Source organism: Carassius auratus, chromosome 39 (assembly GCF_003368295.1).
Source record: "Carassius auratus strain Wakin chromosome 39, ASM336829v1, whole genome shotgun sequence".
NCBI lineage: Eukaryota > Metazoa > Chordata > Actinopteri > Cypriniformes > Cyprinidae > Carassius > Carassius auratus.
The window spans coordinates 6,707,134-6,779,222 of record NC_039281.1 but is presented as its reverse complement, the minus strand read 5'-3'; the positions used below and the strand labels follow the sequence as shown (position 1 = coordinate 6,779,222).

Sequence of the window (72,089 nt, the reverse complement as noted above, 5' to 3'; positions counted from 1 at the left end):
AAATGGCACTCTTCAGTGAAAGAACGCACTTAAAATGCACACGTGCCACGCTCACTATGACTTCATCATGTAACTTTAGCCTATGAGTGCACTTTTTAGGCACGATTTTTGTAGTTTTAAAATATACTTGATATGTTAAAAGGCACATCATTAAAACAAAAAAATACGAGTTCACATATCACACCTAAACATGCGTGGAAAACGTAATTAGAACTACTAAATTATTTAAAAATGCCTATACATATACAGCTATGATTCGCGAACTCCCGAAATGACTCAAATGATTCGCGATCCCGCTCCGAACTCCCGAAATGACTCAAATGATTCGCGATCTCGCTACTGCCGAACTGACTGAAATGATTCGCGATCCCGCTCCGAACTCCCGAAATGACTCAAATGATTCGCGATCCCGCTACTGCCGAACTGACTGAAATGATTCGCGATCCCGCTCCGCTCCGAACTCCCGAAATGACTCAAATGATTCGCGTTCCCCAAACTGACTGAAATGATTCGTGAACTCGCTCCGAACTCCCGAAATGACTCAAATGATTCGCGATCCCGCTCCTGCCGAACTGACTCAAATGATTCGATCCCGCTCCGAACTCCCGAAATGACTGAAATGATTCGCGTTCCCCAAACTGACTGAAATGATTCGCGAACCCGCTCCGAACTCCCGAAATGACTCAAATGATTTGCCATCCCGCTCCGATCTCCAGAAATGACTCAAATGATTCGCGATCCCCAAATTGACTCAAATGATTCGCGAACCCGCTCCGAACTCCCGAAATGACTCAAATGATTCGCTCCGAGATAGCAAGCCGACGTTGATTCAACGTCGATTTTTGGTTGTTAAGGTCAGTATCAGTTTCCTTTTCTTTTATGAAGGAAACAAGCGGTGAGAAAACAAATAGAGAGTGCAAGTGTTAGAGGGTCAAGTAAACTATTAGATAGGCGTCATAGTATACACACACAAGCAGATTTTGTAATGGACTAATGGGGGGTAAGGGTTTCTGTAAATTCTGCGTGTTTTAATGTGCGCGTGCAGAACACTGGAGTAACGTTCATTCAGATTCAAACACTGGAGCGGAGGGAGTTGCCATGGAAACGGGGCGATAGACAACACTAGCCAGCTGCACGCTCCGTGTTTCACTGCTGTTTTCACTGATTTCGGTAAGTTTAGTAAATTAAAATTGCACAAATATCATATGCCACTGTTCATGACATCTCTCTTGCTTGTATTTGACCCGCATCTGTTGAATTTACTTCATAGAAATGGTTTAGGGTTTTCGAACAAGTCCGTTAGCATCTTGACCGTTATCAGAGGAGGTAACGTATGCTAACTCCATAGACTGAGCTTTTCATGAAGAGTTTGGGATTTTAATAACACATTTATGTGTAGCTGAGAGGCATTGACAGTGAAAGCTTTGCTGGTCTTTTTCAATGGATGATTGAAAATAGGCTTTTTTATTTAACCTAAATATAAACTAACGTTACCGTTAATCAGTGACGTCATTACATCAGCGTCACAATTCAAACACATTTTGATCTCGTCTAATGATAAACAAATGTGGATATAAACTGTTCAGGATATCCATTAAATACATATTCTTTCTCTTTTCTACATTTCTAGTAGCTTGGTTCCTTGTGATAACACATTGTATTCTGAATATTGTTGGCTCTGACAGATTGCTTGTTATATTTCTATATTCTTCTAGTGCTTGATGGCCTTCTGCATCCCAGAGTCTGTGCAAGCCTTCTTTCTAACAACATCTCCAGGCACACTGAACCATATGACTAGCAGGTTAACCCCAAACATACATTAATTCTATCCATACCAAATTCTGAAATAATATTACAATTTAAAATAGTAGTTTTCTGTGAAATGTAATTTATTTCTGTGATGTGCATCTGTATTTTCAGCATCATCAGTCTTCAGTGTCACATGATCTTCACAAATCATTCTAATATGATGATTTACTGCTCAGAAACATTTCTGATTATCATCAATGTTGAAAACAGTTGTGCTGCTCAATATATGAATGTGTTAGAATACTTTGATAAATAGAAATTTCTTCTTGACATTCACTTTTTATAAATTTAATGCATCCTTGCTGAATAAAAAGATGAATTTCTTTTTAAAAATGTAGTGTACATTACCATTTAGTGGTTTGGGGTCTAAATAACAATGAAGCTTTAAAATAAATAAATAAACTCTATGCTGTTATAAACGGTTTACACAAAAATATAAAACAGAGCTGTTTTTTTAACATTCATATTTATCAGAAGTGTTTCTTTGGCAAAAAGTAGCATATTATAATGATTTCTGGAGGATCATATGACACTAAAGACTGAAGTAATGATGCCGAAAAATCAGCTTTGATCATAGCAATCAACTGACCCTTCCCAAAACAACCCGCCCTCCTTAAATTCAGTTGCTATGTCTGACAAGCCATGCTGCTCTCACAGTACACACCTTGTCCCTCACACAGCGAACAATACATCGTGGACCAAAGAGGAAACTGACAACACAGAGACCGAAGAAGACAGAGAAGGTCACTTCTGGTATGAAAGAAGTTTTCAGGTTTCAAATTTGAACCCTTTTTTTTTATTATATTTTTTTTAGAAATTTAAATAATAAGTACTGTTTTATGCTGTTTTAATGTGTTACAGATCGCTGTAGTGCCTCAGTCCAGTGGAGTGATTGGGAGTCCCACAGAGGAGATCGGAACGATATAAAAGAGGAGTGATGACAGTGAAGGACGAGAGAGGACCAGGCCTGGGCTTTATTTTGTGTTTAAGTTTTGTTTGTGCGCGAGGGGCTGGCGCGATGCTTTGTCTTTATTTTATTATTATAGCTTTGTTTGTCCGCCGGTTCCTGCCGCCTCTTTCCCGAGATTGTGAAATTTGTCTGCTGTTACAGTAATATTGTGACTTTATTAAACGATCCTCTACGAAAATACAGTTTCACTGTGTTATCGATGTACTTTCAGGGAGGAACTTGTCAGCAAATCTACTTCACAACACATGTGAAAGCAGTTGACAGTTACAGACGTGTGTGTTGGATCAGGGTCAGATCTGAATTCTGATGGTAGGTAGATCTCCAAGAACAGGATTGTACAGCCCTGTTATATTGGTAATGTATGATGGATTTTGTTTTTATTGAAGGTTTTCTGGGATGACCATTGAAGAGATCAGCACATCAGATGTTGGCCTGGACAGCTGTACCTACAGTACACCACGCTGACTTCTTTGCATGGATAGCTGACTATAATATTTTTGGACTATAAGTAGCACCTGAGTATAAGTCGCATCAGTCCAAAAATACGTCATGACGAGGAAAAAACATATATAAGTCGCACCGGACTATAAGTCGTATTTATTTAGACCTAAGAACCAAGAGAAAACATTACCGTCTAAAGCTGTGAGATGGCTCTCTATGCTGCTCAGTGTTTGAGACTACAGGAGCACTGAGCAGCATATAGCGCCCTCTCACGGCTGGAGACGGTGATGTTTTCTGTTAGTTAATTTCTCTTGGTTCATGTCAAATTAATTTTGATAAATAAGTCGCACCTGACTATAAGCCGCAGGAACAGCCAAACTACGAAAAAAGTGCGACTTATAGTCCGTAAAATACGGTACTACTATTATGTTCTGTGAAGGTATTATCATAGCAAACCTGAGCACCTGTGACTGTGCAAATGTTGTAATGAATAGTCACACATGCATATTTGTTAATTTAAAGTCACAGATAAGTTTTTTTAGTCCTAACAATATGTTTTTTTTTTTTAGTAATTCTCTCCAGCAAACACAACACAACAGTTACACCATATCATATTCTGAGGTGCACAAATCCTATTCTACAAATAAGAGAACAACAGTGTACCAGTGCTCAGTTTAGCCCCTTTCACACTGAGATTCTAGATAATACACAGGTAATGTGTCCTGGCAATTGTTCCCGGATCGTTAGATTTTGGTTCATTTTACGTTCACACGCAACCCATAAAGATCCCGTAAAGACACATGACATTACCATGTGATGTGTTTTGTTTCACTTAAGCCGGTGAACGATGTCAGCTTCAGAACGGATATTGAGGAACTAACTGATCTCTGCTTCATTACAGTTTGCACATATTTTTTCGTCACCAACATTGATCTGCCTTTATAACACCCAGCAATTTTTTGGGACCACCGTGCATTGTGAAAGGGGCTTTAGTCTAGCACAATACACATAAGTTATTTATTTACTATTATTATTATTTATTTATTTTTACAAATTAGAGCAAATTGAATAGAAATGAACTGAATAGAAAAGGTAATTGCTTTTTGCAAATGGCTGAAGACTCAGCTGCTCAAATTAATAAAGGCAGGTCATTCTACCATGATCTTGTAATACTACTATTCTCATAAAGTCTTTAAATATGTCCAGTTCTAATAAACACATTTCAGGAAAAAATATTCAATAATATGAGCAAAATGAAAGGCAGCCCTGCATAAATCTGGTATAACTGAGGCTGTGAATTTGTTAATTTGTAGAATAGGATTCATGCACCTGTAGTGAAGATTCTGAGAAGGTTTTTTTGTGTTTGTGAGAGAGAAAGAAACTAAAATACAAGCTTGCAACTCCAAAAACATTTTCTTGATGATTTATTGAAATATTCTCTACAAATACAAATTCCAATGTCACAAGTGCTCAATTTTGTTATAATAATGCACAAAGTGTCTCGAATGTACAGTAAATATACTGTTTGCAAATATAACAAAGGGACATTAACAACTGAATATTCAGGGCATGCAAACGTTTCACCTTGAGGTAAAAATTGACATTTTAAATCCAAAAAAACATTTGCATGTTTTGTGTTGATCCAAAGAGTTTTTAAAAGTGAATTAGTTAAATAGCAAATGCTAAATAAATAACACAAGGCATTTTTGTTTACATTTTACATACGCAATATAAAGAAAAGAAATACATGTTTTACATCAAATGTTGCCATTTTATAAGAAAATATACAAAAGATAATATTTTTAAGGCACATGATTAAAGAAATTACCCCCAAACTTTAGATAAATGTAATCATGGAGTCATAGGACATGGAGTCATAGGACATATATATATTCAGTTTTTTAAGGTAATTTGTGTTTAAAAGAATTTTTTTTGCTAGACTTAGAAGGTTTGTGCTCTACACATGTATTTGTAACTGTGTATAAACTGTATTGTAAAAATAATAAAGAAATTATGACTGAATGTGATGTGTTTAATAAAGTTTTACTTATACAGGCTAATTTATTTAGTAGTATGTAAGATTTTTAAAACGAGCAGAAAATGTTAATAATAAAGTAGTTTTACCCAAATTAAATCAACGTCATTTCAACACTAGGTAAACAAACCAATTAGATCACTTTTATGTTGAAAAGGTATTGATTCTCTGATGTCGTTTCAACTATATGAAAATCAAAGTCGACTCAAGGTTAGGTAATGCAACCAATTGCATCGATTTTCCGACTCCCGAACTGACTCAAATGATTTGCGATCCCGCTCTGAACTGCCGAAATGACTCAAATGATTCGCGATCTCCAAACTGAAATGATTCGCGAACCCGCTTCGAACTCCCGAAATGACTCAAATGATTCGCGATCCCCAAACGGACTAAAATGATTCGCGATGCCCAAAATGAAATGATTCGCGAACCCCCTTCGACTTCCCGAAATGACTCAAATGATTTGCGATCCCCAAACTGACTCAAGTGATTTGCTAAACCGCTCCGAACTCCCGAAATGAGTCAAATGATTCCCGATCCCGCTCCTGCCAAACTGACTCAAATGATTCGCGATCCCGCTACGAACTTCCGAACTGACTCGATTCGCGATCCCGCTCCGAGCTCCCGCACAAACTCAAATGATTCGCGATCCCCAAACTGACTCAAATGATTCGCGAACCCAATCCGAACTCCCGAAATGACTCAAATGATTCGCGATCCCGCTCCTAACTCCCAAACTGCTCCGAGATCCCGAAATGACTCAAGTGATTCGCGGTCCCGCTCCTTACCCCGAAATGACTCAAATGATTCGCGAACTCGCTCCGAACTCCCGAAATTACTCAAATGATTCGCGATCCCGCTCCAAGCTCCCGAACAAACTCAAATGATTCGCGATCCCCAAACTGACTCAAATGATTCACGAACCCGCTCCGAACTCCCGAAATGACTCAAATAATTCGCGATCCTGCTCCGAACTCCCAAACTAACTCAATTGATTTGCATTTCGTGAATGCATCATATATCCTCTCCTGCGTTCTCATGGAGTAGTAAAGTGTCCATTATAAGCATACTTCAGAATTCAGAATCTCAGCAGAAGGAGCCTAGTTTTTGGATGCTGTTCTGTTCACATACTAATTAATGATTAATGTTTGAAAGTGAAGTGTAAAATTAATTATATAAATATTTTATTTGACTAAGTAATTACAGTTGTATTTCAGTCTTCATATATTAATAATTGAATTTAAAAATAAGCAAAATAATAATGTTATTATTTTAGATGTTGTTATTTGTTCAAATTTACAGGGTTTCCAAAAAAACTGTGAATGTAAACCGAGACAACCATCACAGCTAAAATATAATGTGTACCAATAACCTGTTTATAAACAGATATTGCAGATCTGGTGAAAAATGCAGCACTGCTAATCTTACAATCTTTATTCAGAGAAAACATCAAGTTTCTCTTCTGTCTGGACAATGTAAGTTTTGATATGTCATGTTTTGTCTTGGTGGGGGTGGGGCGTGATGGGGTTATTTTAAATAATTGACAGCCACGATCACTTAATTAGCTCTGTGAATGTGATAACAAAATTAAATAAAAATGTCTTGCTCTTGTAGAATAATGTTCTAATGAAGAATGTTTTACTCTTATTGACAGTTGTTTTGTAATATCAGGAGAAATACAAAGATGTTAAAATTGAGATAGGGCTGCTCAGTGTCTCACAAAAACATTTACACAATTTAAATGAAAGATGTGGAGGCAAAAAAAAACAGCCTATAGATCTAGCACTCTGCATGCTTTAAATCAGATAAGAAATGATGTAGCTTGAACGAATAGCATTTTTATTTAAATTAACAACAGAGAGAAAGTGAGAAACTGCATGTGTGAATAATGTTTGTGTAGTGTCTCTTCAATAATCAAGCTGCAAGTTTAGTTAAATCAAAAACAGATACATTGTTGCTTTTTAGTTTTTCTGTATGCTATCCAAGCTATTTTATTAATGAATATCGCATTGATCATGAAGTTTCTGTGGTCATGATTGTTTGTGAGTTGTGTGTGCAACCTAGCCAGTGAATTGGCCCTTTCCACTTTGGTAAAAAATGATCAGTCACATACCTAATTTTTTTGCAAAAAATGAAAATTCATCGGAACAAATTTGGAGACATTTTGTATTACAGCGCCTGCTCATAGTTGGCTAATTTGCAGTGAATGGGTGCCATCAGAATGAGATTCCAAACTGCTGATAAAAACATCACAATAATCCACAAGTAATCCACATCAATCTATCAATTAATGTCTTGAAAAGCAAAAAGCTGTTCGTAGCAAACAAATCCATTATTAGGGTGTTTTAAATTTAAACTATTGCTTCTGGCCTGAACATATGAGTCCATAATCCATAATTGTCCTTTCAGTGAAAAAGTCCATCCTCTGTTGTCCTCTCACATCATGTATACACTGACATATTTGTTAAGAACTTTTTTGGACTGATTTTACTTGTAAACATCAGATTCAGACAAGATGACTTTTTTTTCCCCTTTTTTTTTACTGGAAAAAGAAATATTATGGATAGAAGAACCAACAGTTAGGAGTGAACAACGTCTTGATGAATTTGTTTCTTGCAAACATGCAGCTTTTCACTTCACAAGACATTAACTGATGGACTGGAGTGGTGTAGTTACTTGTGGATTATTGTAATGTTTTCATCAGCTGTTTGGACTCTCATTCTGACGGCACCCATTCACTGCAGAGGATCTATTGGTGAGCAAGTGATGTAATGTTTCATTTCTCAAAATCTGTTCAGATGAAGAAAAATCTACATCATGAGGATCAGCAAATTTGAGTTTTGGGGTGTACTATTCCTTTAAAAATGGTGTAACCTAATAAAGTCAGGTTCAGTCAGACAAAGAAAATATTTTGACTCTAATAGAAACAGCAAATGTAGATGTGTACAGAGAGTGAAAAAACATTATATTGAGCCATTATTGGAGACACATGTTTCCTATTAGAAAGGTCCTTCCCAGACAAAGATATCCTGCAATAACCATGTGTAGGTGTACTGGAGACAGTTCGTTTTCAATAAAATGTACAAGATTTATGCATATCAGATAAGAACATCACTGATATTGCCAAATATAACAACAATAATCGAATCTGATAATCTGTTAAATTTAGTAGGTCAAAATAGTGGACAATAAATAAAGTCTGACAACTCTTAATTGATACTAAACAGAAACAGACATCAAGTTTTTTTTTTTAAAGGTCTCAGGCATCCTACAGTGTAACCCTGAATTTAATACAGATGTAGACTTATTAGACTTGACATTTGTTTCCGTGCAGTGGTGTAATTAGAGGAGATGAGAGTATCTTCAATATTTTAGAACTTTGGATGCTATATGCATACTGCAATAATAACTTAACAAGCAGGTTCCAGTAGCACTTAACTCCACTGCCCTATCCGACACAAAACAGGCTGCCAGTGTCTCTCTCTGGGAGCAAAATGCAGTTGGAATGCTTCGTTCAGGCTGCCAGCTGAGAACGACTGTGCACATATGTTATTGGGCAGCTTTGAGACAACCCATCCTAGGACTGCTGCTGGGTACAGAAGCTTTTTACCATCCTCAAATGTTTCCAGAGTGTCTGCGGTGATATAACAAGCATAGTAAAGCAAAATGGCATTTTTAAACAACAGGCATCTTTCCATGTAAAGTTATTACAGAAGCTCCAGCTGTCTCATGTTGATTCCATGGTTGGTTGGGATCCAAAAAATGGCAGGTCTGTTCTTATAGGCTCATGTAGGGGGGGAAAACAATGCCTAATGTAAATGATAAAATGCAATGAACCATATAATTTTAAAGAGTTTAGGATAGCAAATTAATTAGGTTTTATAACTTTTAAAGACCCCATGAAATAATAAAAAAAGTTTTATTGCTTTTAGTACATGTGTGTTAGCTTTAAGGTAATTTAAACAACAACTTCTGACTAAATTCACCTTAAGCAGATATATGCAATCAGAAAACAATAAAACACTGACTCATACTGCACTACACAGATTTCTGTCCAATCAGATGCTCTCTAACAATGAAGTTGCCCCTCCCACTAAAAACCACCTATGGCAACAATTATGAACGTTTCAAGTAATATTACCATAAATAAAATGTTTTGTTATTTTCGAAAAACAATTTTGGTACTGTGTTGGATCTTTCTTTGATGTCAGACTCATGAATTAAAACAAACTGCCCTATTTAGTACATGTCTGTGCTTTTACACTCATATTTGTTTTTTAAAGACTTCCTGTGGTGAAAATAGGGTTTTTTTTAAAAATTGTTGTTTAAATGTTTATCTGGTGTTTTTTAAATACATTAGACAACCCATTCAACACAAAACAATATTACTGAGAATGTAACCAATCCAGTATATAATATTAAGAGAATATAGCCTTTTTTTTTTGTCTAGTGCATCACTGCAACAACACACAGCGGTGTTCCCTTATTGAAAGAATTGGCATTTTGAACAAATCAGGTGAGTTAATGATTTACTGATCCGTTCTAAAAACAGTTTCTAACTTCTATCCTGAACGAATCAGTCATTTGAAAAGAACTGATTCAATAAATGACTCAGCAACTCACTTATAAAGACAGTGTTTCATATTTAAAAGTGTCATTCTATTTTTTCTCTAATTTCATATTTCTATATTCCATTTTTTATATGTAAAACAATAATCTCCTAACATCGTCTGTCAAATTTTTAAGTTTAGTGTAAATACATAAAGGTGCTATAAAATAAAATAAAGAAAGAAAAAAACAGTATGGAACCCTGCATGTTTTTTGCTCTTTTTAAATGCAATTCTAACGCATGAATAAATTATTTTCAAGGGGAATCAAAGATAAAATTAGTGAGTGCAGGGAGACTTCAAGCAAGCAACAGGGAAAATGTGGAGAAATTATTTAGTCACAAATAATGAGAACAAGCAGACTTTTACATTATCATCTGAGTGAGACGTTTAATTGCCACACATTAATCACCACATTATGACAATCCACCACACTGTGAATTCAGCTCAGTGAACTGACAAACTGGCTTGTAACAGACAGAGCAAACTACATTCAAGGGCACTGGCTAGTTTTATGTAAACTGTAACTCTTTGGCTACAAAATGGTCATTTTATTTTAAAATATGCAGACAGTGATCTTTGGTTCATCACAAAACATCTTTGGTGTAATTTTATGTGCCCAAATAGCATTTGTTCCAGCGTAAACCATGCAAATATGCTACAGTAATATAAAAAACCCAACCAAATCATTATAAAAACAATAAAAAGAAATACAAAAATGTGTTGAACCAACATTTGATTCAAATAATTCAGGCTGAAATTCCACAACAGAAGTCGAATGAATATCCAAAACATATGAAGTGCCGTAACTTTGCGGTCATCAATTTGTGATATTTAGAAATCACCACGGGCCTTTGGCACATGAAAAAAAGTCACAATCTTGCAATGCTGAACTGTTTCCCATTTTCAGCTTTGTGTATTTTGTTGCCTGGATTTTCTTAGCCTTTAATTATCTCTCCACTGCGCAATACAAGATATTGAACTGTGTGTTTCCATCCTTTTGAAGTGGTGGAGGATAAAATGAACTACACTTTTACTTTCTAGAGCAATGTTTACTGGACACGAGACATTGTTCTGCTGCTCTGGCTTCTCAGGACCTTCTGGAAGAGATCTTCTGTAATGTAGCAAGAAATATATTAAGATTTTTGGTTTCCATTATTTCAGTACAACCACATGCAAATTATGAAATGCATCTGAGACTCCTTTTGCAATTGCAGTAATGCATACGTACCATTTTTTATTACCTGAGACCCAGCCTGAGATAAAAAATAATAATTCAGAAGATATATTTAATTTATTTTTGGCATTTTGAGCACAAAACAAAATATGTATACCAATTAAGCAAGCAATTAAATATAAGCACTGACCTTCTGTTAAATAATAATTTATGATGCACTAACCCACACAGCAGAGGTGCGTCTGATTGTTGAGCCTTCAGCCTGATCACTCAGAATTTTAGGAGCTAAAACAAAGAGGCACATCGCACTGTAATGAAGCTCTGAAATGAGATATTGCTTTCTTCATAACATTTAAGGACGACTGGTTTATGGCTTACGCAGTGGTTTTACGATTACACCAACAGCATGAACAACTCCATTGGTAGCCATCAGATCAGCCTCGACAACTGGCACCCTGTTCACGTATATAGTGGAGTTACGCTGAGAGGGATACAAATCAGAATTATCAGACGAAATCAGATTAAGGAAAGATTTCACCTATAAATGAATATTCTGACATGATTTCTTCAAACGTCACACAAGAGACACAAAAGATGAGTCTTTAAATACACCTTTTCCACAGAACCACAGTTAAGAGTGACAAATCTATAGAAGTTTCTATATAATTGTTTTTTTGCAGAATGACAGCACATACAGTATATTTGTAATTACATGAGAGTGAGTAACTAATGACAGAAATGTAATTTTTGGGTTTATAAATATACATTTCTTGACTCAATAAGATCAAATTGCCAGTGAATACATACAGTGCCTAGCTCCAGTTTATCTCCTGTCAGGGGCGTCACTCTGGTATGTGAGGTCACAGCACCGCTGACCAGGAAATCTTCACCAATGTGGTATTTGAGAAGGTTTGCCAGCTCCTTGGGGTCTCCTATGAACAAAATAGCAAGGAAACAACAGATGTAGGTATATTCTTCACATCTACATACACTCAGAGTGATTGCAGAATTCTCATAGCAACAAATCTGATCAATTAGTGTGTAATCATGCACTGAACATCTGCTTTTCTAACACACATATATGGTGACACAGCAGACATTACTCATGAGTCTGTTGAGGTCAGCGGGGGCATTGCACTGAAGGCAGCATTGGTGGGGGCGAAGAAAGTGTAGCTCCCTTTTTTGTTCAGGAGCTCGGTCAGGCCTGCTCTCTGAATGTTGCCAACTAAAGTGCTGTACAGATGAGAGTTAAGCAATACACATTATTAGGAGCAAGAGAACACAGACAGCTCAAATTTCACCCAGGTCATCAGAAATCTGAAGAAATTACAGCTTCAGGTTTAAACATGCAGGTAGATGATCATTACGAAACTGACACTGAGAAACAGCAGCTGCAAAAACAATTACGCCCTTTATGGTGGAAAGATTTTTCTTCAAGGTTTTTATAGGGCATTTTGAGATTAAATCAACACCGATGTATGCCTAAATCTTTTGTACTCTCAAATACCTCTAGATTGGCTTAAACATTCACAAGCACCTCATTTAAAGTAAATTAAAATCCTGTCAACATTTACTCAACCTCATGCCATTCCAAACCAGTTTTTACTGACTAAAACCATAAAAAATGATATAAAATAAGCATTAACTGAAATAATATATATATCGAACTGATATTAATTTTTTATTATATTTAGTTAAACTTGTACAGAAAATTACTACAATTTAAAAATTATAAAAAATAGAACATAAAAAAATACAAAAATACACAACAAAATTGTTAAAAATATAACTAAAAATAAAATAAAAAAACGTAATATATATATATATATATATATATATATATATATATATATATATATATATATATATATATATATATATATATATATATAAACTGATTTTAAATATTAACAAAAACTATAATAGAATCTCCGTGAAATTAGAATAACACTGTTCCAAACCGATATGAATTTAAGTCTTATGTAGAATACAAAAGTGCTTTTTTCTCGTTTCCATATAAGGAAAAGCAAATGGGACTTGAGCTGTGAAGCTCCAAAAAGCACTGTAAAAACATCATAAAGGTAGACTATACCACTTAATAGCTTTGGTGTGCCGGTGCCTTTTGACCCCAAAAGCCATTTGTTCTTGTCTGTCTTCTGACAAAATGCCTTTCACAACAGTGGGGCCGTATTTGATTCAAATTCAAGATATTCTTCTGTCCTATTGAATATACCATATAAACTTAAACTTATCTGGAATGACATTAGGTAGAAAAAATGATGCCAGAATTGATTTAACTATCCCTTTAAGACCTCACTGTGAGGATTATCGTCGCTGTGCTTACCTGAAGCGATCATCAGCCTTCAGGACGTCCATGACGGTTCCCATGGGGGGTGTCAAGAGCTTGTCAATGATGAACATATTTGCAAAGCGGCCATTTTTGTCGTGTGCAGCAATGCAGGCGTTCTCAATGCACAGGTTCTGCAATGTAAAACGGTTAAGGTTATTGGTTATTCAGAGTAGCACATTTGTTTCAAATCTCAAATCAAAAGACAGATGATGCATGAAGTGGGCTGTGGAAAGTGTTAAGGTGATCCAAAGGAGAGGTTTCCAGTGGTCTGTGAAGTCCATTACAAAGCAGAAATGTGAGAGTGCAAACTGAAATAACTAGAAATAAAAAAAAATTGATGGATTGGGATGGGAAATGGATATGTCATAATGCATGATCTAGTCAAGAAGGATATTTTTCCTTCACCATTGTCATGAAAATGAAAAGTATTGATGTGCTGTTATAAGGTTTTGTTCAGTATAGAGATATCAATGTTTCGTTTAGAAATAGCTGCTGGGATTTGGGTTTGAGTTGAATAATTCCCATAGGTATAATTCAAGACTTACATTTCTGAACACAAACACTCGAAGTTTTACTCCACCAAGGGTCTCCAGCTCTTGTCCATGGTAAAGGCTCTTGGAGGAAAACTTCTCCTTGAGAATGTGGTTTCTCAGCAGTTTCTTCATGTCGGGTGTCATGGCCAAACTCTTGTCTGCACGCAAATTACACAATTGCAGTTATTTCAGAATTTCTTAAGTCTCAGTTGCTGCAGTAGGTTAAAGAAAATGGAGTGATCCAACCTTTAAAAGCATCGTTCAGCGGAGCTAATAAAGTCACAGCCTCGGAGCCGATGAGATGATCAGTAAGACCAGCATCTTTAAAAAGCTTGGAGGCTGTCGTAACAACTGATCCCTCTGCAAGCTCCAGGAGGGTCTTGGCTAAAAAGCAAAACACAGTGAAGTATTAAATACTGTATATATATATAAAGAATATGGGTCATCAAATTACTGTATGTATGAATTGTATTTTTTATGTATTTGTCCTTTTTGTATACATTTACAGATAAAAAAACCCCTTGTATCTTGACATTGACGTTTACGCCAGATTTACTAACAGATTGCACCAGCACAAACCCTCTTTTGGCATTACAAAAATCTACTGTCAGGACTTACTAAAGGCATGCAGTGAAATATTAGTGCTGAAAAGACATGGACACAGTTATTTTTTGGCTGACCTTATAACATATGCATTTAAAGACGCTACATTTCTGAAAGGAAAGTATATCTAAATAAATCATGCAACATGATTTCCTAAGGTTGCACTAGTCAGTTTTACTGCTATTTGTGCCATAATTAAAAGCTGGTCTTAAACCAGATGCTAATTTGCACTGGTCTTAGTAGACTGCATTGGTCATTATAAAAATGATCTTGCTGATGCGTGCATCCACTCCCATTGGCGCTTTTATGAGATTGCACTCTTATAATATTTTGCCCTGTTTAGTAAATCTGGCTCAAAGATCTCTTAAAAATCAAACCTGAGTCAGGTATGAGGAGTTCATTGACGTAGTGAATGACTCCATTGGTTCCAAGCTTATCTCTCTGTGTGACGATGGCTTTGCCGTTGATGGTCATCTCTTCGCCGTCGCAGCCGACTTCGAGCACTGTTCCCTGCAGGGTCTCCAGAGGTGTTCCAGCCACAATGGACTCAGAGCAGTGCAAGTTCTTAACAATGTGGTAATTCAGCAGATCTAAAGTGGATCGAGACCAAAATATGATGACCCGGTGACAACAAAAATGAAACCTGTTGTTGCAGCATCTGAGATGTTTATGGGTTACACTTACATGAACTCAAACCCAACATGAAATCAAAAGTTTCCTGCATGTTTTTGCTCTTTTGGCACATTATTCCAAACAAAATGTGTGTTTTCCTTATTAAGCAAAAACGAATAGCTTTCTTGGATTCTGAAATGATTTTCCTGCTTGGCTGACATTATGAGCATATCCCTCTTACTTTTCAACGGCTTCCTCCAACCACCTGGCTTCATTCAACACCTACTTTTCACAATCCAATCAATTCCCAATAGACAAAATGAAGTCCCACGCACTTTTTTTTTTCTCAGTGGATATCCAGTTTAATACAGAAATGCATTGCATTGTGGAAGTAAAAGGAAAAGTGCTTCATGCTGAAGAAGAGCAAAAATACCTTTGAGAGCAAGCGGGTCTCCCAAAATTCTGGTCAGTGTTTCTGGAGGAATCTTCTCAAAGGCTTCATTGGTTGGAGCAAAGATAGTGTAGGAACCCTCATTTTCCAAAAGATTGGTGAGACCAGCTGCAGCAACTGCCGTCTAAATGAAAAGGAAAGGATGGCGTTCAATGGACTTTGCAGAATTCATACTGCATACATACTCCTGAACCAGCGAATTCCCTCAATAACGATAGAAGATCTACCCGCAGAGTGTCCAGGTCATCATCTGTGTCAATCAAAGAGTTGACATTATTGGTAATGGCTGTTATGACTCTGTCAACAACATGCACAATTCCATTGGTGGCATGCTGGTCTGTCTTCACAAGCCTTGCACAGTTCACCGTCACAATCTGCAACAAGACATATGATTGGTAATGTACACAAAACCTCACAGCAAATCAAGTAGAATATACACCAGTTGACACAATTCTTAACAGCATTAACTAACCAGAGAGAAAGTAAACAACATGTTTCCAGTGAGAAAAAATCTAAACAAGGCTTCCTTCTCTTGTTGTTTAAAGCAGCACTGATGGTTTCAACCAAAGCTGACTTACTCCATTAGAATAATGGTGGATGTGAACATCCAAGTCCTGGTACATGGAGGGGAACGACGTGCCATGCTTAAGATCGTCAGACGTCAAGCGTTTGTTGATCATGTGGTAGTGCAGAGCGTTGAGGAGTTCAATGTTGACGTTGCTCACCAGGGCATCCAGAATTTCCTACAAAACATTCTTGAAATTACATTTAGCCTATCTTGATATTTGTGCTGTTTTTACAGCTAGGATTTTTGGGAAGTCTAAATTGCCTATTGACAGGAAACTCTTTATTTCTTCTACATGATCTATGGTGATGCACTTGTGGGAACTCACCATGGGAAGTGCAGCCCAAGCCTCATTGCTTGGAGCAAAGAATGTGAAGCTGCCGGGACCTTCGATCTCCTCCTGCAAATTGGCTCTTTCAGAGTACATCTTGGTAGTACTGGCTCCAACCACACCCAGGGTTTTATAGATGTTCACCAGAGGTAAAGCTTTGGAAAATAAATCCATTTTGCAGTGTTACATCATAATAAACCTCTTTTCATGCACACAATTTATAATTACGTACCTGCTGGACAGCCTTTTTCTCCAATCACCTTCTCATAACCAGGACAGCACTCATAGCTGACCACCCTACAAAGAAATGATAAAAGAAGATTCTGTACAAATGGGAGATTTTCAGGAACTTCTGCAGGAAATCAGGTCTATATTTCTCTCTTTATTAGTACGAGGGCTGAAGGGCTGCGACAACCAACACACTCCTTGATGCGTTTTAAAGTGCACGGCTTATGCTATACTGTACTTCTTTTTTATTTCGTGCCAGATATTTCCATAATAAATAAGGTCTGTGCTCGAGTTGGTCTTAGAGGGTCGTAAAATCTAATTTCCTTTGGTAGCAGAAGAATCAAGAGGTACGTTATGAGCCAGGGAAACTCCTGAGAGGGAACTCTAACCAGCACCAGCAGTCCTGCCAATAAAAACAATGGGAAATTCCTTGGAGCCACCATGCAAAGGTGCAATTACTGGGATACTGAAGACTGACATATAGCTTTGCTTAGACATTTCCTTTCCAAATTTTTTTTTAATGATCTCTTACTAATATTTACATGCATAATGCTTTTTACCAATTCACTACCACTAACTCGTAACTAAAAAGTTTGATTCTCCAAGAAATAAACCTTGCATTTTTTCATGAGGTTTTTACAGTGATACAGTGCTTGTATGGGACTAAATAATGACTACTAAATCCATTTTGAAGCCATTACTAGTCCATAGATTTGAATGCAAAATATATTTGTGCTTATATTAACTATATACTTATACAGCATAAGAATTTGCTATTGCATAATTCTTTTTCTTCCCATATCATGACTGTTTGACTTAAGATATTTTAGCGAAGAACACTTGAAGATACTTTGGTGATGCATTCCATGATATGACATTAGATTTTTTAAAGGGGGTTGACATACCAATCTCAACAAACTGTTAGCATACTAGCTTGAGTAACCTACAGCATCTTAGACTGTGATAGAGTGGAAAACTAGAAGGCAAATCTAAACAAAGGCAACAATCCCGACATCCAGGCATGGGACAGACTAGTAAAACACACGGAAGATGAAAGCAGATTGAACTGATTATCAAAACAGATGGTAACTCAACTTCTGTTTGTCCTCTGCTGACATTAGCAAAGATGGTAGCCATGGATTTCTGACCAAATAAACAGCTAGGCCACATAAGTCACATATTGTGCACTTTCAAGTGGTGAGACAAAGAGGTATTGTGAAAGTTGTATTATGTTGAAATAAATATATTTAGCATATGAGTGGTCAGCTGATTCATCATTATGCTTCTTCTAAAATGTCTCACTTCCTAATATTAGAAGTAACAATATAATTTTCCAGACCAAAAAAGCAAAAGGCAAGGCATTAATGGTTATAATATTTTAAAGTTTTGCTGAAATCATCCAAATATATTATCAGCATTATATAGCAATATAACCACTGCAGTCACTGATATTCAGCAAAAAATGTTTCTGTGAAAATAAAGTGCCTGAACCAGGTGGCTAGCAAAAAGAGAGCAATAGGGAGTAATTTGTAAAAAACAAAAAAACAAAACCCCGGTTACTGGTCTCTCCTCAACTGACCCGAAAACATCCTGTTCCACAGGAGATCTTTATGAATCAACTGCACAAAGAGTGCAATTGTTCCCCCAAAATTCCTTCAACCCCGAACTTCAAAACCCTAAAGAAACTCTGTAAATCAAGTGAACTGCAGTGTCACTGAACCCAACCTTAGGCTTTCCTGAGTAAGGTACATCCTTTCACCGCAAGACTCAACATTTGTTTTCTCACAGAAATGGAAAACTCCTTGAGAGCTGTTCTCAATGATTTGTGTGTGTATGGGGGATATAAGACTTTCAGAAGTCCCAGCTGAAGTCATTTCCTGAAAGCATCCAAGCACCCACAGCTACTCGGACTTCCTTCTTGCTTTCAGTAATGAAAGAAACTCTGTTTAAAAATTGGAAGATGAATAAAACAAGTCCTTCTCTGTTTCAAGATTTTAAATCTTGCTCTTGATCAGAGTTGCCAAAAAATTTGAATTAATAAAACAAAAAATGGATGACTAATTACTGGTGAAATCAAGTAATAAAAAGACAAAATAGGGAAAGAAATGGTGTCGCTCTCCCACAACATTATTTTATCTTTTTATGTACACCTACCATTTAAAAGTTTGGGGTCAGTAAGACTTTTTTTTGGAAGAAACGTATGCTTTTATTCAGTACCTATGCATTAATTGATTAAAGTGAGTGTACAGACAATTTTACCAAATAAAAAAGGAAATGTACACCATTTCCACAAAACTACAATGCATGCATTTATAATAATAAGAAATGTTTCTTGATCAGCAAATCAGCATATCAGAAATATATCTGAAGGGTCATGTGACACTGAATAATGAGTAATGATGCAGAAAATACAGGATAAATCACAGGATAAATACATTTTAAAATACATTCAAATAGAAAATTGTTATTTTAAATTGTAAGAATATTTCAGAATTTTACTGTTTATAGTGTATTTTGAATCTTTTAAATGGCAGTGTAAATATGCATCATGTACCATCTCTAACCAGAATACACTGGGATATTCAAAAACTTCTTCACAAAAAACTTGTTTTACCTTATGTAAGCAAAATTAAACTGTTACATAATGCTTCCAAATCTAGACGCAAAGAAACATTCCAAACTCTATTCCAGATTCCAACATGGTTAATAAGCATCCGCCATGTACTGTGCCGAAACAACACCCTCCCATTAAATCAGTGAGTTTATTCATCTTTTATTTCAAGTTTAATTCCTGCATTGTAGACACTGAATATGCTGTTCCTCCTGAACTCTAATATATTTGTCTGTTAAATGTTAATGTAACCAATAACACCTTTTCCCCCTCTGGGGACGTCAATCAAACAATTCTGCTACAAGTTGTAATTTTGATCCAGGTCTTAGTACACTGAAGTTCTTTTAGACAGAAAGGCACTCAGATTTGTCAGCTTTGCATTAATGCACTGTTCAGGATGTTAGGCAATTTAACCCCATGAAGACTGAAACCAATTACCAAGAGACATATGGTAACCATTACGGCACAAAGTTCTTCTATATCTAGTCAACTTGAACTCAAATACCCTGTTCACTGTTCCATTATAAAGCAGCTAGATACAAAAGAGAATTGTGTCCATTATGTAAAATTATAACCTTACGAGTTACACAGCTGATGGATAATACTGACTGAAAGATGTCAAAGAGTTCTTCAACAGACAACATACAAAAACAATATAAAGTCATTATAACTTACACTAACAAGACATTTCCTCTTCAGTTCTACAAAGGCTTATTCTTTTAGAAATTGTCTTACTCTATGAATAAATGTGAAGTATCCCCCCCACAGAGTAATAATCATCGTTTATAACAACCTGTCCTGCTTTTCAAACCTTAGATGATGCATTGTAAATTCTTTAGAGTTAAGGTGATTTCAATCTTTTAAGTTTATTCACCTATATATCTCAGCACATTCAGGCAGTTTAGATGAAAAAGTCTATAATTAACTTAAATTTAGTTGTGTAAATGTGGGAAGAAGACTCTGGCATGACAACTGGTGAAATATTTTCCATCGAGTTATGTCCTGAGAGAGTTTTTCTTCTGCTACTTGAAAAGACAATGGTATTTCATCTAAGAAGAAATATTTATTAAACCCAATACACTGGTTCAGACTTTGGCACAGTACAGAATTGGATTATATTTGCAAGACAGACAGATTTCAGTTTTAATATGAAGCTATCTGTGGTAACTCACGTTGGTTTGCCACATATTTTGCGGTGATACCATTGCTTGCAGTTGGTGAAGTACTTCTTATCCGATCCTTGAATATTCTGCATAGCACAAACATTGGGGCTGCAACACATAAAAATAAAATAAAATCAGCCTTCTTTAAATGCTCCAAACATTCACCAAATGCTCATTGCATGCTGCAAGACTAAAGAAGAGAAAGTCGAACTTTTCACTGATTTTTGGAAAATGATTGCATATAAACCAGAGGGCTTTTAATTGTATTCATGGTTTTAAATCACATTTTGTGCACACTAGCTATCTGTCTAATAAAGAATGAAAGACTCAAGTGTATGATCAGTGCAGAACAGTTCTTACCCATGAGGTCTTCCTCGTATCCTGCTGTGCTGAAGAACCGCTTGATACGGGGTCTTCACGGCGAAACCTGTCGCGATTAGGGTGACAGCCAGAGCAAACCAACAAGTTAAGCGCTTCATCTCGCGTCCCTGCACGCGCACTCCAGAGCGACGCCGCGCCGCGTGCGGCTTAAATACCGAGACCCCGGTGCTCAGGGAGGGGCTTGAGACTACCAGAAACACGAAACTCTCACTCACAGACTCACAATGAACATTATACCACGATAAGACTCTGATGCATGTTTTTGGATTATAAACAATAGAGCAGCTCACTGTTAAAGTTTTTATTTGTAATTCTGTAAACATTCTGTAAACATGTTATGCTAGGCTACTACAGTGTAAGTGTCTGTAACTTTGCATAAACGTAGACCTAACTGCATAAAGAAGGCTAAATATATATATATATATATATATATATATATATAATATATATATATATATATATATATATATATATATATATATATATATGTTCATATATATATATGAATTAAATGAATACGTCCAGTAGCCTATTGTGTAAGAACAGTCATAAATGTCATAAAATATTGAAAAATATGTCTAATTACCTGCTGATAGTCGCTAACCCATTTAAATGTTTTTGTTTGCTTTAATTTATTTTTTATTTTAACGATTTTATTGAATTTGTCATGTCTAATAAATGGTAAAACGCAATCAAATAAGACACAAAAGACATTTGAATCCCTGAAAAGACTTTTTCGCCCACAAAAGCATGACACTCATTACAGCATGACTTACTGCAACACTTTTCTTTCAAATGTGTTTTCCTGTAAGCATTTAAATGTACAATAAAGAGGTCAAGTTTCCAGTTCAGTTTAAGAAATGGGACTATAAATACTTGATATTTCTCTTAGACATTTTAAAACAACAATTCATTCCATTCCATTTGTTAAAGCTTTTCAAATCTAGTTTGGGAGTTATGTGGCTACTTATATAATCAAATACACTACTGCAAACTAATAAATAAAAAACTCATAATGTAGACAGAGCAGATTTTGCTATGGTTTTGAGATGGTACAGGCTATTCTTTCTTATTTTTTTTTACAGTAGGACTAGCACCTGGTCTATTTTGGGGTTACCCTATAAATCGAGCAACAGTGGTTTATGAGCTCTCCTCGTCTCCTCTAGACTGGCCAATGCTCCATTAGCTGTGTGGTATTTAGAGAGGTGATTCCTCCTGATTTTCCCTGTTGTGCTGCACATGCATTATACTTTTATATTTTCAAATTAGTTTTTTTAGTTTATTAAATAACAGGAACATCTACTGAGTTCTACCTCCTTAACCAGAACATTAGCAAAAGTTCTGAGTATGTTCCCCGTTAGATGCAAATAGCTTACCTGCTATAATGTTGAGAGACTTGTTTTGATTTGATACTGATTTTGATCACATTGACATCCTCTGGAGAACCATTTGAAACCTTTAACATCAAATCTGCCAATCTGTTTTTTCGATACATTTTTAAATCTTTCTTGTTTCCACAGGTTTTGATATTTCACACAATAAAAACCCCAACTGATGTTAATAGCATTTACAGAAATTACAATGTTTAACACGTTCTCCACAAACAAGAAAATCTCCAATAATAAAGAATATCTTTAGTAAAAATGACTCATCATTGATTGACAATCTAATTTAATCACTATTTCTTATTTGTTGTTCTGTGTCAGAAATGAAATATGGTATATTACCTTGCTGAGGTCTGTTTCTTCTATTACTTTTTATGGCCATGTCCAGGAGTTGCCCTGGGGCCCAGTGTTTAATGATCAGCTCATCTTCATCCAGGGACGAGCACATTCCTTCACACTAAAACCTCAAGAGGGAGATGGAATACCCATTTGCCCTTTGAATTTTGATACCTCAATGCTTCAGATGCCCAGTACACAAAAATAAATGGAAGTGGAATTTTTACATTCCATTTGATATCAATCCCATTGTGTGCTAATTTAGTGTGAAGCTCAATGTATTTCTCAGTACCCTATTCACACTTTGTCTTTTCTTTTTGAATTATTAGTCCTTTTCTTTGTTGATTTAACATTTAGGTGTCAAAAGAATACTTTTTAATGGATTGAAAAATGCTCATGCAGCATCCTGTATCACTGGAGTTTTCCATATAATTCCACGGGAATGGGGAATGGGTTACCTTAAGGGGAAACAATTAAATGTGTTTTTCCACTCTCCTTGGGGTACCAGTGGTCTCCTTACTGTCTGGCATTACTTCCTGCTTCCAAGATCAGGTTAACTGAAGCCAGAACACAATTTAGTAAGAATACAATGTTGACCCTAGAACAATATTTACAAGGAAAACGTCCATGAATATGAAAACACTGGGTATCTGAAAGGACAGATGTAATAGGTGGCTTTGTATATAACAGTGTGTTCTCATGGTAACTCCATGAGTTGCATGGGATCCCTGTTATAAACAGTCTGAGAGCATCTTTCCAGTCCAGCTGATGAATCAGCACCGATGAGATCAGATGTGTGGAAATCTGCTGAAATAATTCAAAATGTACTTTGTTTAGTGTCCCATTATTCTTCATCAAGAGTTATTTTATTTTTGGACCATCCTGGACTGCATCCTCCCACGTTGTCTATGTTTATGCCAATGTCCGAGAAAAACTGGTCTTTAATCTCATTTATTATCGTCCTTCATACTTCAAGTGACATAAAATTTCCAGAGTAATGGACGTGCCATTATTATTGCTCAATTTTTTTTACAGCGGCCGTCTCACACTGAAAAAAGTTAAAACCACGTGTAATTTATTTAAAGTGCACTCTAATATATTTTGGTCCAATCCAAAATCAAATAAGAAATCACAATAAACATTCAGGTCTTCTGAAGGTGCATTTATTTTAATTTAACCAAATGAAGCATCAACTTAAAGGAATAGCTTTTTCAACCAAAAAAAAAAACCTTAACATTTTAGCAAATCAAAAAGGTCTTGATGGATTTGTTTATTATAAAAATGCAGCCCTTTCACTTCACAAGACATTAACTGATGAAGTGGAGTGGTGTGAATTACTTGTGGATTACTGTAATGTTTTTATCAGCTGTTTGGACTCTCATTCTGACGGCACCCATTCACTGCAGAGGAGCCATTGATGAGCAAGTAATGTAATGCTAAATATCTCCAAATCTGTTCAAATTAAATTATGGATGGCCTGAGGGTGAGTAAAACAGATGCACATTTTTTTGGTATACTATTCCCGTAAAGTAAAGTAAAATTAAATGTAAATATATATATATATATATATATATATATATATATATATATATATATATATATATATATATATATATATATATATATATATATACATAGTAAAACCATGATTGTGACAAATTGTAATTGGCCCAAGTAGTTGGACTAAATTAAATTTATTTAATTATATATTTAATTATTATATTGATCTGAATGTAGACATTTTGGCCTATGTTTAAAGAAAGTAAACCATGGATGTGACAAATTGTAATTGGCCCAAAGTAGTTGGACCAAAGTATAATTATTTCATAATCTTTACAAATGAATACTGTTGACTATGCAGCAACAAAAATATAAATATCAGCCATAATAATGCTTTTTAAAGGAGGGAAATTACTGAGAATATGATATGTTTTAATGAAATAAATAACACAGGGTCAGGTTACTGAGGCTAATGCCTCAAGGGAAAAGGTCCACATAGCATGCCCTTGTGGACCTTCGCCTCAGGATTCACTTTAATGTGTATTTGTGCCAGTATGGGAAAGTTTAATCAGTGATAGTACTTCAACTAAAGAAAAAGTCCAGCTGAACCTCTCAGTGCTTAATACACTCCATAACCACTTAAACTTAATCTGTAATATATGTCAGTGGCAGTGGAGTTCAGACATGCGAGACGTATCATACTGAATGCCCTCATTTGACCCTGGAATGAATCAGTCTCAGTGAACCCTTGTTAGGCCACATTACAGGACAGGGAAAAATGAGAGTCTGTGTGATCTCATGACCCCTGCCACATGGAGGAGGCTGAGAACATCTCCAAACATTCCAGCAACAGACAGTTACAGGGGTAATTGGAAAATATGGTTACGGAGATAGTCAGCCCTAAAGATATAATTAAATGTGCCTGGATCTTAAAGTAAACAGAGCGATGAAGGGCACATGACCAGTGATTTTGCATAGCATTATTGGTATCCTAATGCATTTACTCTTAACCTTTTTGGCTCCAAGTCCTCTGAATGTTTTCAACTAGTATATTTTCTCTGGTCTTTCCTTTAATGTGTTGTTTTGCATTATGTGTGTGTGTGTGTTAATTTTCAAACAATAGGAGTGTTCATACATTAAAATAAGTAACTAAAATAATGATAGATATATAATTATAATATATATTTTAATTATAAAAATATATTATCTTGGCATCACTAGAAAAACATGTGAATAAAAATGTCCATGGATTATTCTATTTTACTCATTTACATGAATTTTCCACACCTAGAAACAACACTTTTAAAATCAGGTTATTTCAACACAATGGGAACACTATTTAAGAAAGAAAAAAAAAAGGTTTTGAGGGGGTCACTTAAGACAAGAAACATATTGATTTTCAGTTGTTTAGCTTATTTTAATGCTTGTTTTATCTTATTTTAAGCCATCTTTGCCCCCTGGTCTGTGCCCCACTGTCCTAAAGGGTTAATTAGTGCCATCTTATGGTAATACACACTCCTTGTGGGACAAATATTGGCAAAACTATAGGATATAATTACAATGCTTTAAGTGGGCCAGTACGCACCGGTACTCAGTACCACTTCCAAATATAGCTCTTGAGGTACTGCTATTTCTCACCCAGAACGTGCTTTTAGCGTACCTGTACGTTCATTTGGACATCTGTTTTAATAGAGGTTTTAATCCTTTGCCTGCGCTGCCGCTTTTTCAGAGCACCCTTCACAATGCTTCCTAATTCTTCCTAGTTCGGAGTATAGAGCGTGAATCATTTGAACCAGTTTGGGAGTTCGGAGCGGGTTCGCGAATCATTTGAGTCAGTTTGGTGATCACGAATCATTTGAATCATTTCGGAAGTTCGTAGCGGGATCGCGGATCATTTGAATCAGTTCGGGAGTTCGTAGCGGGTTTGCGAATCATTTGAGTCAGTTTGGTGATCACGAATCATTTGAATCAGTTCGGGAGTTCGGAGCGGCTTCGCGGGTCATTTGAATCAATTCGAGAGTTCGTAGCGGGTTCGCGGATCATTTGAATCAGTTCGGGAGTTCGTAGCGGGTTCGCGAATCATTTGAGTCAGTTCGGGAGTTCGGAGCGGCATCGCCAATCATTTGAATCAGTTCGGGAGTTCGTAGCGGGTTTGCGAATCATTTGAGTCAGTTCGGGAGTTCAAAGCGGGTTCACGAATCATTTGAGTCAGTTTGGTGATCACGAATCATTTGAATCAGTTCGGTAGTTCGTAACGGGTTCGCGAATCATTTGAGTCAGTTCGGGAGTTCAAAGCGGGTTCGCGAATCATTTGAATAAGTTCGGGAGTTCAAAGCCGATTCGGGAATCATTTGAGACAGTTTGGATGTTTGAATGCAGTAATGCAGTAGCTCTTTCTAAGGGTATTTTTTCAAAATCCTTTTGCACATTCTATTTATGTTCAGTAGTTCTTTCTAGCTCAAGCAAATCCACAAACGAATAAAAGGATTTATTATTAAGGTCGCCTGTTGACTGCTGTATAAAAGCCCTTCAATATAGTTGTTGTTACCTCAGGGGTCGTCAAAAAAAAAAAAAAAAAAAAAAAACAGAAAATATATATATATTTTTTTAGCTATAATAGAGTACCGGCACCTCTTTTGGGCCACTTAAAGCACTGATATTATAGGATATTAGCAAAATAATTTTTATAAAGTAATTGAAAAAAATTAATTGCACAAGATAATTTCATTCATTTTTCCACAAAACAGTAAAAGTCAACAAATTCCATTACATATTTAGTGAAATATAACAATTTTCTTTAAGGGGGCTTTTAGCACCAGTGTATCCTGCATTATACTGAGAAATAATTAGTAAAACTACAAAAAATACACATAATATAAAAAATGTCTGAAACTAGGTATCAAATTCTTCAATTATAAGTAATGAAAAACAGAAATATTTTAACAAATATACAGTTTTGCTGTAAGTGTTTTTCAAATTAATAAGGGAGGGGCCTATATTATTTGACTCAGGCAGGAGACATTGTGACTGACACTAGCATCTGCTTAACTGGGAACGGGGAACACTTCATATGGACGATTCAGCTATAAAAGAAGATAAACCAACCAATACATAAATTCAGTACACTTTATTAGTAATATTATTATGAGCTCCAGAGTTTATGTAAACTCCAGAGTAAATCCCAGTCTGAATTCCAAATATATATCATCATTTTATTAAATCCAAACAACACAACATTAGTTTTATGTCAAAAGGACATTTTTTTTTGGTTGCTGGTAACCTGAATGTTCTGACAAAGCATTTTACTGGCTTTGGAAGAAATCACCTTTCCAAAGAACACCAAAATAGTGCTTCTAGACCTCATTTGGAACATGTTTCCTAATCTGTAGAAAGCAGACTTTTACTTTTCCTCTGCACAATATGATATTAAGGAGTGAGGCTGAAGGAAGGTGGTAGAGTAGGAAACAGTAGATGCTGGATTCAGGCTACACACCTGCACAGGTTAAACAAAACAGTCACGGAAAAGAAATTCTTTGAATTGACAAACATGACACCTGATCCGTGGTTCATCAGTCAGTCTGACTAAAGGAGCCCTTGACTGCTCCACCTGAAAAACGACATGGCAGTAACGTGATGCCTTACTTATATAATGCCTTTCTCCAGTATGGGACTGATACAGGTCTGAAGAGGATGCTCAAATACACCTGCTCCAACGTACATTAGCTACAACAAACACACAGCAGAGGTGCAACAGTTAGATTCAACTTCAAAAACCGCGCTTTAGATCCGTCAGTTTTCCAAAACTAACTGGAAATCAACGATAAGTGGAGCAGACGACACAAACGTGCGGATCATTTATGAGAGGAGCTTTCAGCCCTGCAGAACTGACTGATTCACAGCACCGGGAGGCAAGATGCCAGTGCAGATACCGGACGACGCCGATTTCTTATCTTTCCGAGATCAATGTGAAAGTCAGGATGGCTGGGTCGCTCGTTATAATAAAGGAGTAGTGACGGTTTGGTGTCGAGACGAGGAGTGCAAAACTGTGCAGAAAACTCAAGGCAAGTGCACTGCAATGCGGATCAATAGACGCACTCACTCACTCTCACACACTAGTTTGTCTACAATCTTTGCTTTCATTCCTCTTAAATAAGACCAGCTCTAGTATATTTTTTGATATTACAGATCATCAGTGTCTTTGTATGGTAATTGTCTATGAAAAACAGATTCTGTGTGATCCAAAGCCTTAGTTTACTGGAAAACGCTGAATAATATGGCAAGCTGTTTTAACATTAAAACCATTTTTTTCGCGTTACTTTTCCTTATTTAATGATTAGTTATCCAATAGTGACTAGTAGCCTATCGATTCAGTTAGTCACTAATATGACTAATTAATTATTTACTACCAGTACCTTGGTTACTAGTCATGTTTGTCATTTAATTCAAGGGGATCTGTGTTGCAGATTTCCATTTTAACTAGTTTTCCCGTTGATGCTGGTACCAGTGTCACTTGTAAATATTCAGATATTTAGTAGCCTACTTATTTATTTAAACTAATTCATCATACAGTATGTAATAAATAAAATAAAGATTGTGATTGTAACTGATGAAATGTAACCAGTGGTGGTGTTTCACAAATATTTGGTAGGCTATGGCATAATTCCCAGTGCCATATATACAATGACAGCATTCCTGAAAGATAAATCCACAATATATATATTATATACTGCATTAAGTGTGTAGTGGCAAGGTGGGAGCCAATAAAAAAAAACAAATGATAATTGATGCAACAAACTGTGACTGCACACACTCATGCATTTATATGATTTAATAAAATCTCCCATTTTGATTTCTACATGTTAAAATAATAATAATAAAGAAACATTTTAATGACCAACACACAGGTAAAAACTACTCTAACCACAATCCTGAAGCGGGATTTTGCATAACATCAGCGCTCATTGTGACAGACCCACTACCATGAATTGTCACTATTGGGAACCTCAAACTATGTTTAGGTCTGTTCTCCTAAAAATATTATATTTGGAATATCTTTAACGAGCATCATCATGATGTTTTTTCTGAACTCTGAATGCTAGGGTATGACAGCTGCCATATTGAACTTTGTCATTCGCAAATGTGACAAGTAACAATTTGGATAGATGTAGTGTCTCCCAACTGAGTGCTAGTATATAATAAATAGGTACCTGTAAATTTAGAAAATATACAAGTAACTGTGAGAACAGTGAGTATTAGCTAAAAAATACGCATTAATATTTAATGAAAAGTTACTTGTCTAACTGGAATAGAGCAGCAACAATGACCAGCTAGAAATAATTTGCTATGGTAAAAAACACCTAAAATGGATTTCCAATATGGTTTTCAGATTAACAATACTGAGTTGATGTTCTTTTGACCTATACATTTTAGGACGTAATTTATCTTAGCCAAATTACCTTTTTTGTGTTTACAAACCAAATTTTTTTGACTTATAGTTTTTTTTTACAGCTCATGCACCTGTATTATTATTATTGACTGTAAAGACATGTATAATGTTACAAAAGGTTTATATTTCGAATGCTATCCTTTTGAGCATTTTCACAGAATCCTTAGAAAAATTTAGCATAGGTTCCACAAAACTATTAAGCAGTGCAACAGTTTTCAGAATAATAATAAATGTTTCTTGTGCAACAAATGATCACATTTTTTATATTTTCTGAATGATCATGTGACACCGAAGACTGGAATATTGATTCTGAAAATTCAACTTTGATTACAGGAATAAATTACATTTTAAAATATATTCAAATAGTTTCAGCAGGTTAAAACATTTAAAAATATTACAGTTTTTACTCTATTTTTGTTAAATTAAATAAATGCAGCTTTGGTGAGCATAAGAGACTTCATTCAAAACATAAAACATATTATTTAGTAGTTGTTATTTATTATTACAGTAGTAGTACAGTTTTTATATTTAGTAGTCTACAGAATTTAGCATGTGAACCAAAGACTTGAATATAAATTGCCTTTGGAACAGCAGTATATCAGTGTGCGCTGTACAAAAAACAGTAGTACAGTATATCTTCTAAGCTCCTGAACAGTAGCTTTCCTCACAGACTCCAGACGCTTTCAGAGAAAATCCTAAAGAAACAAACAGAGATATGGTTATGGGCCATTTGCCCGGGGGAAACTCAGCATACAGTGGGGCAGGCCAGGCCTGACTGCTTCATGATCCACGGTCTCTGAGATGAAAGACCGGTCTCTCAGGGACGGACTGCACTCATGAGATGTGCTGAAAAATTAAGAGCGGAAAACCGTGGTAACAGCAGGCTCACATGATGAAACCTGACTCCCTCCTGCTGGCTTGCCACAGTTGGGCCTTTTTCTGTGTGTTTTTTGTGTGTGTGTAAAAGCACTTCTGTCCCAATGCAAGAACCTATGCATGAGGGCTGTTTCAGCAACGTTACAGGCAGGTGTGGGGAAATTATTTAGACCTGTAACAGCTGCAAAAATGAAAGGAGATGACAGACCTTCGTCAATAATTCACACAGCTCTCCAGGCCACCGATGCGTTCTTTTCATGAATAATTGAGCTTTGTAGGCTTTGACGACATTCCATTCATAGAGACTAAATAAAACTTGTTCCAAGGAACCTAATGGAAATGAGCAGCGACTGATCAAGCTGGGGTTGTGGGGGGTTGGGGATAAATTATTAAATGATGCCAGGGTAGAGTTGATTGGGTTACACGGTTTCTTTCGTCGTAGAGCCATACAATATCTGATCACATTGCATTTGATATATTCATGCTCACCTGACCCTCCTACCAACCCAGGATAAGGTAACTACAGTACACATGAAAAAAAATGGGTTTGGCTCAACACAAGAGCTTGAAATACAAATGCAAGCCAACTTGAATCTAAAGCTTCACTGTATCTCCCACTCCACTGAGGATCCCTTTATACTCACTGTTTGCTGTGTCAACTTTTGCTCTTTGTGACCCGACATGGCTGAATCACACAGAAAGCAGGGCTTTCAAAGATAAGGAAATGAATAGATCTATGTATAAATGGTAGCAGGCCCTTGTCAGCACAGTGGAAAGCATTCATTTTTCATCTGCCTAGCAACAGAGTGCATTCAACATCTGACAGCGCTTCATCACGGCTGCACCAGAGGGAAAACTACAGGAGATTTTTTCACTACTTTATGAACTTTGTATTCAGCTGTAATGGAAAGGTTCTTAAGATTTGAATGACTCAGTGGGATGATGTCTGTTTTTTCTCTTAGATGCGAATCGTGTGCAAGGACGTGACAGCAGAGACCCTCTACGACGTCTTGCACGACACGAGCTACCGGAAAAAATGGGACACCAACATGATCGACACTTTCGATATTGGACGGCTGACAGTTAATGCAGATGTGGGATATTATTCCTGTGAGTCACTCCTTTGTTTCTTTCGAAACTGAGCTGTTATTTCCACCCTGTTCTTGGAGAAGCACCCCAATACACTTTTTTTTAAAGTCTGGTTTTTCTTACCATGAAGATTGTAACATACAATGTAAGAGTTGTGGGTGGCTGCAGTACATTTTATGATGGAGTGCACTTTCTACAGTTAAACTGCAAATACGGAAATCATTGGGTTGTTTATGTGTTGCTCTCAGGTATATGCATGGATTTTAGTAATTAATTATAAAGAGATATTGATGATAGTGATTTAAAGTGACAATTCAAGAAAAGTCTCTTGCAAAATATCACAAAAAAGTGATGAGAGTATACAGAATTATTTTTTTAAAGGCACTTATAATGTACTGCATAGGAGCAAGTTTACCTTATTGACTTTTCATACTTACCAGGACTCTAAAGCATGCCATTCTTTATTTACAGGGAAATGTCCAAGTCCATTGAAGAACAGAGACTTTGTCACCATGCGGTCATGGCTTCCTCTTGGCAATGACTATCTGATAATCAACTACTCGGTCAAACACCCGGTATGTCTGTGTTTGGTCTGGATCGTTAGGTCTGTAGAAGCTCGGATTTTATGAGACATTTTGGCAGAGGTAACAATATAGTCCAGCACAGTATGTCAGTTGGTATGTAGGTCAGCCTCCCAGGTCTTGAGCCGCTTGAAACAGAAGAGGCCTGACCAGTGGCAATAGTCTGACAGAGGTATCAAGTATGGCGTCGCGTGATCAAATCCCCATGTTGTAATGAATAATTACATGTCTACCATCAACAGGCTTATGTCTTTCATTGTTTTCTCCATGGAAAATCTGACACAAGATGTTGATGTCATGAAACAAATTATACGGCTCTTTGAAATGCCTCATTCTGATTGGCCAGTCACGGTCAGATGTTTACTAATGTATTCCATGACACTATCTCTTAATCAGGGTAAAAGAAACCCTGTATTTCATACAAAGGCAACTGGATCTATCTTGTGTTTTTTTCACTATTAATATTACAATAACATAGTTGCATACTGTAAAATAGAGTTGCAGTTTTGCTATATATGTATATATATATATATATATATATATATATATATATGTGTGTGTGTGTGTGTGTGTGTGTGTGTGTGTGTGTAAAATGTTTATCTATTTATTTATCTGTTAATCTGGTGCGTAGCTGTGTATGAGCTTCACTATATTTTGAGAAAGTTTTTCCAAACCTGTAAGAATTTCTTTCTTCTGCTGAAGACACAAAATTATATATTTTAAAGAATGTTGGTAACCAAACTTTTGCTGGTTTCCATTGTCTTCAATAGTAGTTTTCCCCTCATACTATGGGAATCAATGGGCACCAACAACTGTTTCCTTCAAAATATCTTCAGTTTTGAACAGAAGAAAGAAACTCATACAGGTTTGGAACACCTTGAGGGTGAGTAAATGATACCAGAATTTTCATTCTTGGGTGAACTGTACCTTTAATATCTTCGTTTAGGTCAAATAATGGTCAGACTGTTTGTATATCCTAAACATTCTTACATCTTTCAACATTGACTCATTCCAATGAAACTAAACTCTTACTGCTGCTATTTTTCAGGGATACCCACCAAAGAAGGATTATGTCAGAGCTGTGTCTTTACTCACTGGGTACTTGATCCAATCCAACGGAGCAAACTGCTGCACTCTTTATTACTTGACACAAGTGGATCCACGAGGTGAACGTCTTCTAGGTTTCCATTATCATTATCATTTATGGTAAAATACCTTTGAATATTAAGAATGCTGGGGTCACAGTATCAGATCAGGCCTTCTTTTGGTGGAAAAGTACACCATGAACATGCATGTTTCCTCAACTCTTATGCTGTTTACATTGGTTAGACTGAAGGTGTATTTTGTGGTGTAATTGTATTTAATGTCTTGAAGGCCTAGTCATATCCACGTTTCCATCCATGCTCATTTGCTGTAAAGAGTGGGGAGCCAGGAAGCCTTTGAAACTCCTGCTTTACACATATTTTATGAATTTGCTGATGTCATCTTTTCCGTGCTGCTCCGAGGATGGCTTTGATTATTAATGTTTTCCGTTGCTGTGATGCACCAGCTGTTTGTGACCTGTGGGATAGACACTCAGATTCAGTGTATTTCATCTGTACAGCAGACTCAGGGACAAAAAAAAAAGGAAAATTGCAGTGTGTACAATGTCCATAAGAGAGTTTATGATTAAAAAACAAACAAAACAAAAATTGTTACTGTTTTAGTAGCGTTGCAGCTTCATTCAAAGCTGAACCGTTTTTGTTTTACATTAATGGTGATATTTGTTCTCTGAGCATATTTTTACAGCAATATATATAAATCTATGTATTGGTTTAAAACTTTATCTTGATTTCTTTTCAGGGTCTTTACCCAAGTGGGTAGTAAACAGGGCCTCACAGTTAGTGGCACCAAAGGTAAGTGGAAAAGACATTTTCTTTTTACATCATGTTTTTAAAAAATAATTGAAATACATAATATGTGTATTTAAAATAACTTCATTATTCTGAGATTCTAAAAATGGTGTTTGAGAATGATACAAACAATACCATTCAAAAGTTTGGGGTCGGTAAGATTTTGTAATGTTCTCCCATGCATGCGGAAATGAAATATACTGTATGATATTGCCATATATATGACCTATTAGGCAATATATCATTTTCATATATGTACATTCTTTGAGTAGATAATATAATATAATATTGTGAAAAATTTTAGATGTAGCAACCATATATGTCAACAGTATACATTTTATTCATACATGCATTTTTATATGCATGTCATATTGCATATTGCATGTTCATTTTAAATTTTTTTTTTTTTTACTTAATATGACAATATATTTTTATTATATGGGCATTTAATATATTTACATACATTTCCATATGGACTTAAAAGAAGTCCCTTATGCTCAAAAACAATATTATAGTGTAATATGATTGAAATTGTATTTCATTTAAATTAATTTTATCAATAATAATTTTATTAAAAATGTAAATTACTCATCAGATGACCCAAGTCACTGAAAAACTCAACACCCGAGATCATCTTGTCAATCCCAAATTTCAGTTTTCTTCTGCTGCCATCTAGTGGTTATAATTGTGCAAGTCATACACAATGTACTATTTTGGCCACATATTCTCTGTTTTAGAAAAGGGGTGTCAAACTCAGTTCCTGGAGGGCCGCAGCCTTGCTCCAACACACTTACCATGTAGTTTTCAAATAAGCCTGAAGGACTTGATTATCTGTATCAGGTGCATTCAAGTAGGGTTGAAGCGAAACTCTGCAGGGCTGTGGCCATCCAGGAACTGAGTTTGACATACAATGCATGGTCCAAGACTTTCATCCTTTTTCTCCACAGGCTATGAAAAAGATTTATAAAGCCTGCCTAAAGTACCCGGAGTGGAAGCGGAAGCACGAGCCCAATCTGAAGCCGTGGAGGTACCCGGAGCAGAACACACTACCCAGCATCAGTGTAGCCGACCTGACAGTGCAGAGAGCAGATTCCCTGGAGAACATCGACGAGAGCAGTGCGAGCGAGGAGAAAGCCCAGCACCACAGCGATGATGACGAGACCTAAGATAACACACACTGACTCTCCTGTGGTCTGTGTGTATGTGGAAGCGACTGTGTGTCATTCTCAGACATGGATGGTTCCCTTATCATCCTGTAGATCATACATTCCCTTTTTTTGGACTGAACAAAATAACCTTATATTGTTTTGCAGAGACCTTCATTCTATGTCCATATACTGAGGAAGGGTCTGGTTGTATTAGATGTGTTTAACGGATACGTTGTATGGTCAAATCAATCGTGTAAAATTATATAAACAGTATCAGGAAGTTCTTTGGAAGTGTAATAACTTTATTGCTCAATGTTTCCAGCGCACAATGCAGATGTGTTGTATTATTGTGACCCTTAATTAAATGACTTAAATGGCGCACAACTCATTCTGTCATTCTGTCAAACAGTTATATAACTGATCAAACACCATATTTTCTGAGGCGAAGATTGCCTGGTTGCAGATTGCAAGGACTTCCGCCCTTTTTTCCTTAAAGTGACAAAGATCTGTGTATTTCACTGCCTTCATAAGACCTCAGGAGCTGTAAAAAATCAATTCTGTGCAGTACATTTGGATCTGTTTGTGTGCTTTTGACTTGGTGGCATTTTTGGCAGTGTCTTAAGAATAAAAAGTTTGGTCTTGTATTTCTAAAACTACCTTTTTGGAAGTTTTTATTTGTATATCCCTTAAGAAACAAATATATGAATCCGATAATGCAATGTATTAAATAATAAAATCCATATATAGGAAACTAGTGCTTATATTGTTTAATATATTGCAATATACACATGGAACAATTATGGTTATATATTGAAACATTAACATTACATTAGATGTAATAGCTTTATCAAAACACATCAATTAATATTCATAAACTTTTATTTAACTTTATTGTTTGCATAGACACACATTTCATATAAAATATACAGTATGTGATGTTTATAAGAAAAAAGCGTTTACCAAAAACAGATCTTAAAATTTTAATGTCTCGTTAAAGTCATGACAAAATGGTTATGACTAATATATATTACAATACTGTGTATATTTTCATGTATGTTCATGCTTTTGTAATATCGGTCATGTATGTGCAATATCGTGTATATATATATTTCACTATAAATGTGAACATATACATATTTTCAAATATATTAATAAGCACACAGTACTATATTTTATCACATGCACATTTATATATTATTTAATGTTTTATTGAATTTAAAATGATATACATTACAATAAAATATAAATATATTGTCTCATATTTTCCAATATAGTACTAAAAGAGGCAATTCCTTACTATTCAATATATTGTTATACATTATTCTGTATATACATTACATCATTAAATATTTAGATTTTTAATTTATAAGTACATATATGTTCTTAATGTAAGGGTAATCAATTAGAAGAATAATGATAAAAATAAAAGTATTTATATTTATGATGACCATTTAGAAACTTTTGTAAATCTCCGCCAAGGATTTGTTGTTTGATTATAAATGCTTTCCTCTTTCTTTTGGCAGTGAGGAAAGTTTATTCACAACGGTATCCTTTTTCTTCATCCACAAACGTACAGCTGGGGACCACTCCTCAAAACCTCTATTGTCTCAGGCACTTCCTGCTTCCCATCTGAAACAGTTCCTGCCTATATCAATCAGATTGGGCTGTTTGGGGAGAAAAGGAAACTCCATAAGTGAACCCTCCGGCTTTCTCTCACAACAAAGTCCTAATGCTTTTGCAGAACAGAACAAGCCATTCTTCACATCATCTTCATTTTGAAACTAAAACCCGACACTTATGAACACACCCTACTGTGAACTTACCAGAAAACTCATGACTTCACAGTGTAAGATTTCATCTTGAAATCATTGACTGTATTTATAGCTATGAAGTTAGTGTAGATTTGTTTGCAAGGTGATCTCTCAATGAATACATGCCAGTTAAAGCATGCTTTGGATGATATATGAGATATCCTCTGCATGTGATGTGCCACATTTCAAGCCTTAAATTAAGCAAAATACGCACAAATAGTGTTAAAAGATTAAATATTATTTAGAATATGCAAGACAGCTGAAACTAGCATTTATAGAGGATTAAAATGATTACCAAACACTACCATAAAGACTTTGTGGTGAAAATACTCACTTCATGAAAACAAAAATGACAAATACGATTTTTAAAATTAGCCATCTTTATCTGGAAAGCCTTTGTTGTGTACAGATGTCTGACAGACGTCTTTAAGACGTCAGTTTTACATACATGCCGTGTCATAAACATCTTAAAGACATCTTCTAAACGTCTATTTGACCTAATAGGAAACATTATATGGTGGTATCGCAAAAAACATCCTGCAGATGTAAATGTAGATGTTAAATAGACATCTCCAAGATGTGTGTTTGCTATCAGGAGGCTGCTAATTTAAAGCGTAGGCTACTTCTTTATTGAAGATTATTTTAAACCATTCTTAACATGGTTAATTGCGTGTGTGCTTTTTTATATAACTGCTATAGTTAGGTTTTTGTGGTCTGACCAGCGCTATGACTGAATGGAGATCAGTTAAACTCTCGACACTCGTCTCTGTCCCTTTAAGAGGTCATTCAGTGCTCCGCAGCAGAGAAACCTCCGGCACAACAAACACAGCCATCAGCAGCTCAACACTCATCTCACATTACTGCAGTTTAAAACTGGAATGTGTGACGCGAATCAATTACGGTAAGATGCGGTTTTTACATTCAAACTGACATTTGATGACATCTAACATGCGGTTGAATCAGTAGTGTGCAGTTGTATTATATATCCGAAGGCTGTTTAGTTTGTAAAGTGTATAAAGTTTAATGCTCCATCGGTTATTATTATAGCTCGTTTTTATTAATGGTCTGAAATTGTCCAAGACCTTGTGAAAAAGGTTGAAGCGCTGTCAGGTAAAGCTTACTTTTTAGTTAAGGTCGTGAGTTGAACTATTACCCAGCAGAGTGTTGACTGTTCAGAAGAATTCCATTGAGTCTCAGTCAGGATCAGCAGCAGTGCACTGAATCTGTAACATGTAAGATCTGCTCTGTCATGTGTTACTCACTGAGGAATCCCATATCCACAGGATTTACAGTTTAGTTTGAACTGACTCAGAGATAATTTGCCAGTTCCTTACAGACACAACAACTGTGGGAGTCACTGGGGAATTTGCAAGAATAACATACCATTTTGGAGGCCTTTTCTTTCAGCAAGTTTAGCCTGATAGACAGAGGCTCAACAATTTGTAGAAACCATTACTTTTAAAGTATAAAAGCATGTACTTTTAAAATTCTTCTTAGACCCGTGTGTATGCCATATGTCTAACTGAGCAGATTCCTAAATGCAGCTTAAGTTCTCACAACACGGGCGAGTGTATTAATTGTGATAAATCTCTTGTTGCATAATCTGACCTGTATTTCCCTCGCTGCTCTTCACGACACTTGGGAGGATGGGACATATTTTCAGATCTGGCAGGGATTCGATCTTTGGAAAGATGCGTGTGTAAGGGTTCTGGATGTGGTTTTTAATTCTGAGTTTACAATCTAATCCCGTGTTTTTATTTTTGTACAGTTATTCTTGAAATATTGCAGACATTTAGTTAATCTATTTATTCTGATTCTGAAGCTCTGCTCATATCCTGTATAGTTAAATTTTATTTTAGAGGTTTATAACAGAAACACTCTTGCTGCATATTATATTATATTATATTATATTATATTATATTATATTATATTATATTATACTATATTATATCATATTATATCATATTATATTATATTCAAAAGTTTGGGGTTGTTAGTATTTTTTTAATTATAATAATTTTAATTATTTGATTAAAAAAATACAATAAAAAACACTAATATTATGAAATTTAAAAGCAAATGGTTTCCTATTTTTAATATATTTCAAAATATTAATTATTATTGTATTATTGTAAATATTATTGTCTTCATAACTCCAGTCCTCAGTGTCCCATGATCTTTCTATGATTTTAATATGCTTATTATTATTGTCAATGTTAAAAAAAGTTGCGCTTCTTAATATTTATGTGGAAAATGTCATACATTTCAGGATTCTTTAATGAATGTTATTAAAATAGAATAAAATATAATATAACATAATATAATATAATATACAAGTAGAGCAAGCAAAACTAAATAATATTACCAATAGGCCTGTCGCAATAGTCAATGTATCGACTTTTCGCGCAATTTATGTTCATGACCTCAATAATTTTTGTTGACACAATATATTGCCCATTATATTCACTTAAAAATCAATGTAACCATGTTTTTTACATTTATTTTGTGCCTGTGTCTTTTGCAGCTTCTCGTAAATAACATGTAGTCATGAGGTGCTAGTTCAAATGTAAAAAAAAAAAAAAGTTTTATCTGCAGATATGATCTTGTTTAGGGTTCTGTGCCTTAGTGCATACGGACTGCTAAGTAGTGATTGTGTTTTTTAGCAATTGTGTGCAGCCTTAATTTGGAGAAATATCTGCAGATAGAAAAATCTCCATAGTTCTTTGTGCATTTTTCTTTTTTTGGACTTTACTTTGCACTTTTTGTTAGAAAGTGTTTCTTTACTATTTATTGAAGTTTTTTAAGGTATCTAGTATTTTGATACTTAATTTCCACGATCTAAATATTCTTGCAAATTAAAAGCTTGTTGTCATTTGGAAGTGTGGAGGCCTTCTTGCATTATTATGTTGTTACATTATGATTATATATTCATGGGCATAAAATGGTCTTTAAAGTGTCAATAATATCCCTGATCGCAATTATTTCTGGAGCAATTTATCGCACAACAAAAAGTTGTTATCGTGACAGGCCTAATTACCCATATCAAATATACTGCAATGCAGGAAAGTTTTTGTTGAAATTTATGTTCTCATGTGTTTTTATGTGTGCATGCATTGGCTGCTTCAATATTTGTGCTTTAGTTTGAATTCTCTCTCTTTTATTAGCCGTTTTTTTTTTTTTTTGCATTAATTGATCAGATTAAATGTGAAAGCGTAGGTTATCTTGCAGCAGTGTGTTTTCAATCCAGCTCTGAGATCTCTATATGTGTTTGAGAAAGCATCCAGCATATTAATACACAAGTGTGTTCTGTCATCTCAGCTACGCGGCCGCCACCAGTTGTGAACAATGATGTATTGTGTCACACAATAGTGCTTCACTGTTATTTATACACCCCCCCCCCCAGCACACTGCATCCCAGAAGCCTCCTTGATTCCTGCGTTTTACAAATTGCTTTTGACTCGTCAGCTTCCACTAATTGTTCGTTCTGGTTGCCCAGGGATGTTTGAGTAGGATATGAGAGGGAAAGATGTTTAGAGATGTTTTTCTCCTTTGGCTCCATCACAAACCACAGAGCAGTGCGATCAATAGGTCACGAAGCATGCTTTTCTATTAATAAATAAAAGGTAGAAATAATCAATGAAAAAATAACAACAAACAAATAAATAAAAAAATGTAAATAAAGTTACTCATTTAAACTGCGTTCTCACTGTCCTCCCATGAGACTGAATTACATTAGCCAAGGCTTGATTTAAATTATGTGTACACTAAGTCTGTGCCTGTGCAATTTATTGAATGCTCTGCTAATGTCTTCACTTCCTGTTGCATGTACTGCCTAGAAGTACAGAACCTTCCAAGTTGTGCTGTTTGAATCTCTTGAGAGTATGAAACATCATTTCTTGCAAGCTATTTGCCTGCTAACAAGTAATTTTCCTGCTGATACAGATTACTGTTCAGATAGCAATGCAAAATCACTTGGGGATCATTCTGTTACAGAAGTGTTTTCCTTCCCATTAAGTTCTGGGGAACTATAGTTCATTTCATTCCATTACGGTTTGAGATAGTGTTGTTTTTCACATGAATTATAGCAGGAATTGACAGCTTTTTAGGTTGTTGCCAAAAAGGTCTCAAAGCATGATTTCTATCACAGTTGACTAATGGACTATCCAATATAAAAAAATGTAAATAAGCAAGCATGAACAACGTAAGTAATTGAAAATTCAAAACATGTTTTGCTCGAGTTACTTGATATTTGGGAGACCTGACTAAAAAGGTTGCGGAAATACCAGATTATGTGAGCTTCAAGTGTTAGTTCACCCAAAAATGAATCTTCTGTCATCAACAATCATTGTGTCATTCCAAACCAAGACATTTGTTCAATTTTAAAACACAAATTAGGGTGTTTTTAGAAGGAACTTGAAAGATTTCTGCCCATTGAAAAGCCATGCAAACCAAAACTATGATAGAAAAAACATCACAAAAGTAATCCAATATGAATGGAATGGTTTAATTGAAGTCTTCTGATAATAATCATAATGATATTTATTGCATGTTTGATATGCTCTTTTTATTTGCATTGATCTGTGTCTATAAATGCTTAAATTTAATGTTCATAAAGTGATAATTTCTCTTCAGAAGACTTGGATTGATTCATATCGGCTTACTCTTACAATGTCTTTTTGTACTTTTTTAGAAGCATGTAAATTTAGGCTGTCTTGACTTTAAATACAAAAATGATGGAAGAATATTACAAATGTTTTCCAAAGATGAACAAAAGCCTCATTTGTTAGAAATGACACGAGGGTGAGTAAGTGAAGATAGAATTAACATTTTTGGGTGAGTGTCCCTTTAAAAAGGAAGTATCACAGGAAGGACACTCTAAGCGCTGAAAAAGTGTATGTGTGTCCTGGTTTAACTGCTTTTCATTTTTACATTTTAAACAAAACTGTGAATTGCATGCAAAGGAAACAGTTGTACTGCAAATGAAAAATGTGTGGTAATATGCACGTCGTTTTCTATAACTACAGAGTGCTTGGTTAGTATGACGTTATGAGTTCATATTAATGCAAGTCTTGTTTACTAACTTCATTGCTAATAAACATGCATCACCACTGGCTTCGTTTGGTAATCCGGTTGTGAAAGGTACAGGAAATGTGTGTGAAGACACAGCCAGTTGGCTCTTTAAAATGAGTGGCTCTTTTATTGCGTAAACTCAATGTGATTGACCATGAAAGACTTATTCTGTTAGTTGCATTTACATTTAGTTATTTTAGAAATTGAATTGTTTTATGGCAGTTTAAAAAAAATCAGAGGAGCTTGTCAAGGGCACAGCTTATAGACTGTGTGAACGTGCTTTTTTGAGGTTTTATGTGTGCCACCTCATTCAAATCAGTTTGATTTTATGCAACATTATCAATGTGTCAACCCTCTTTGTGGTTTTCAGATCTGCAGTTCATCTGTGTATCTTGCACCGTATCTCTTTTCCTCTAGTGCGGGAGAGGAGGAGGGTTTTGTTTGAGGGACAGCTGTATCCTGTGTATTCAGTTCGGAGAAAACCCAGATCGGCCATCAAGATAAATATAGTCGGGGCGGAGCAGACAGAGCAGAGCAGGGCACAGTTTTCCCAGCAAAATACATGCTGATTGTTGTTTGAGATGGTCAGCATCTTGATCTGTGATTGAAGATGTGGAGGATGATTTGAAGATGCTGCTTTTTTTAAGTTCCAGCCACCATCTTTACCTTGTCTAGACCTTCATCTGCGAGAAAAGACCTGCCTGAGACCTTATCTGCAAGTGTCCCTTCCCCTGGGGGGATCCCTAGAGGGAATGCGCTCATTAGACAAACACAACCCCGTCTGTAGTATATCATTCCAATGCATCTATTGTTTGCATGGTTTGAGGTATTGGTAATTGGTAATAACACACTGTGCAGGTTAAGTTGAATATTTAGGCTTGTTAGTTGGTGCAAATTCTTAACCCTGAATAAAGGCTATAATATTAATATCAATAAAGATAATAAACAGATGGAGGTTTACTGTGCTGTCTGTTGTTGAGTAGTAAATCAGTTGACTAATGCACTGTGTGCTGTAAAATGTAGAAATTGTGGTTTTGACCTTTCTTGGCTTCCATTTTCTTTGCAAAATAGTTGCTGAATTAGCCACAAAATTATAACTGTGGTGCATGTGGTGGCAAACTGAAACAAACTCTGGGAGTCTGCATGTCAACCTGATCAAATGTAAATGCAGTAATGTGAGAAAAGTGAGAAATCATACAGTCAGTTTAGAAAGGCAGATCCACAGTTAGATGAAGAGAAAGCCATAAATGAATAGAAAGTTCAGAAGTACAGCATTTATTTGAAATAGAATATTTTGTAACATCATAAGTGTCTTTAATGCAGCCTTCGATCAGTTTAATACATCTTTGGAGGAAATGTTTTTCTGTTTTATTGCTTCAGTATACTAAAGAGTGTTCTTTAGGATATCTCAGTTTGCTTCAGTATGCTTGAGTTTTCAATGAACTGAGAGATAACAGGAAATGTATGTGTGTGTGTGTGTGTGTGTGTGCAAGACAAGTGTTAGAGACAGAAATTACATTTTAGTTTCTTAATGTCCTAGATACTTAGAAAATGATTTGCATTCAATTCTTAGAAATGCATCTGGAGGACATAGTTAGGTATCTTAAATGGACATATATGTTGAATATGCATCATGATTGGATGAGATCAAAGCATCCACATTTGATGAAGGCATAAATATATAATATTTCCTGCCTTTTGTCTCACTGAAATTGCCACGACAACACCCTTTCCTGAATAAAAGTGTTCATTTCTTTCAAAGAACACATTTTCAGCTGTAGTGTAAATGCTGATTCAGAGTCATTTTGTCATTTACTGCATTTTGTCATTACTGTGCAAACAGATGTAGGAGAGAAGACCAGTTGCAATACAGTCAGCAAATATTACCATGACATCTTCACTACCAGTGAAGTTACAAGCTCTTGGTGCATGAAGAAGATCTGTTAAGTTGCAAAGATTAAAGTCTCAAATCCAAAGAGACATTCTTTATCAAAGTTAAGACTCTGCCACGCCCCCACATGTCTATGTCACTATGTGGAAATATTTGCGTAATGCCACCCAAATGTTCACGCAAAGGAATAAGGTGTGGTTTCAGTAACCTCAGTTAGTGTTGAAGCAGACATGTCAGCGAGATCCTGTGTGTATCTAGGATTTATTTGGCCTTCCGGAAGTAGATGCATTTAGTAATCTTTAAGATTAACGTTACTTACAACAGTTACATTTCCGACGAGTGCTTGCAGTGTTTGGCCAATCACAATGCACTGGGTCAGTTGGCCAAATACACAAAATAACGATCTTTAAAAAAGCATCATATGACCCCTTTGATTCAAAATGTAAACATTTACAAGAAGCAAAAACAGGCACAATACTCGAGACTGCAATTATCTACAGAACAAATCTGAATTGAGTCTGTAAATTAAGGGCTTCAGGGTGAATTCTTTGAGGGTGAAGGGAGCTTTTTTTTGCATTGCTGCTGGGGGAAAAAGACAACACCCGGACCCGTTTCTCTCCTTTCCTCAGGTCACATTTTATCAGTCCGCCTCACAAGCTTCCTGCCTCCCCCTCACCGTGGGATCCAGTGAATCAGAGTGGTCAAACCAAAGGTTAGCATCCAGAGTCCAGACAAAGGATATGACTCATCAGCCCTTTTTTAACGGCCTTCCAGCGTCTGCTTTTCTACTCAGACCAAGTGTTGTGGAGTGCAACAGACCCTGTTGACATCATCATAGCTTTATAACACATTTCTGACTTTTTGTTACGATTCATGATTGCTGTGGAGCAATTGTGATGTCTGCCGCAAATAGAAAGTGTGCTCATAATTACCTCCAATTAGAGATGTCCTTGAGAGAGAACACTGTTTATCTTTTGTGGGTTTGAGATGTACACCCTGAGATGAGCGTTTATCCAATCATCACTCGCACCCGTCAGGCTCCGCCCCTCCTGGAGGTCATGAAAACTACCAGCTCTGTTCCTGGGTTTGGCCGTATGCCGCTCGTAGCCTTGAGATTCCTCTTAGGCCACGGTTCACAAGTTCTGTCAGTCTTTTGGACAGGCAGTCAGGAAAGTGTCAGGAATGTTTGTTTATAGAAAGCGTTCACACTGGGTCGCTCCCAAAGTCATGCCATCCCCACCCATGTGGATTTTCTCCCAGGCCCACCCTAGCAGAGTCTTTTTTTTTTCTCGGCTAGTTCTCTCATGTTTTCAACAGCTTTCCTTCAACGAACGTAGGCTACTAAAACTAGTTTGAAGAAATATGGCCCTATTATCATTCCTTGCATGTACTCCATTACAGCTTATGATGCTTTGTGATATTGTAATATTCCCATTTGTGTCCACTCTGAATGCTCTTTTTCAAAAAGAACAAAGATTTGTTTTTTTGTTCGGTCAGTGACTGTTTTGTTCCAATTCGGTGGTTTTAAGTGTCATAAATGGGGTCATGCCGTCATCTGCAAATGTCTGGGTGATTCAGTCTCAGTTGGAAAATGCTCTCTGTCATAAATGACCATTAACCTCCCTGCAACTATCAGCCATGTCTTTTGTTTGTCAAATTTAGAAGTGGACAATACCATTTTTTTTAAGATTTGTCTTTGCATTTAGGCACAATTCTAGTATAATAGCTTAATAAATAAATAAAATTATTATTATTAGTATTAAATGCATTATGAATAAAATAGTTTGTCATTTTTATTATTGTTGTTGTGTTTTTTTTATTTTATTAAATTGCTAATTGTACAACACAGGGAACATCCAACAACACAAGACACAACCAATGTGATGAACACAAAGTAAATAATAATAATAAAAAAAAAAATGTTACCATCACCACCCTAAATACCATCAAATATCTTACATGTCTCTTAAAATATAAGTTTTCTTTTCCATTGACATATTTGTAACCATTTCTTTCAGGCAAAGTCATATAATTGGTGCATAAATGCATTTTCATTTTAAAGTAATAAGCTGTTTTACTTGCAGGATGTACGTTTAGAAATATACATTTTCTACTTTTTAAAAATAATCTCCTGATAAATTAACTAAAAAAGTAAAAGTGAAATGTTAACATCAAGGAATCATTTCTTTCACATCTTTCCAAAACCGGTTAACTTCTTTACACTCTCATATGTTATGATATAGCATGCCTTTAAATTTACAACATTTTAAACGAGGATCATGGACATTTATTATATGCAATATATTTATGCAAGACAGTTGGAGTTATGCAAGTTCACATATTAACTATTTGTAGTAAAGCAATTTCATTGTGTTCATTGTTACTAACTGTGTTTTTTTTTACAAACTTCCATTAGTCTGTTTGTATAATGTAGTGTATTTACATATTATTTATTTACTGCACTGAGGGCAGATTGAATTATTGGTGGATTAAAGGAATAGTTCACACAAAAAATTGAAATTCTTTGATTATTTACTCACAGTTTTTCCAAAACTATATGAGTTTCTTTCTTCTGTTGAAGAATAATGAATAATATTGGTAACCAAACAGTTGACTGTAGCCATTGACCTCCGTAATATGAAAAAAAAAAAAAAATACAATGGAAATCAATGACTACTGTCAACTATTTAATGCAAATGATGACAGAATTTTCACTTTTGTGGTATAGATGTCTCTTTATTGCAATGAAACCTATTTTCTTTGTTGTTTTCTCAGATGAATGACTGGTGTCGTCTTTTACTCTTGGCTGGAACTGCTGCTGTCTTGCATGCAGCCGAATGAGCACCCATGCACACTATGGCAACAATCGGTCCATGCTCAGATGCAGAGGACCTGTTGGCTTCCGTCCACCTCGAGAGGTATCTGGACCATTTCCGTCAGGCAGGCTTTCTCCTCGCCCGAGACTTCTGCCATGTGGACAATGTGGCTCTTAACAGGGTGGGAGTCACTGCCACCGGCCACAGGAAGCGTATCCTCAAACTAGTCGAGCACATTCAGCTGATCTGTCAACAGCCCTCGCTAGATCGCTGTAATTCAGACTCTGCTATTCAGGAAGTGACCCCTGTCAAAGCTCAGCCTCATTCTCCTTCAAAAAGTCCTGGCAGTTCCTTAGAAGCCTTACGTAACAGCTCGGCCCCGAATCTTTGTTCACAAGTGAGGCGCTCGCTCTCAGAGCGTAGCAACAGTGTTGTAAAGCCAGTACCAAAACCAAGAACTGTCTTCCACAGACTGAGAGCAGAGGAAACTCCTTTACCAACGCAACATGATGCACAACTTCATCAGAAATCATCTCAGGATTCACTTTTAAAAGTTTCAGAGGGTTCCAGTACAGACACTGTTGAGATATCTACTGAATCAAAAAAGGACCATTGTGAACCAGGTTTGAGGAATAGTTATCCATTACCCCCAGTGCCCCCTAGGTTAAATCGAGGAATTCCCCCATCCACATGCAGGAGTATGTCACAGCAGGAGCGTCTGAGCACCCCACCCCTCTGCACCCCTCCTGAGTCCCCCTCGAGTTATCAGTGCTCTCCCTTCACTAACCCACCCGGTTCACCTCCAAGTCCACCCTGCTCAGGGCTAGAGATGGTCTCTAATGAAATCTACTGTGGCACTTTACCAGACACTCCACATGTGTTTTGGAGTCGCTCTGTACCCGTCCCCCCTCCACGCCAGAAGGTCAGCCCATCCACTGATAATCACAGGTAAACTCTTGTCATTCTGCTGCATTGTGGTTCTTCGACTATGGCAAAGTTTTTTGTTTATCCCCATACAACTAACTAAAGTTTTTCCTCCTATAGCACTTTAGAAAAGTCCAACTCAACTGAATCACCTAAAAGAACATCTGGTAAGTTTATAACCACCACTTATCCTAAACTTTGTTGTGGAAAATGTTATTATTTACTCACCCTAATATGCCTCCTAATATTTATAACTTTATTTTTTTACATTGAATGAATAATGTAAAATATTCTCTGCAAGGAAACTGTGCAATATAATGGGAATGGGTTTATATTCTGTATTCTCTAGTGCTTTAATGTATGGGGTCAGGACAATTTATTTTTTGAAAGAAATTAATATTTTTATTCCACAAGGATGCATTCAATTGATTAAAAAGACATTTGTCATGTTTCAAATAAAAGCTGTGCTTTTGAGATTTCTATTTGTCAAGGAAACTTCACAATTTCCTGTTTTTAACATTGATAATGATAAGAAATCAGCATATTAGAATGATTGTTGAAGATTATTGACGGTGAAAATTCAGCTTTGCGTCAACTGCCTTTTAACAATAAATTAAAATGGAACTAGTTATTTTAAATTGTAATAATATTTAACAGAACTATTTATTTTACTGCACTTTCTATAAATGCAGCATTGTTTAGCAAAAGAGACTTAGGCCCAATCCCAATTCTATTTTATACCCCTTCCCCTACCCCTCCGCCTAGCCCTTCCCCTTGTCCCTTAAAACAGAGTGTCAAGGGGTAGGGGAGAAGATATTCCCCTAAGGATTGGGACACCACTACCATGACATCACACGTCAACAGCATTCGTCGTCTAGCTCTTACAATACACACATATACTGGTGCGCATTAGAGCCTTTAATTATCGCCCTGTATTAATGAGCCGCTTACTGACACACACACACATATCGGAAATCGCGCAGCTCACACATCCAGGAGAAAATAAACTTGTCAACACTGCCCCACGATTTTTATTAAATACAGTTTAAATACTGAATCGCTACATTATATTTTCCAGCGACGAGAGGATACAATCACTGTTTTTAAGTAAACTCACTCTAAAAAGATAAACGAACAGACGCAATACACTTTTTGAGAAAATGGTTTAGTGATTTCTAATTATTGGGGGAGTGATCGCCCTGGTCAGACGTATGCTGTGGCACTATTATGCAGTCTGTAATGATATGACGTTAGCAAATATTAGCGATTTTTTGCAAACAATTCTTTGAGTAACATGACCGTTAATATGAACTCACAATTGAATGTAACGTAAAATAAATGTTTCCTTTTTGTTAAAATCTTTATTTATGCCAAAAAAGCTTACATTTATGTGTTTTTTTGTTCGCTGTAGAAGCCATGTTGCTGAGATAATTCATACCCCTTCGTTTGAAGTGTGGTCCCGAAAAATCTTCGTTTGAAGGGCTGTCTGGCCCTTCCCCTTCCCCCTTCCCCCTTCCCCTCCAACCAAAAGAAAATCTAGACACCGAAGGGGAAGGGCTAAGGGGTAGAATTGGGATTGGGCCTTATTTCACAAACAAGTTTTGAAAAATAGTGAAATGCACCAAAAACTTGCTATCCATCATGAATATACTGTCTCACTTGTGCATATTTGCCTTTTTATGTTATGCTTTGAGCACTATGCTGGGTGGGACAATTTGGCTTAAGTGAGCTTTACACTCTATGCTGTCATTTCTAAAATTTTTAGCACTTAATATTTACATTTTATCTTACAAATGTATGTTATGCTGCAATTTTCTGTTTAACTGGCATAGTATCTACTGAGGAAGAAGATGAAATGATCAACCCGTACTGTGAAACTGTTTTCCACAGCAGGCGACAATATCAAGATTCACAGGTAAGATACTTAAAGTAAAAATTATCTCTAAAACAAATTGTCTCACTTACTCCAAGAGTGTTCCAATAGGTGCAGTTTATTTATGGTTGAATGTGTTTAGGTTGAGAGGACCAAAAGTGAGGAAAAGACTACAAATAATGAAGATAAACAAAGAGAACATGGGTAAGTCCAAGTATTACCATTAGAGTTCTTTAACAAAAGACAGCCGAATGTTTGTCGTGCCCACAGTGTTAAATCCAGCTGTTAATCACATAGTGGCACCTAAAACAATGGGATAAAGAGTCAGTGTGTTTACTTGGATGAGCTTTTGTGTCTTCCAGCCTCTGTAGTGTCTGTAGTGTCTGTCAATGAATGTGTAAGTCTAGATCCTCCAATGTAAGATGGATATATACCCTAAAATAAAAATTCACTCACCCTCACGCCATCCCAGATGTGAATGACTTTCTATCCTCAGATGAACACAAACGAAGATTTTTAGAAAATAGGGTGACCATGCATGCTCTTTTTCCCAGATACATCATGGCCAGGATTAATATATTGTCTAAAATATACAGGTTTTGGCTTTGCTTTCCTGTTTTCATACTTGCTTTTGACTTGAAGCAGCGCTGCGCAGACCGATCGGTGTTTGACATCAACGTCCTGTGAGAGCTACAGAGAGCAGATGCTATTCATGCCACAATTGGTTGATTATGTCCTTCGTGTTTTTGCCAAAACTGCTTTTCAGTCATTACCTTCAGCAAGTATGAAAATAGAAAAAAAAAGCCAAATCCAATGTAATAAAAAAAGAAAAGCATTTACAGTATGGTCACCCTATAGAAAAACACTCCATCTCTGGATTGGCAGAGATATAATGCAAGTGGATGATACCCTCAAAGCGGACATCTCTATTTCCACATGATAGTTATCCATACAACCCCAGTCTATGGATTACACTAACATTTTAAAGTCTGAAATGATAAACCCTTGCTTCCGACCAGTTGTCAGACACAGGTTCACCATAGCTTGGTGAAGCGCGCACAGCCGCACGTTGTGAAGTGAAAGTGAAGTGAAAGTGACATACAGCCAAGTATGGTGACCCATACTCAGAATTCGTGCTCTGCATTTAACCCATCCAAAGTGCACACAGACACACAGCAGTGAACAGACACACACACTGTGAACACACACCCGGAGCAGTGGGCATCATTTATGCTGCGGCGCCAAGGGGGCAGTTGGAGGTTCAGTGCCTTGCTCAAGTACACCTAAGTCGTGTTATTGCCGGCCCGAGACTCGAACCCACCACCCTAGGGTTAGGAGTCAAAGTCTCTGAACACTAGGCCATGACTTCCCCTTCCCCTTCCCCTACAGAAGCATGATGCAAGCGCATCCTGAAGCTTACGCAAGAAGTGATGTAGAAGCACTTTCTGATGTTTTTTTCAAGTGTGAACTCATTTGCATTTTTAAATGTTTGTATTCTTCTCACACACCACTATTGTTTACTTCAGAAGACATCCACTGCAATCTTTAGCTTTCCATTTATATATGAGATTAATTGAAATTCTACACTAATAATAATAATAATAATAATAATAATTTAGAAAATGCTTGAATGGTTTATTTCTCAAAAAAAAATTTTTTTTTTAATTTTCAGGAAACATTTCTTGAACTGTTCATTTGACTATCATTATATTATATGATATATTATTACAATAACTTTTTTTTGATTGCTGACAGTTTTGCTGTTTTTAGTGTAAATCTCACTAAATTTTCCTTTATTCTTAATACAAAAAAAAAGTGGCTAAAGAAAAATGTTAAGAAAGTTAGTTAAAAATGCATTTCATCTTCGTATTATTTGTTGTTTGCTTGTTCGCTTGTTTTCAGGATTTTTACATATCTTTACTGGAACATAAACCTGATTTTTGTTTCGTGTAGTAATATTACTGTACAGTTTATATTTTTAACTTCCTCCCCCCACAGGCAGCACAATCACTCGTGGCTCAAGCGTCTTGATTCTCCAGGATACTGCACTGTGGGTGAACCGTCCCCAGCCTCTCACTCATTCTCTCTCCCTCACAACCTCGGCTCCACTGAAACGGATGAGGACCACATCTCCCCCTACGCAAGCTTCACCTCGCTGTCCGAGCGGGCGGCACCCATCCTCAGCGGCTGGCTGGACAAGCTCTCTCCTCAAGGGTACGCCCCGTCGGGGCTGCTGCTCTCCTCTCATCTCTGCGTCTCCTGCATGCTCCTCAGTGGCTGTTTCTGCTCCCTGTCTGTCCTCTCCGGCCGGTTTGTCATTACTTCTCCTGCTGTTTGTTCCCGTCCTCTGCTTGACGTCTTCCAGTGTCTAGATTCATTTCCTCCATGAAGAATTTCAGACAGCACTATATTAAATGTGACCTTTGTAGTGCAGTTGTTTTTCTCTGATGTCATCTTTGTTCCTCTGTTATAGAAACTATGTGTTCCAGAAACGATATGTGAAGTTCGATGGGAAGAACTTGATGTACTTTGGTAGTGAAAAGGTAGGATTACATGTGAACAATTCTGAACAAACATCCTGATGTTTTATTATTGAAGGGGTCATATCATGCATTTATCACTCATTTCATATCATATGAAAAGATTGGGGTCAGTATGATTTTTGAAATAATTATCTTATGCTCACCAGGGCTACATTTATTGAATCAAAAATAAATGAAAAACTGTTATTCTGTGAAATATTATTACATTTTAAAATAACTGTTTTCTATTTGAAGATATTTTTTTAAGTATGTTGTATTCCTGTGATGCAAAGCTGAATTTAATGTTTTTGTGGAAACTGTGACTTTTTGTCAATGTAATGCATCTTTGTTGAATAAGAATATTAATTTCTTTAAAAAAGAATGTTATTGACCCCAAACCGTTGAATGCTAGTGAAAAATGTGTTTTCCACCCTCTTTCCATTGCTTTGGCATAAATCCCATCTTTGCATGTGTTTGGGCAGATCTGTAGCTCTGCCATATTGTGAACATTGAATAGTGTGTTAAACAGGTGAACAACACTGAATAGATGCTGTTGACATGTAAAGGCCCTTTCACACCAAATGCAATACAAGAAATCTTGACAAATCACTGGTGAATGGTCTATTCATACAAAGAGTGAAATTAATATCCATTGGGCTGAATGAAAAGCATATTGCACAAACAATAGTTGATGCTAATCGACAACCAAATTCACGTGTGTGTTGAACCTTTCAGCACAGCTGGTCTGGGAAATGTTATGTTACACTATTTAGTCATTTAAGGTTTGCAAGTTAGTCTTTTTGGGCTGGGCAGGATGTTTGTGTTCCCAAAGTTACACTGCAGGGTGTTTTCATAGTACAATCAACCGATTCATCATGATATATGATGATATATAACCCCTTTAAGCACTTCAGGCTTCCTGAAGACCTTCAGAATCCAAAGCATTCCTACATTCACTTGCGTTTTCCTGCAGACGTCACGTAAGTTGAAACACTGTTATTCCTAACACAAATGGTGTTTTTTCCTCAGGATGCTTATCCCAAAGGTGTGATCCCCTTAGCTGCCATACAGATGGTCCGCGTAGCCAAAGACAATAAATTTGAGGTTGTCACAAGTCACAGGACATTTGTCTTCAGAGCTGATAATGATGGTAAGCACAGCATTTTTAGCAGATAACTACATTTTTCTAAATTAACATTTATGCATTTGATGCTTAAAAGCGACTTTGCATTGCATTTAGGTTAAAAGTTCATGCATTCCCTGGCAATTGAAACCCATGATTAAATATATCAAATATATATATTTCATGGCAGATAATATATCATTGACATAACCTGGAATCTTAAAGCATTTAATTTTGGCTCAATATTCCATGTTTAGAAAAGTGTCTTATTAAAAATTTTATTTGTTCAAAAGAAACCTTCTGATCTCACTTTATTTCTTTTCATAGTTCAGAGGAGCACATGGTGCAGCACGTTGCAGGAGCGGGTCAAAGAACAGCTGGTTTTCGGCCGCCCACGTTTTGGCCCCGGCAGTCACTGCCAAAAGAGCAGCTTCCTGGAGCTCAAAGGAACCAAGTCAAAGATCTACACAGCTATTATGATGGAGCAGATCTGGTTGTACAAGAATGAGCAGGTGATTAGTTAATCACGTTATAGCCATACTACGCTAGATTTAGTACTAATGATTTACTTTGCCTCTTTCTTCTCTCAGTGTGATGCCATTTGATGAGTTTTTTAAACTTCTAATAGCATATGTGCAATTCATTCAAAAATAGTCTTAAATTATATGCGTCATGGAGGTTTAAGGCTGACTCTTTGTGATATGTGTTCTGCAGTGCTTTAAAAATGGACTTGGAATTACTGTAATTGAGGCCAGAGGTGCTACGATTCGTGATGGGAAGGGCAAGAGCTTTGATCTCATTACACCTTATAAAACCTTCAGGTAAACCGTTCAAGTCACGCTATGCTTCTGTTAAGCAGCTTGTACGAGTGTACCCTTTTAAGTCATTTCCAACTCTGCTAAAACTTTGTTTAATCGGTGATTTGATGATTTCCAATTTATAAATGTATCTAGAGCTGAGTTTATTTTTCATAGCCCTTGGTTTAAAACAAGAAAAAAGAATTGGTCAATAAGGCAATTTCTTTAAAAACAAGTCATATCACACGACTTGAATTCTCAAATAAAAGACAAAAACAAATATGGTGATTTAAAAATAGATAATATTTAATATAGTTCTGTATTTTAAAATAAAAACTGTAATTATGGTTAAAGGTTTTTTTTTATATGCTACCTTTTATAAGGTTGAGATTTTTTTTAATCTCTTATGCCTATTTATTTGAAAATTGATTTCTGAAGATTGTATTAATTTCTGTGATGACTAAGCTACATTTTCTGCGGCTATTACTGCCGCTCAAGAAACATTTCTTATTGTTGTCAGTGTTGGAAACAGCTGTGCAGCGTAGTATTTCTGAGGCATCCCTGATACAGTTTTATCAGCACTCTTTGATGAACAGAGTGTTCAAAAGAACAGGATTTATTTGGAATTGTCCTTTTTTTTGTATGAATGTCTTAACTATCATTTTGATCAATTTAATGTGTCCATGCTGAATAAAAGTACTCATTTATTGGGGGAAAAAACATTTACAGACCCTAAACATTTGAAGGCTAGTGTATATTTTGTAATACATGCACACGCACACACACACATACACACACACACACACACACACACACACACAGTCTGGTTTACTATCCTTGTGGGCACTCTTTATAAGCGTAATGGATTTATACTGTATGAACTGTCTTTTCTATCAGGTTTTAAGTCCCCACCAGTATAGAAAGACATTTACACACACACAAACACACACACATAGACGTTATTGAAATAAAGTCTAAATTTAACTACACACTTAAAGAAAGTAGAGAAGTCATAAAGAGGTCTGTTCCCACAAAGTAAGCATGCCAGACCAGAGACATTTAATAGGCATTAAGAGGGTTGTGTGCATCCATGCAGCTTCACAGCAGAGTCAGAGCGAGAGAAGAGGGAATGGATGGAGGCCCTGCAGGAGTCTATAGCAGAAACACTATCTGATTACGAGGTGGCGGAGAAGATCTGGTCCAACAGGTCCAACAAGATCTGCGCAGACTGCAAAGCCATCAATCCGGACTGGGCATCCATCAATCTGTGTGTGGTCATCTGCAAGAACTGTGCAGGTGTGTGGCGGTCACTTATCACCTCGATGACGTTCAGCATTTTAAATTGTGAATTAGACCAGAAATTGTTTTTCCCTTTTCCAAATAGTCACTAGCTTGCATGGTTTATGGCAGTGTTGAGTCTTGGTTGATACTGATGGTGCTGAGAGTTTCTAAGCTCATTTAAGAGTTCATGTGAGGTCCGTACACTACAGATAAAAGTGGCTCAGAGGCACCGTATCAGGAAGTCTTAGTGGGACAAGCCGAATGAATGGTGCGTGGAGAGTGATGTGGTGCCTCTTTTGTTCTGTCTGCCTACAGGCCAGCATCGAGGTCTCGGCACAATGGTGTCGAAAGTGCAGAGTCTGAAACTAGACACCAGCGTGTGGAGCAATGAGATCGTCCAGGTAGGGGTTGCCGTGGGGTCTGAGTTTTTTTTTGTTTTGTTTTTTGCAAACTTATATTCCAGTTATCAGGATTCCTGTGATTTTTCCACAAGGTCTTTTACAAATGGGGCATTATGTTTATGTGTTCTAGCTCTTCATAATGCTTGGCAATGATAGAGCCAATGAGTTCTGGGCGGCCAGACTTCCTGTGACTGAGGAGCTGGACTGTGATGTCTCACCAGAGCAGCGGAGAGAGTTTATCACACACAAATACAGAGAAGGCAGATATCGCCACCCTCAACCCAGATTTAGCACTCAAGAGGAACTTCTTAAGGTAAAAGATAAGCCTTTTACAGCTACAGGGGACAGATCATGCAAACCAGTGATAACTTGTGTAACAGGCATTAAGATTTTTCATTAATTATTTAAGATTATTTATAGATTTCAAAATACAGTAGTAAATAAAATAAAAATGCTTCAGAAGTGTTGTGTTTCATTTTAAATCACACAGTAAAAAAAATAACAATAAAAAATATCAGGGAATTTTAAAATTGAGTTTTCAGGCCTGGAAGATTTATGGAAGTAAAATAATAATCTGGTATATATATATATATATATATATATATAATGCCCAATTATTTAATACTACTAATTATTACTTTATTAGTTTTAAATGCACAATAACATAGGTGGTAAAATAAAGAATAAATAAGTTAATTATAATAACTATTAATATTGTTATTATTACTAATATTATTATTTTGAAAATGCACAATTAAAATAAATAAAATAATAATCTAAAACTTGAATAATATTATTACTACTACTACTACTACTAATTATTATTAAATGTAATTAACATATAATCACCATACCCATGACTTTTATTCTCAGTAATGCTCAGTCGTCATGAAAGGTCATGGAAACGTCAAGGGAATGCATTGTTTTAAAAATCTGGGAACTTTATATTCTTGCTAACAGATAACACTGACTGAAACCTTTGTGGAAACCTTGTGAAGATGTATATAATCCTTTCGCTTTGATAATGATGAGTTAATATTGCTCTCAGTTATCTTCAGAGCCAAATAACTTTTAGCACCTTTGCTCAATAAATGCATTTCCCTTTTCTCTTCTGCAACACACTTAATTTTGAAATACCCTGAATACTTCCTCAAATGAGAAGTGCGATGCACTATCGCAGGAGTAACAGCTTTGCTTCAAAAGAAAACTTTTAGATCAGTCTGCGCTGGGCCAGTGAGGACATCCCGTCTTAATATAGCTAGAGCCATCTAAGTATTATGCCAGCGGTCAAGCCAAGATTAGTGTGTATTATTCATTCTCAGGACTTTACCAAGGCTATCATTTGTGTGTCCAGGCTACCTATGAACCCCTGAATAAGCCGATGGCTGTGTCGTGAATTGAAAATAATTAAGAGCGATAATAAAAGACTGCAATGAATAGAAGGACTTCGGGAAGAAGCTTTTAATGTCCTTTGGCAAAATATGCAATTAGCGATGCATTTGTTGAAGTGTGTATACGTTTGTGTGTGTGTGTGGTCACCCTGCAGGCGCTGTGCACCGCTGTGACTGAGCAGAACCTGCTGAAGACAGTCACTCAGATTTTTGCGGAGGCCGAGGCCGTGCGACTCGCTGACGCTAACGGAAACGATAAGCGTGCATCCCCGCATTACTCATACACACAGTCAGCAGGTATGATCCAGTACTTCACTACAGACATGTTGCTTAAAGGGGAATATTTCATTTGACAGGCACCATGTCGGAAACGGGAAAAATAAACTCAATCACAGTTCCTTTAAAATTCAACATCTTGAACATTATGAAAAAAAAAATGTATTGATGTTTTTGCAACTCTCTTGTTTCTCTGTACTACAACAACAATACAATTACACACTGTGGTGGATATGTCATCCTAAAGTGAGGTGTGAAGTATCTTATCGTAGTTTTCTGGATTCAGATTCCTGTGTCTATGATGAGATCATGCAGCCCGTCCTGTACTCCGGCTACCTCTACAAGTCAAGCTCCTTGAACAAAGGGACATTATCCCGCAGAACCAGAGACGGTAGGCGACTTTAGGAGCAGAATGAACCTCTTCAGTAAAAATAAAGCTACTCAGAACTACTTCATACTCCTGCATGGAAATGCATTACAAGTTATGTAATCAGATTACTTTTTCAAGTAACTAGTAAAGTAACACACTACTTTTAAATTAAGTAAATTAAATTGACAAATAAGTAACACAAGTACTTTTTTCCCATTTATTAACTGATATCTCTTCCGTCTCTATGTTAAGTAAAAAATTAACTATTGTGTTTTTTGTTATTAAAAAACAATAAGCATTCCCATCCCGGGTGATAAAAAGTAACATTACTTTCCAATCAATGCAATGAATGCTTTTTATGGAGTAATGCAGTTTTGTAATGCATTACTTTTACAATTAACTGCTCATCAGATTGTGTATTTATTAAATGAAATGGGTATTTTACCTAAAAAACATTACAAAATTAAAATGCATTCAAAAGTTGGGGTTCAATAATAATTTTTTTAAGAAATGTTTAAAATGCATTCAGTTGATCGAAAGTGACACTAAAAACTGTTCTTTAAACTTTCTGTTCATCAAAAAATCCTATAAAAATGTATCATGGTTTCCACCAAAAATGTAAGCAAATGTTTTCAACATTGTTAATGACCAGAAATGTTTCTTCAATAGTAAATCAGCATATTCGAATGATTATGTGACGCTGAAGACTAGAGTAATGATGCTGAAAATTCAGCTGCACATTACATGAATAAATTACATTTGAAAATATATTCAAATAGAAAGCAGTGATTTTAAATTCTAATAATATTCCACAATATTACTTTTTTTTAACAAAATAAATACAGCCTTAGTGACCTTAAAAGAGACTGTAAAACTACATTCAGACGAGTGTAAAACATGAGCATCTGATTACTGCTCAGTTCAAAACATCAGCGGTCTTGGACTTTATACTGACATCTGATACGAAACAGCACTGTAGTTTGATTGTTTTTGTGTGTGTGTGTGTGTGTGTGTGTTTTCTTTAATTACATGTTTGATTTGATTTATTCAGCAGATTTTCAGAAGTACTGGTGTTCGGTGGAGAAGTCCATTCTCTTCTATGAGTCTGACAGATGTCATGAGCCCAGTATGAAGATCGATGTGAAAGACATCATCTGTTTAGGAGTTAGCCGACCAGACTCCAGCAACAACAGCGGCTTTATTGACAAGTGGGTTTCAGTGAATAACCCAACATCCTATAGGACATATGTGACCCAGGACCACAAAACCATCATCTAAAAGCTGGATCAATAATCTTTCCATTCATTTATGGTTTGTTAGGATAGGATAATATTTGGCCGAGATACAACTATTTGAAAATCTGGAATCTGAGCGTGCAAAAATTCTAAATACTGAGAAAATCCCCTTTAAATCTATGCAAATGAATTTATTAGTAATGCATATTATTTATCAAAAATTAAGTTTTGATATATTTATTGTAGGAAATGTACAAAATATCTTCATGGAACACAATCTTTACTTAATATCAGGGTCACATAAGTCATAGTATCTTAATCATAACATAACAATATGATTCTTCATTGTTCCTCTCAGATTTCGATACACATTTGAACTGTACCTAACATCTGATAAACTGATGCAGTTTGGCTTGGAGACTCCAGATGCGTTGCACAGTTGGGCGAGAGCAATAGGGAAGGTAAATATTAATCAGTAACGCTGTTCTCTGTGTAGACGGGAAATAGCTTGTCACATCAGTGCATTGGTTCTGACCTGGCTTTTGATCTCTGGAAGGCCACCACACCTCTCAGCTGTCACTGTCTGCTGGCGCGAGAGTTCGAGCGCGTGGGCGTCCTGCACTACAAGGCCATGCTAGACCCACAGCAGTGGAAAGAAGGCTTCTTTGTTCTGCAGAAGTCCAACCTGTTCATATGCCCTGGAAATGATGGAGCCGCAGAGGATATTATAAACCTGAAACGCCTACAGGAGCTCAGTGAGTCCGTTAGCTCAATCACTGTGAAACAGCTGCTAAATATACCCTCAGGGATTAATAAATGAGCTATGTACTTATCAGTCTTTGTCTTGGGTTAAAAATCAAGGCATTGCATCGGAATCAGAGAACCATGAGAAGAAGGACATCCTGGTTCTTGTTGAGAAAGGAAGGTGGGTCTTTGACTTCTATTAATGTGTATGTTTAAGCCAAAATGAAACCTGTTTGCTTTCTTAAAGGAATAGCTCTCCCCAAAAATGTATTTTGCTTAAAAAATACCATAAGGCCGTTCAAGATGAAGTAATTTTCTTCATCAGAACAGATTTGGAGAAATTTTGCATTCCATAATTTGCTCACCAGAGGATGCTCTGCAGTGAATGGGTGCCGTCAGAATGAGAGTCCAAACAGCTGATAAAAACATCACAGTAATCCAAACCATTCCAATCCATCAATTGTGAAGCAAAAAACTGTGTTTGTTCAACAAATCCATCATTAAGATGTTTTTAACTTCAAACCGTTGTATCCGGCTAGAATCCATAATTCGGGAGAGAAATATGCATAGAAGTGAAAACAGTTTTAAACAAATGCATCAGTGGGTTAAAGTTAAAACACCTTTATGGTTTTATTTCATTTCACTTCATAAGATGTTAACTGATGGACTGGAGAGGTGTGGATTATTGTGATGTTTTTATCAGCTGTTTGGACTCTATTTCTGACGGCACCCATTCACTGCAGCAAGTGATGTAATACTAACTTTCCAAAATGAAGAAACAAACTCTCATCTTGGCCTGAGGGTGAGAACATTTTCAACAAATTTTCATTTTGGGGTGAACTATTCCTTTAATACACCTCCATGTTCTTATTGCAAATGATTGCATTTCATTACAACAAAGAAAAAGTCCCATTATTCTGTGAACAAAATATAATGCGTCTGTTTGCAGGACTCTGCATCTGCGGGGCATGGGCAGGACCGATTTCTCCCTGTGGTACGCAGACATTCAGAAGGCAGCGGGAGGGAAAGGAAACACCCTGAAAGACCAGCAGCTCAGCAGAAATGACATCCCCATCATCGTCGACAGCTGCATTGCCTTTATAACTCAGTATGGTGAGAAATCCCTGTGCTTTGTACTGAAGACATTCCACCCGGCCTAAATAATTATTAAATGAATTAACATTGAAGTCCAAATGCTCTCTCTTACACAGGTCTGGGCCATGAGGGGATATACAGGAAAAATGGTGCCAAGTCCAGAATCAAGCTTTTGATGGAGGAGTTTCGTAAGGACGCCCGCAATGTGAAACTCCGTATTGGAGATAACTTCATCGAGGACGTGACGGATGTACTGAAAAGGTTCTTTCGGGAGATTGATGATCCTATATTCATGGCAGATCTCCACCCCTTCTGGAAGGAAGCTGCCAGTTAGTACCGTACACTTTCTTTGAAATGCCATTTAAAAATTGTGGGTTGTTTTCTGCATAATGTCTACGCATCTGTTGCATGCTTAAGATTGCAAACAATAGTTTTGATAGAATACATAAACTAGCATTCCAAAGTTTGGAGTTTTTATGTGAAAGTCTCTTATGCTCACCAAAGCTGCATTTATTTGATCAAAATACAGTAAAAACCAATAATTCTGTGACGTTTTATTAGAATTAGAATTTTCTATTTGGATACATTTTAAAAAGTAATGTTTTCCTGAATTTACAAATCTTTTATAACATTATAAAAGTCTTTACTGTTATTTTTGATAAATTCAATGCATCCTCACCTCAAACTTTTGAAATGGTAGTGCATTTTTTTGTTAAAACAAAATACTGTAATATATTCATAACCACAATCACAGTCAATGTGATGAATTAATAAAATTGCATAATTTTTGAAAGTACAAAAATTGCATCGGTAACACAAACAGATACCCGAAAAAGACAAATTAGACAACTTGTTTGCAAACTTTTCTTCAGTTAATTTTACAGAGTAATTTTAAGTGGTTTAAGAGTAATACAGTAAGATTCACACTGTACATGTCTTATTAAATGCATATAAATGCTTATTAAATGCATATTAAAAAAAGTGGATTTTACAACCATAAACATGAAGTTTTGAACAACCCAGAACATTTGTATAACTGACAACAAACATACTGGATTTTGCCTAGTTTGAGTTGTCTCAGTGATTTCTCATACTACATGCAGAGATCCCTCAAAAGCCACAGCGTTTGGACCGATACAAAGAGCTGATTCGAGGGTTACCTCGGGTCAACAGAACGACTTTAGGAGCTCTCATCAGTCATCTCTTCAGGTGAGTCTTTCTTCTGAATCTGCTTCAGCCACGTCTGGTCTGTGTTCATTTCTAGCAGCTCTCACATGTCTTTCTCTTCCTCTCTCTCTCTCTCTCTCTCTCTCTTAGGGTGCAGAAGTGTGCTGATCTCAATCAGATGTGCACTAAGAACCTGTCCCTGCTTTTCGCTCCCAGCCTGTTTCAGACTGATGGAAAAGGGGAACATGAGGTTAAAATCATACAAGACCTCATCGATAACTACTTGTATATATTTGATGTAAGTGAATAACTTCATTGCATGATATTATAGCAAAAGTATAGCAGCATCATGGCGAAGAGGGACAGTACTTATAAATACCATGGAACAAATTAATCAATTCATTCTGAATATCATGCAAATTTTTGAATGCTATAGAACCCCAGTGGTATAAAAATACAAAAAACATAGTAGTACCATTTTTAAAAAAAATTTGTGGAATGCAGTTTTGTGTAAATGTGAATAATTTTGATGCTTTTTAAAGGTTTACTTTTTGTGTTTGGTCAGATCGATGAAGAACATCAAACTCAGATTGAACTGGAAATCAGTTTGATAACCACCTGGAGAGACACACAGGTAGAGTAAAAAAAAATAAAAAATAAAATAAAATTATATATAGTATTATATTTGAATAAGTTTCATATGTTTCTTCCAGCTCTCACAGGCAGGGGACTTGATTATTGAAGTATATTTAGAAGAAAAGTTACCAGACTGTTGCATCACTTTGAAAGTAAGTAATCATATTTGAAAAAAAAAAAGAAAAAAGAAATATATATATATATATATATATTTATGCAATTTTCTGAAACACAAAAATGTGTATAAAATTATGCGTATATACATCCCTAGGCAGGATTTGATTTCAACATTTATTATTATGCTAGCATATAGATGGCCTCAAAGCTAACATACATAAAATAATATTGTGAAAAAAAAGCATAAACTTTTATTTTATGTTGCTGTTGCACAGCAGTACCACACGGTGGCAGACTCAAACCATTACTCTCCCACAGGTGTCTCCCACAATGTGTGCTGAGGAGCTGACCAATCAGGTGCTGTATATGAGAAATATTCCTGCAGGGGAAAAAGAGGTGTGGATGACCTTTGAGGCCATTGAGGAAGGAGAGCTTGGTAAAAACAAAATGCACACTATTCAACACAATTTCACTTCAGTCACTACTGAAGTTTATCAGACACTGCAGTGCAAGCAATGTTTTTTAAGGCCGGGAGAAACAATAGATAAATGCAGGATGTCATTTCTGCAGAGCGACCTCTTCACCCCAAAGAGTTGGTTCTGGAGCAAGCGCTACAGTGGTGTAAAATGGCCGATCCCAGCTCGGCGTATCTGGTGGTGAAGAAGGTGCCTAGAGGAGAAGCTATTGACATCTTCACAGGTGAATGCATTCTCATTTCATTAGATTAAATGACTTTCAGAAAGTATAGTGACGTGTTGAATATTTTCTTGAGTATTCGATCCAAAAATGTTTATAAGTACAAATATTCCATTTAGTCTCTCCACTAACTTGAGGAAATAAAATGCATAAAAATTGCAATGCTTTTCAAAAGTTTGAGATTTTTGTTGTTTTCAAATAATGTAGTGTATGCTCTATTATGCATGCATTTAAAAAGTAATATTGTGAAATATTATTAACGTTCCAGACAACACATTTAAATTTATTTTCAAATGTATTTTATTCCTGTGATCAAAGCTGTATTTTCAGCATCATTACTCAATCCTTCAGTGTCACATGATCCTTCAGAAATCAATCTAATGTGATGATTTGCTGCTGAAAAACATTTCTTAAATGAAAAGCTTTTGAAAATAATATTTTAAATATTTTTTAATAATTTTTTGCTTAATATTTATTAATGTATCCTTGCTAAATAAAAGTGTTAATTTCTTTAAAAAAAAAACTCTAAACTTGCGAACAGTAGAGTATACAAAAATTTTGAAAAAAAAAAAAAAAGAGTGGAAAGAAAATATATCACATTGTCACATTGAATTATTACTACACACAGCTATTACTATACATCACTGAAGCCGTATTTTGTCACATGTAAAAAAAGAAAAAAACGATTTACCTCGTTACAAAGTTGTACAAAATGCTACAGCTGTGTTGTTGTTGACCTTGTGTCTGTTGTATCTGTGTGTTGTGGGCTGCAGCTTATAAGAGTGAGATAGTGAAGTCTGGAGTGCTGAAGTGTCGGGAAGAGCCGCCCAAACTCTTGCAAGGAAACAAATTCCAGGAGCGATCATTTCAAATTAAAGACCACAGATTGCTCCTGTTGAAGGACAAAAAGTATGTATAGAGTTCACCACCATCTTCTACTTTACAGCATGTCAGAAGATTCTGTATGAATGAGAAGACTAAAAATAAAAGCATCTTTCCTACATCACAGAGCCACAGACCTGAGAAAGAGTGGCAACTGAAAACCTTGAAGATTTACATGGGGATCAGAAAGAAGTTAAAACCACCTACAAAGTGAGATGCACATCCAGCAATACGCTTCTTTTCAACAGTGAACTTGATGGAACTTTAAATAACAAACATGTTTCCTTGCAGATGGGGATTAACAGTGATGCTGGACAAACACCAGTTGTAAGTTGTTGTTTTTATATACATACATTATATACATACACACACACATATCTATATATACACACATGTTATATACTGTATATAAGTTCCAGTTCTCACAATTAAAATTAGCATGCATATTACTTGCATACTGGCTGTTTATTAGTACTTATAAAGCACGTAATAATGCTTTATTCTGTATGTCCATATTCTAAAGCCCTTAATCCAAAACTTAACAACTACCTTGCTGACTATTAACTTGCCGAAAAATTGGAGTTTTAGGCAAAATCATAGTTAATAGAATTAGTCCCCAAACTGAAGTGTGACCGTAATAGTGTGTATTATAGGACATAAGTATGCATGCATTCAAAAGCATTATATATTACTTTGCAATGCATTGCACAAGCTTGATAGAAAGTGTCTTATGTATAGCAACATAGTGAACAGTAATCACTCTCCTTGACCTCACAGGTACCTCAGCTGTTCCTGTGAGACTGAATTATGGGACTGGATGACGAATTTACTAAAAGCACAGGTACAGCATGTTTTAAATTGAACGTTTATCGACATTTCAGAGCTGTGTCTTAACATTAACATCCCTCCCTCAGAATGATGATTTGCGTCCACCTGTGATGAGACGGCACTCTTCCTCTGACATTTCCAAGCAGAAGTTTGGCACCATGCCTCTGGTGCCCATCAGAGGAGAGGAGAGCAATACCAACTCCACCATGCTCTCCGCCAATCAGACTCTGGTACGACACACAGGCGTCCTCCAGTGGTTCAGTGCATGTAATGCTCACTTGGTCTTTGCTTTGAGACTTAACTTGTTGTCTGTGTATTTTTGCAGAGGAAGCTCCACACGAGAAGGGCTCTCTCAATGTTCTTTGTAAGTATTTCTCTTGTATCTGCAGATTAATCCAATGCTTTTTATATAACAATTACTTTAAAGGAATAGTTTAACCTAAAATTAAAATTTGCTGAATATTTACTCACCTCCAGGCAATCCAAGATGTAGATGAGTAAATTTGAAGAAATTTTGCATTACGTCACTTACTTGCTCACCGATGAATCCTCTGCAGTGAATGGGTGCCGTCAGAATGAGAGTCCAAACAGCTGATGAAAACATCACAATAATCCACACCACTCCACTCCATCAGTTAACATCTGGTGAAGTGAAAAAAAGCTGCGTGTTTAACATTTTTAACTTCAAATCATTACTAGTTCTCGATCCATAACATTGCGTTCTCCTGTGAAAAAGTATTCTTGTCTGAATCGGGAGAGAAATATGCATAGATCAAACACAGTTTACAAGCAGCTCAAAACAGATCTTGGTGGATTTTGATGTAAGAGGAGAATAGGAGGTGGACTTTTTCATTGGAGGAAGAGTTATTATAGATTATAGACTTTGGACAGAAGTGATCATTTAAAGTTATAATTATGGATTTATTATTACAAATACACAAATTTTGACTTCAGAAGACATGGAGGTTCGATGGACTGGAGTGGTGTGGATTACTTGTGGATTATTGTGATGTTTTTATCAGCTGTACGGACTCTAATTCTGACGGCACCCATTCACTGCAGAGCATCCATCGCTGAGCAAGTGACATAATGCAGATGAAGAAACAAGCTCATCTTGGATGGTCTGAGGGTGCATACATTTTCAGCAAATTGTCATTTTGGGGTGAACTATTCCTTTGATGTTCAGTTTCATACCTTTGCATACAAGTTTTGTTGCCATTTCTTCAACACAATCAGTCACAATTACTCTGATTACAGTGGCTGGTCAAAATGTAAAAGTAGGAGGTTTGGAATGTATCAAATGACTTTTGCGTCTAAAAGCGCTCAGAAATTCAGGAGTGAGTTTTACAAAAAGAAGCCTATACTTAATGTAGGAATTCCCTTTGACTTCCTCGGCCCTTCCCCCCATTCCTGTTGGGAAGCAGGGTTTCCTGATATGACAGGATGCATTTGGAGGAAGAAAGCTTCTACTGCATTGTTCTGCAACTGTAGCCTTGAGGGAGGGCAGGGAGCTCGCTTCACCTCTTGTGTTTAGGGGAAAAGACACAGCTTCTGGTGTATCCCGGCCCAAAAGCTTGCACAAGCAAATTGTCTGCGGGCTGCATGCTTTTGTCCTCAATGAATCTGGCAATTATCTTGATGATGTCTCTCTGATACTGAGACAAAAGTTTCAACTCAGAAAAAGGAAGTAATTTGTTTTGAACATTGTTGAGGGTCGAATCCCTTTCTGCGTATGTCCCGCTAACCACAAATACCTCTTTTGTTCGCATAATGGTAGATCATCTAATTAGACATCTAACAGGTCAGGTATTCTCATGAGATAACAGTCCCCAGTGTGTTCAGAACCTAACACCTGTATGGTTAAGATCTAGTTTTATTATCTTCGTTCACGATACTGATTTGCTTTGGATGTACACATCTGTGTACGCAAGCTCATATGCTTGTATTTTCTAAACCGATAGCTTCATAGTTTGGTCTGATTGGTTGAGCTTTACATTCAAAGCTGTTGTAAAATAGCAGATAGTAGATAGTATGTATGCATGTATTCATTTATTTCTTTATTAAACAATATTATAACATATATATATATATTGTTGTTTATTTTCTATGTAAATTTAAATGTAATGTCATACTTCAACAACAACAATTATAACAATAAACGCATAACAGTAATAGTAGTCTAAAAAATGATAATTATTATTATAAGGTTCTTATAATAGTATATTCTAGTATATTCACTATAATATATTTATGACTAATTTTGTTTATATATATATATATATATATATATATATATATATATATATATATATATATATATATATATATATATATATATACACACTCATTTATATATTAAGAAAATTCAAAGATAAAACATTATTTAATAATAATTTAATTATAATAATATACTTTAGTTATTTTATAGTAGTGTGTAGTATAAGGTTTATGTAATGGTATATTCACTATATTAGGGCTGATTTAATAGTTAATAAAATCAAATGTCATAAAACAAGAATATAATAATAATAATAATACTTATTATTACAAAGTGTGTGTAATATTTTAAGATTCATTTAAAAAGTCTTGCTTCATATAGTTGCATAAATATATAAGGTCCTACAACAACAAAAGCAATAATAATAATAATTATCATTATTATTATTGTATACCACAACTATTATTATAATAATAAAACACAATATGATTATAGTATACAATAATAATAATAATCATATTAGCAATAATAATCATTATAAAATATTGCTGTTATAACTATTGATCTTTTTATTATTATTTTTAAGGTTCAAATTTCATTATTTCTGATAAGAATTAAATATGATCATTATCCCTAGATTTATTTATTGAACATTGGGTTCTCTTATCATCATATTGCTGTGGTTTTGATTTGAATTCAATCTTTTTGTAGAGTTTTTCTAAACTATTTCAGAACTGTGTTAAAGTGACTGTAGTGGATGGCCTTTCATTGGTTTAAAGGCTTCGGCCCGTACAGTTAACTGATTTGATTTGAAATGCCCTACAGATATCTTTTTGACCAACTGGTATGTCTTCCCATTGTCTTTTTTGTTTTTCCTACTCAGCCCATGAAGGTGCAGCAGGACTCGTTTGAGGAGCGCATTGAAAGCTCGGAGCCTTTGTACGAGGAGGTGGGCGACTTCGGTCTGCAGGTGCTCAAGTCTTTGGAAACTAGCTTCCTGTCCAGTGCTCACACAGAGACACAGGAGGTGCCAGCACGGCCCGTCAGCCTCGGACAGAGGAAGGCCTTCTCCCTGGAACGCATGGTTGGATCAAACCCTGTTCACTCTCTCTTATCCTCTGGCGAGTCTATAGACACTTTGGGCCAGGAGGACTCTCTACGCGTCCCAGGTAAACACAGGTCCACAGATCATGTAGCCCCCAACAGGAACTGCTGTTACAGGAACTCTCCACGATGTCAGCAAGAAACCAGAGTCTGAAGAGCAGCGTGAGAACCTCACCTGAGCTCCGAGACCAAATCAATCTCAAGAGCAATTTGCTTTCGAACTAGATATCACTGTTAATATATATATTCCCATGTGTGAGTGTTGTCTGAAATTGGCTAGTAAGAATCCAGTATTAAATTGATTTCATTTTTATAACATAAAGTATTGTGCCAAAGCAGTCAGTGAAATTAAAATATGAGTCTGTGAATCTGTGCTAGAAATTATTTTGTATGAATTGGATAAATCTGTTTTGTGCATTTGTGACTTGTTACACTGAAACTGACCGACCTCTCGAAAATTTTCTTAAAAATGTCACATGATATTTTATTCTATTATTTGTACCTAAAGGTAAAATTACATTTCAGCTCACTTTCATAACTGTTTTTTAAAACACATTTCTTGGCTCAGTAACATTGTTCTCTGTATAACAGTTAGAAATGCAAGTAAAGCAAAGCATATGCAGTCTGTAACATATAATCAGTGGTCTTATCAGCAGAGAAAAAACATTTAGAGTGATATTCCTGAACTGCAGACTGATTAAATGACTACTGTATGGGTGCATTTCACTTCATCTAGACGTATACAGTGTATTATATTTATTAATTTATTTATATAGACTATTTGGTTTATTCTCATATTTCTAAGTGTTTGAAGGAACATTAGCAGAAGTTTTGACAGTAACAGTAGAGGGCAGTATAGATACAGCTCATGATGTCCTGACAATCTAAAGCTTTTTTTTTACTGCTGATTTTCACTCCTCTTTACAGGCGTTTATTAAAGGCATGTACAGTTCTATGAATTCATAACAAAATAAATCTGTTCTCACCCTGATTTTTTTTTTGTTCTTTTGTATTTTAATAACATTTTTTATTGTTTCTCCAATTAATAAAGTATCAGTTGTTTTTAACCCTATTTTTAAAGAAGATCATACATATATGAAGCACTGCTACTGTAATGAATTATTTACTGCTATATTATTCCTGTATAATTTCCTGTTATATTTAATACTAAAATGTTTTTCTATTGTTATGGCATGTTTTCAGTCAATATCGGATACTTTGATATGCATCCATTTTTTTATATAATTTTTTTTATAGTTTATTGCATAAAAAGTCTCGCATTTTGATTAATTTAATTCATGTGTGCTTAAGTATTTTGAATTGTCTTTATGTTTTTAGCTGCTGAGATCTTAATAAATGCAGAGGCATCAATATCAAGATTGTTGGTGGTCAAATAATGTGTTTAGGGTAGAACTAATATAAATAGGTTTGAGGTGTTGACTTGAATCTTCAGATGCGGTTAAGGAATCCGTTTGAGTAAAATAGGATTATTTTTGGTTATAAGATCAAGCATGTAGGCCTGGCTGAGGATCAGTCAATCACAAGTGACTTCTGGGAAGATTTGACTTTAAGAGTAATCTTATTATCCATGCTGTTAACAGGACACCTCTGAAGTAACGCTGTCATGAAGGAGATGCCTCTCATTTCCTTTTAGATAATCCTTCTCTATGTCCAAATCAGTCAAATATTAGTTATATTTGTAGCAAATAATTGTTCCATTTAGGATAATAAAAAAAAAGTAAATTATTGTCATCATGATGTCTGATGATATGAATGTGATTTAGTTTTTGAGAAATGGAGGAGACTTATAAAAAAGGTTTTGAATGACATTTTCCCGCGTAACTAAAAACTGAAGCTGGGGTTTTCATGAAGTTGTAAGACACTGAACCCTTTTATGAGAATACTAACAATTAAATGTCACCGATTTCATGGAAAATACAAATTTCTGAGATATTTGAAAGTTCCTATAAATCAAACACTTGACTGAGATTTGGCAATATGAGGCACTTTCCATGACCTAGTTTTTTTTTTTTTTACCATTAGATGCATAAATGCCACATATTTGTTACAATAATTTATATATGTTAGATAATATATATTTTCAGTAACATTTTATTTTAAGGACCAAACTCTCACTATTAACTTGTATGCATATTATTAGAATATTGTCTGTTTATAATTACTTATAAAGCACATATTAATGCCTTATTCTGCATGACCATACTTTAGATCCTATTAACAAGTAGCAAATTTGAATTTTTGTAAGGCATATTTTGTAAATAAGAGTTAAAGTGTATAAATGTCTATTCTGATGCATGTTTTCTGATTTTGATAAAGTAACACAAGCATAAATCAGGGTTCTAATATTATAGAGGAACTATATTTAAACATGTCCCAAGTTTGGTAAACCTTTTGAGGTTAATAATCAAAAGCTGTATTTGTGGAAATGATGTATGTTAAGTTTGGACCATTTTTTCCAGCATTGGTTTTCTAATGTTGCCACTTCCAAATCCGACAGAAAGAAAATGCAGCTGCAAGCTCATTCCCCAAACAGTTGGCAAAATGCACAGATATGTACCAGGAGTTTTTTTTTTTTTTCATGAGCATTCAGAAGGCTCAGAGTGGGAGCTCTTGTTTGAGTTGCTTTGTACATTCGGGGTCTTTTCTAGGGAAGAAGGGACAGCAAAGACAAGCCCCGACAAGAGCTTAGGGGATTAAGTTCATTCTCACTGCCAATTGGTCACCTTCCCTGTGCCCTCTGCTAGGGCTCTCAATGTGCTGCAGTGTTTTGTGGAGGCTGATTCACTTCAGTGAACAATTATAAGAAACATCAGCTCCTCAAAAAGCAGGAGGAAAAATATCCTCGGGTTTTAGTCCTTCATCGAGTACGAGAGGACAAAAAAAAAAGCTCTAAATCATGAAGTTGTATGCAAGCTGCTCGGCCCGCTAGACTCCAACAATGTTGGAGTCTAGAAGATCCTTTGTTCCAGAGTGTCACTTCTGTACATTTCCTGTACAAGAAAAGCAGATTATGAGGATTTGTTGTCAAGATTGTCAATCTAATGCTCATGTAACCAAAAAATCATGTTAATATGTCTATATCTGCATGAATAAGTCAACCGAGGAAGATCAAATCGTTTGTATTTTCAAGTGTTTCTTTCTCTTCTGGCCTGTTGAATCGCTTTGAAAGCAAATGTTGAGATGATGGACAGTTGTGGAGTGATGGCACGGCTCGGTCTTCTTGCACTGGGGACCCTCTTGTGAGCAAACACTTTTTGTTGAGTCTGTCTGTGTATGAGTACCCCACTCTGAAAGGATTCATTGAGTCCACGGATGAGTAACCTCGGGCCGCTCGTCTTCTTCAAAAGGATCCTCTAGTGTGTCTTTGAAAGCAGACTCCTTCAGTGTGAATCTGAAGGGGGACTCTTCACCTATTTAACAGTGTTTTTGAAGTAAGTTTCGCACTCTGGGTGTCTGACCCAATGGATAGATAGAAGCTACAAAAAGGTGAAAAAACAGTAGGCTTACCAGCAGAACGGGATCTCGTTTCAGTCTTGAGGACAGGTTGCCTGTTTCCGCGCCCCAGGAAAACTGGGTGTAATTGGGACTTTTGTCTGAGTACCATTTCTTCAAAGAGAAGGGAGCCTCTTGGATAACCGCCATTATAATTGTCCTTTGGCCTGGCAATTAGGATTTGATTT

General features: G+C 36.1%; 2 protein-coding genes, 1 long non-coding RNA gene and 1 pseudogene across 6 annotated transcripts; 3 read left to right on the top strand and 1 right to left on the bottom strand.

Moving 5' to 3' along the window:
• Positions 1-853: 853 nt before the first annotated feature.
• Positions 854-3,339, top strand: LOC113058144 (uncharacterized). 2 transcript variants are annotated; one of them, XR_003277926.1, is made up of 6 exons: positions 854-1,170; positions 1,271-1,326; positions 1,716-1,801; positions 2,490-2,562; positions 2,671-3,088; positions 3,166-3,339. It is a non-coding gene; the product is annotated as an uncharacterized LOC113058144 (long non-coding RNA). The 2 variants fall into 2 exon arrangements; XR_003277927.1 differs by lacking the exon at positions 1,271-1,326 and having other exon boundaries at positions 855-1,170.
• Positions 3,340-10,225: 6,886 nt separating this feature from the next.
• On the bottom strand, positions 10,226-21,005 carry LOC113057805 (transforming growth factor-beta-induced protein ig-h3-like; annotated as a pseudogene).
• Positions 21,006-27,684: 6,679 nt separating this feature from the next.
• On the top strand, positions 27,685-35,724 carry LOC113058143 (START domain-containing protein 10-like). The gene is made up of 6 exons (XM_026225824.1): positions 27,685-28,160; positions 31,373-31,520; positions 31,971-32,074; positions 33,129-33,246; positions 33,923-33,975; positions 34,920-35,724. Exons 1-6 carry the CDS (start codon positions 28,002-28,004, stop codon positions 35,136-35,138), a joined length of 801 nt encoding a protein of 266 aa, XP_026081609.1. The 5' UTR covers positions 27,685-28,001; the 3' UTR covers positions 35,139-35,724.
• A 1,980-nt stretch (positions 35,725-37,704) lies between these two features.
• On the top strand, positions 37,705-69,379 carry LOC113057804 (arf-GAP with Rho-GAP domain, ANK repeat and PH domain-containing protein 3-like). Of its 3 annotated transcripts, XM_026225325.1 has the most exons (34): positions 37,705-37,832; positions 46,668-47,656; positions 47,753-47,799; positions 49,465-49,547; positions 49,648-49,709; positions 51,504-51,719; positions 51,979-52,048; positions 53,057-53,177; positions 53,478-53,662; positions 53,865-53,971; positions 55,044-55,243; positions 55,544-55,629; positions 55,760-55,942; positions 57,176-57,317; positions 57,583-57,687; positions 58,721-58,874; positions 59,260-59,362; positions 59,458-59,656; positions 59,763-59,826; positions 60,595-60,758; positions 60,857-61,069; positions 61,844-61,949; positions 62,058-62,205; positions 62,473-62,541; positions 62,621-62,695; positions 62,979-63,096; positions 63,231-63,359; positions 64,130-64,269; positions 64,366-64,448; positions 64,530-64,565; positions 65,016-65,079; positions 65,153-65,296; positions 65,392-65,430; positions 68,168-69,379. In XM_026225325.1, the coding sequence occupies exons 2-34, from the start codon at positions 46,740-46,742 to the stop codon at positions 68,540-68,542; spliced, it is 4,947 nt and encodes a 1,648-aa protein (XP_026081110.1). In that variant the 5' UTR covers positions 37,705-37,832; positions 46,668-46,739; the 3' UTR covers positions 68,543-69,379. The 3 variants fall into 3 exon arrangements, 1 of the variants encoding a protein (XP_026081110.1); XR_003277889.1 differs by lacking the exons at positions 65,016-65,079; positions 65,153-65,296; positions 65,392-65,430; positions 68,168-69,379 and having other exon boundaries at positions 64,130-64,265; positions 64,530-64,553; XR_003277888.1 differs by lacking the exons at positions 65,016-65,079; positions 65,153-65,296; positions 65,392-65,430; positions 68,168-69,379 and having other exon boundaries at positions 58,718-58,874; positions 64,130-64,265; positions 64,530-64,553.
• The last annotated feature ends 2,710 nt before the right edge of the window (positions 69,380-72,089 follow it).

Bases quoted from the DNA above. Each gene is read 5' to 3' on its own strand.
- LOC113058143 (XM_026225824.1), top strand. From the start codon at position 28,002: ATGCCAGTGCAGATACCGGACGACGCCGATTTCTTATCTTTCCGAGAT. The intron at 28,161-31,372 runs GCAATGCGGATC...TTTTTCTCTTAG, and splicing joins AAACTCAAGGCAAGTGCACT to ATGCGAATCGTGTGCAAGGA. The intron at 32,075-33,128 runs GTATGTCTGTGT...GCTATTTTTCAG, and splicing joins ACTACTCGGTCAAACACCCG to GGATACCCACCAAAGAAGGA.
- LOC113057804 (XM_026225325.1), top strand. From the start codon at position 46,740: ATGCACACTATGGCAACAATCGGTCCATGCTCAGATGCAGAGGACCTG. The intron at 62,542-62,620 runs GTAGAGTAAAAA...TGTTTCTTCCAG, and splicing joins CCACCTGGAGAGACACACAG to CTCTCACAGGCAGGGGACTT. The intron at 65,080-65,152 runs GTACAGCATGTT...TCCCTCCCTCAG, and splicing joins CGAATTTACTAAAAGCACAG to AATGATGATTTGCGTCCACC.